Below are 72,089 nucleotides of genomic sequence, written 5' to 3' on the forward strand. Positions count from 1 at the left end.
ATGAGAACCAACGGATAATTTTTCCAAGGAAAGTATAGCGAATGTAACTATAAGCCATTGTAATGTAATTGTGAAGAAAGAAAAGTGGACGAAAAGATAACTTTCTACCGGTAACCGGTAAGATCTGAACCTCCGACCATTAAATGACGCGGTGGATGCTCTACCACTGAGCTATGGTGGCGGTCATCCCCCATGCACTTTATAAGGTATATATGTGAATTTAAAAGGACACTAAAGGCAACTATTAAGTCGACGTTCATTGTTGAATGGTGGTCCAGAAACCTCGTAGTGTTAATTTTGTGCCAAGGAAGGGCCTATGTTGAAATAAAGTCACGTTTTAGTGGTCCGCATCGGGTTAGCGCACTTCAATTTACCCGCCTCAAGAAGCGGACCAACCAGACCGACTCACATTACTCTTTCCGGGCACAACAATGCCCGGCTTTACTGCACTAGTAGCAGCAGACAGAAAACAGCGGAAGCCACCGCAGCAACAACGGTGATTGATCAATTTCCCGTCATTGGCTTCGAGATAGCCGAAGTTTTTTGTTTCGACTGCACCCCGCTAGATAGCACCACATGTGACGCATGTAACCACGCAAAAATTTAATTTTTGAACCACTCGCGCCATTCCCCTTACTAACTACCGGTGGTTCTTTTTTCTATGAATCAAACAGAAACGAACAAGCAGCATTTTATTGCGCCTCTTGATTCACGGAAAGTTCTTTATTTAGTGCAGTTAGCTCAATCGCACGTGATTAATTGTAGGCGGTCCGTCTGATCTCATAAGGATAATTTTCGAAATGTACTACTGCGGCACTTGTGTTCCTGTGCATTTACCTTAATTTCTCGGTAAGCCGGGCACTGTTGTTGATAATATTGTCGTTTTAAACGTTGTCATGCATTGAGCTTTGGATCTGACGTAAATTGTTATTTTACTTTAGTGTTCTTTTAAACGTTGAATGGATGGATTGATATTGCTGTACCCTTTAGATCGGGTGGTGGTTCACGCCACCAAGCCGTAATACTTAGTCAACCAAAACTTGATTATTTATTCCTCTAAATAGGGTAGAGGACTCGTATTTTGCAGCGAAGGGTTCAACTTTCACTCGAGCCTTGACTTCCGCCACAAATCAGATAACCTCCTTCTTGTAAATTCTACCCACTTAAAGTCTCATTTGCCCTCCCTGTCTCTGAACCCCAGTGCTTTGAAAAAGTCTGCGCCATCATCCTGAAATATAGGGTGAAGCTCTTTACAGAACATTATCAAGTGTTCGGCAGTTTCCTCTTCCTCTCCACACGCACTGCATACCGTGTCTACCCCTTCGTATTTGGCCCGATATGTCTTGGTTCGCAATACTCCCGTCCTGGCCTCAAACAGTACAGAACTACCCGAGTATTATCATAGATCATTTGATTTGATTGACTGATATGTGGGGCTTAACGTCCCAATATCATAGATCCTTTCCTTGGTAATTTCCTGCTTAAAACTTCGATAGATCTCTAGTGCGGACTTCTTAATCATGCAAATTATCCACATATCAGTCTCGGCTTCCTTCACCTTCGTCTTAACCGATACTTCTTTTTGGTTTGGCCCCCTGCTGTTTTCTAAGTATTTACCAGTCAATGTTTTGGTTCGCTTCCTCCATTTTGTATCGACATTCTTTATGCACAAGTAGCTGAATAACTTCCTAGCCCAATGCTCCTCCCCCATTTCTCTCAATCACTTCTCAAATTTTATCTTGATACTAGCTTCCCTGTCCTCAAATGATGTCCATCCCATATCACCTTGTACTCCCTGATTTGGTGTATTCTTCTGAACTCCTAAGGCAAGCCTACCTATTCCAAGTTGCTTAATTTCTAATTTTGCTTGAACTTCTGATCTCATGCACAAGACCGCATTTGCGAACGTCAGACCACGAACCATGACCACTTTCCTTATTCCTCTCACAACATCATATCTATTGTAATTCCACAGTGCCCTGTTTTTCATTGATTGATTGATTGATTGATTGATTGATTGATTGATTGATTGATTGATTGATTGATATGTAGGGTTTAACGTCCCAAAACCACCATATGATTATAAGAGACACCGTAGTAGAGAGCTCCGAAAATTTCGACCACCTGGAGTACTTTAAGGTGCACCCAAATGTGAGCACTCAGGCCTACAACATTTCCGCCTCCATCGGAAATGCAGCTGCCGCAGCCGGGATTCGATCCCGCTACCTGCGGGTCAGCAGACGAGTACCTTAGCCACTAGACCACCACGGCGGGGCCCCTGTTTTGCATCACCGCTGCCTTCCTGTTACCTTTAGTCGTCACATATATTTCGTGTTGCCTTAAGTACTAGGGCTCATTGCTTATTCATACACTCATATATTTGTATTTATCTGTTATCTCTAGCGTGACGTCCTGTATTTTAAACTCACTAACTTCATTATCATTAAAAATCATGACTGCTGATTTATCCTTACTGAATCTGAAATCTAACATATCTTCCTCATTACCGCAGATGTCGATCAATCTCTGCAAATCTTCCTTGTTGTCGGTCACTAGCACTATATTATCTGCGTAAATCAATGCTGGTAGTGCCTGTACAATGAGTTTTCTTTGTTTGAAGAAAGAGAGGTTGAAGCCCAGCCCACTACTCTCTAATTTGGCCTCTAATCCTTGTAGGTACATCATGAATAACAAAGGTGACATAGGACACCCCTGCCTAAGCCCCCGTTTTACCTCTACAGGCTTGGATACCTGTTTTTCCCAAATTATAACTGCCTTGTTACCTTTATAGATATCCTTTAAAAAATTAGTGACTCCATCTTCCACACCTAGTGTGTCCAGTATTCCCCACAAGTCTTCTTGAACCACGCTATTGTACGCTCCCTTGATATGCAAAAATGCTAGCCACAGGGACCTGTGTTCCTTTTCTTCTGTTTCGATGCACTGTGTCAAAGAGAACAGATTGTCTTCCAACCTCCTGTGTTTCCTAAACCCATTCTGCAGTTCCCCCAGCACACCCTCATCCTATATTCATGCCTGCAGTCTCTTTATGATCTGCATCGCCAGCCTGTAGACCACTGATGTCACTGTTATAGGACGGTAGTTGTCCATGTCAGCTTTGTCCCCCTTCCATTTATAGATCATACTCATCCTGCTGAGCTTTCATTCATCGGGGACTTCATCATCGATTATTATTTTGCTCACTGCCTCTCTAAAAGCCTGCTCTGACTTCGGACCTAATATCTTCATCAGCATAATTGGAATGTCATCTGGGCCTGTTGATGTACTGCTAGGAACCCTCTTCTCATCCCTTTTCTATTCTCGTTGTGAAAATGGAGCCATTCCGCCACTTGATTCATCCTTGTCTATTGTGGTGCATAAAGCGTTTCTTTGTTGAAAATTTTCTGTCACCCTTGTTCATATATATTCAATAGGTTCATTCCCTTCTAGCCTAGAACCTTGAGCTGTACATATGAACCTCTGCTCTAGGCTCGTCTCATTTCTTAGGGAGTTTAGATGGTTCCAAAATTTCGCAGCTGCCTTTCTATATTTTTATGTACTTCTGCCAGCCGCTGAGCTTCCTTTCTTCTAATCTTTTCAATGATCACAAGGGATGCATCCTTTCTACAGCTTAGAAAGATTTCCCATTTTCTTTCAACATCATCTGTCGGTTCACCCCTCTGCTTAGCATGTCTGTGTTGCCTAGAGGCTTTCTGATGTTTTGCTATGCCTCTCTTAAATTCCTCATCCCGCCAACTCTTGGGTTTGTGTCTTCTTTTCCGAAGTGACTTGTCACGTGCCTTAGCAAGCTCTAGCTCAAAGAGTTTAATTAGATTCCTGTATGACCACACTGTTTTATTATGCTCAGTGATTACTTTCTCGACTTGTTTAGTAATAATTTCTATTTGCCTTTCTGAATAAAATTTTCCTGTAGTTGCTCATCTTGTCTCCTTCCCACTTTCTGTGCTCTTCCAAAACTTAGCTTGATATGTTTGTGATCCCTACCCAGACTTTTGGAGCCGCCTTCATCTATGTGCATTCCCCTGAGCTTATCATACATCCTATGTGACATTAGTGCGTAATCTATCGTCGACTGCAGCCTTCCTACCTCCCATGTTATTTGCCCTTCACACTTCTCGGTACTGTTGCAAATGATCAAATCATGCCTTTCACACATATCCATTATCATTTTGCCTGTTGGGTCGGTATACCCATGTATATGTTCGCTGCGCATTCATATCTCTTAGCATAATTATCTCGCACTCTCCTCCTAACTCCTCAAAGTCCTTTGTTATACACACTACCATTGCCTGGTTTTCCTCTCTGGTCTTTGCTTCCATCCACAAGTACACCAAACCAAGTAGTGTCCTCTGCCCTGTCACTTTCCCTTTTAGCCATAAATGTTCCTTGCACTCCTGCTTGACCCTTTGCCAGTCTGTACTTTTATGAATAAATGCCCCAAAACCACCCCCTTTCTGCTGACTTCTGTTCTATTACAATATTCCCATGCGTATTCCGGATTTTTAGGAGGTTGTTCCATGTCTCTAAAATGTGTTTCTACCAAACCGTATACCATCGGCCTCTCCTCCCTTAACTTTTCTTCCATCTCTTCCCACTTCAGCCTGTTTCTGCAACCCTGCATGTTGATATAACCTATGTCTGAATGGGCTCGGCGCTCGGGGCTACGTCTATTTCTGCCCAGGACTCTACCTACCTTAGATACTGGTGCCACTTTGGAATCGTATTTGTCCATACCACCTGTCAAAGAGTCTCCCTGGTTGTTTTCCTCGTTACTAGCTATCCTGCACCCCGAAGAGCTCGCGTGCCCACCCAAAAACCTACTGCGCGTCCTGCAATTCGCCAACCCACCTCATGACCTAGTCTCCCATCGAAGTGAATTCTGTCTCGTTGAAAACCACCCCACCTATGCACCTCTCTGTTTATTTCCACTACCTCAAAGCCTTTCTCTCAACTCATCCGCCATATTTCTTGGTTTGCGTTGACGACCGCTCTTTGTAGGTTGTCGTTACGCACCGGTACCTCCGGTATTGTGCATATCACTACCTGTACCTGAGAAGACGTGGCGCGCATGTCGTCGACCCTTTTTACCAGCGTGGTCGCTACTGCTGCCGTATCTTCACTTAGGACATCGTTTAAACCATCTGAAATTATCACGAGGTTTCTTCTATCAGCGGTAGTTTTGAGTTTTGTGTTCGCTTGCCTCATGACTGCGTCCAGCTTGCGTCCTGGGAACGTCCCTACTGCAACCCTCTTGTCACTTCTTACCTTCTCGTTGATTGCTTATGCGCATCGATTTAAGTTCGAGTGCCCAGCGATTATCACATGCTGTTACTTTTCAGCTGGAGCGTCCTGCACCTGGGGGTTACTAGCACCTGTGACGCCGGCTGCTTTGTGCCCTCCCAGCCCCACCACTACTTCGCTGAAGCTGGGCCTTGGGACAATTGAGCTAGCTTAACCTGTTTTTTCCAAACTTGCTTGCTCTTTCTTCTCCGCCGTTCTGGTTGCCAGTGCCATACTGTTCTCTCCATCGGCCGCTCCTTTGTTCAACTTGGCTAGTGCTTCCATGGCGGACTTCAGCCTTTCTCCCAATGCCCTCGTTTTTTCTTGCTCTTCCACCAACGCAGTCTCCAGCTCGGTGATTCTGAACAGCCGTTCACTCTAGACAGCCATCGTTTTCTTCATTTTTTCCTCGACCTCACATTGCCTACACTTCGCGTCAGTCTCTTCTTCATTTGCTTCTGCATTTGGGTCTATTTTCAAACTCACCCCGCATCGTGAACACTTTACAGTCATTTTGACCATATCTTTATGACACCAATGGTCCTTAAGACTTGTCTCACTCAATAATTACAAAACACGATCCCTGCCCTACGAGAAAGTCTAAGCTACAAACATTTGCGTGTTCAATGTACGTGCACCTCCCCACGGGGTGGCAGGACAAAAAACAGAAAAAAACAAACACACACACACAAGCACAAACTAGTAAATACCTGGTGACTGACCCCCGGAAAAGCCGTGTAATGTATTAAGTGCTACATTGATTTCAACTGCTGCCTTATTAATTTTAAACGCAAGCTCAAAACATGCATAACCACTTATCTGCGCAGTCTATCGGGAGCACTCAAAAACACGTCCATTCACCGTGCCAGACCGAACTGAACTGAAACCTGGGAGCTTCATTCAGTGCCACCTGATGCCACTACGGCGAGTGTGAAATACTCTTATTGCTTGTTGTCGCGTCACGTAGTACGTGTTCCTATTACAAGATGACGTCTGACCAATATCCTTTGCATACCACCTCATGACATGAAGTCTGCGAGGACGAGACCCTCGCTATGTATGAAGCAAAGTCTAAACTTATGGGCTCGTTTTTCTTTGTTAGACACTGTGTTATTGAGAACTGAAAGACAGTAATGCCAAGGAATATATAGGAATTCCTATTGGTAAGAAAGGGGCAGACGAAGGCTAAAAACGTTTTCTGTGCGCTAGAAAATTATAATTTAGATACATAGCAACACGCCAATCTATCAGTTTTATTGCTTTCATACTTCTGCCGTAAAAACGTATCTCAGGCAGCGTCTCAAACCTGGAGTAGTTTGTCTTCTAGAACAGCTTGTCAGGAGCAGTAAAGCAACCGCTGCTTTGAGGATTAATGGGCGGCGATAAAAAACGGACCTAGGGTGTGATCATCCCGTTGTTCTCGCAGAAAGCCGGCCGCGTCGAGAAACGTGCTAGTAAAAGCAGTGAGAAGTCGTAAAAGCTGCGTCGGTCACCCTTGCACGACCGACCGTGAAGCTGTATTCCTGAAGGCGCAGTGCCCGACGTGCTAGGCGACCAGAAGGATTACTCAAACCGACCAGCCAGCATAAGAAATAATGGTTCGTAATTATCTTCAATAATCTCCCATGAAGATAACAGCTAAAATTTCGTACTGCGAAAACAGCGGCCAGGCATTCCTGTTCCGTGGGCGTATGATTACGTTCAGATTTGCTCAGGCAACGGCTGAAATATGTGACGAAATCTTCTCTGCCATTTCTGTGTTTGGCAAACACAGCTCTTACGCCGATATCGCATGGTTGAGAGAATGCGGCGTCACACTCTGGTGTCCACTGGAAGGCCGCATCCTGTCACTGGACACTTGTCAGTGTGTACACTATCTCGGAAACCACGGAACAAAACGAGGAAAATACGAACATAGGGCGAAAAGTGATCGAAGTTCTCGTGCATACTGCGTTTGTTTGAACAAACGCACCACTTGAATCTTACTATAGCCTCATGTCTGACGCCATCCTTGTCGACTGAGTGCCCCAAGACGAGTCTTTGGCGTTCGCCAGAGCGACATTTCTGTGACATTTCAGCCAGTCTAGCTTTTTCGAGGCAGTCGAGAACAATGCTAAAGCAGTCATTATGTTCTTCAAATGTACGGCCAAAGCTGACGACAACATGCATATCTCCTGCTTTCAACCGCGTAACACTGCATCCATAAAGCTTTCAAAGGTGGCAGGTGCCTTTCATAGGCCAAAAGGCAAAACATTAGGTTTGAATACGTCATCTGGAGCAACGAAAGCAGTCTTTTCCTTGTCTTCTGGTGACATGGATATGTGCCAATCGCAAATCAACTGTCGAAAAAGAAAAGTTGGAGTGTAAGCAATCAATTACACCATCATTTCACGGTAGGGGATATACATCCTTTTCTGTCACGGCGTTTAGACGCCTGTAATTGTATACCAAAGACCTCCACCACAACTGTTACAGCAAATTGCGATGAGATGGTTTTATCTAGAAGTCATAGACTATGGCTATTTATGGTTGTTGCCGACAGCGCCCTTGCAATACCTTCGTTCTTCTGTTCTCCTTGTCTGCCTTTCGCATGTTTGTTACCATATCATAAAAACGTTTTATGGCCTTTGAAAGGCCTCCTCGACTGGTCATGCCCATAAGCTCCGTATCTGTGGAGGTATTTATTATTATTATTATTATTATTATTATTAGTAGTAGTAGTAGTAGTAGTAGTAGTAGTAATAGTAGTAGTAGTAGTAGTAGTAGTAGTAAATCTTGGGAATCCTTCACGCCACCGGGTTGGGACAGTGTCGAAGTGCATGCCGTCTGAAGTGACTGCTTTCTACATAGTTTGTAGAACTGCTATGTTGAAGGTTTCTGCGTTGTTGTATATATTCCCCTTTATTTTTCACTTCCTTTCCATGACTTTCGTCTTGTCTCTTTATTGTTCGCATTTTGTGCTGATCTCTTTTTTATGTGTCCTCATTCTTTTTATTTCATTCTTATGAAGAGTCAATGCCTCCTAAAAAAGTATTCCTCGAACATCGCTCCCTTTTAAATTGGGAGCTTCCTGCCGGCACGCAATTTCGCAGGCTATGACTCCTGCCATGCGTTGCGACCGTCCACCACGTGCGAACGCTCGCCTTCGTACTGCTCTATCACGTGACATCACAGCTGCTCGAATGCAACTTCGAGAGCCTTACTGTGTTCGCAGAGGGCAGCCGCCATTGCCTTCGTACCGGAGGGAGGGGGGTACAATGATAGGGTAGGGCAGCACGTTCGTGGCTCACGTTACAGGCATATAGTTTTTAGGAGTCATCGGAAGGGTGTCTGTATTTGTTTCATTGATATGTGGGGCTGAAGTCCTAAAACCACCATATAATTATGAGAGATGCTGTAGTGGAGGGCTCCAAAAATTTCGACCACCTCGGTTCTTCAACGTGCACCCAAATCTGAGCACACGGGCCAACAGAATTCTCGCCTTCATCACAAATGCAGCTGCCGCTGCCGGGATTTCATCCCACGACCTACGAGTCAGCAGCCGAGTACCATTGCCACTAGACAGAGTGTCTGTACTGTATTGTTTATTTGTAGTATAATATTTTTGCGTGCGCCTGCACTATCGAGTAGATAAGCTGAAGTGATGCGCGCCTGCAAGCATCATCATCGGCGCATGCTCACCACTTTTATTCAATTCTCCCTACCGGGTATGATACGTGTGCGAATAAAGGCTGGTGCTTTATCCCTGTCTGCTGAAAACTGGTCAGCGTTGTCACTCAGTCGGCGCAGCAACCGATACATGCACTAAGACCTCATAGTTGTCCCTGGTCATGTTAAATAAAGTATTGATTATTATTATTACTCTTGATAAAATTAATATTTTCTTATTTTTTATTATTATTGCGCCTTCATTCAACTTTCAGTTACACGCAGTCTTCTTTCTTCAGTAATTCATCTTTGGGAAAGCGTTGGTCCGCGCTTTTTTAATGTCTCTGCTGCCACACATCAAATGAAATGCAGTGTGTGTTGCCCTCACAAGACGTTTGCTGTTCCGACTATGAATATACAAAGAATTAAGAATTTTTTATCTTAAGATGAGTAGTTCGACGCTGCTACGGAGTTTCACCGAAGAACTATTGTTTACTTCTCGTACTGGTGACATTCAATTACGATTTCACTTTTCACGAACACGGAAGTTAGCTTTCGAGAGCCTTTAAACGCTCCGTCTACCGCCTTTTTAATTTGTGCGGTGAAAGTGCTTTATTTATTCCCCTATGAGCATTGTGAACATTTCGGAAAAGTCGTTGATTGTATTCATGATTGTGCTTCCGCCTCCTTAACATGATGTTTCTCTCGGACAATTTCGCAGTGGGATCGCAAGAGAGTGGAGGCATGGCACACGCGCCAACTGTATTTGGCTGCGAGGACAAGTGCAAATCCAGGTACGGCGGTTTTTTACAATGCCGAACAAGGTTTTTATACAGTTGAGAACGTGAGCTTTATTATATGTTTAGAGGAAAATGGGCAGATCCCAAATACCTTGGCCATCGGTGTTATGCGAAGCTTTCGGAGGGAAGGTGACTGTGATGTAATGTTTTTCTTGGGTGAAACATTACAAAATCACGCTAAAGATGTGTGCAAATGTTGTACGCACTAACACATGTTAAACAGTCGCATGTTTAGTGCTGCGTAACGATGCCAACAACAAACACGGGTATTAGCAACACCAGAAGTGGTAAGCTGATACGTAATGCTTGTGCCAGTGAGGATGGCTGCCCTGGACACAACTAGATAAATGAGCTTCAGTGCATGGCGCATACTACAATTGTCCTTCACCAGCGGGACAACTGTATGATGCGAGTAATTGTGTACTGTTTATAAGATTGGATAGCCAGAACTGTAACAGCAATGGACCTTTCACGAACATTTAGGTCTACTTGAAAAGCAGCTCTGAGACTTAGCGGGGCTCTCTGATAAATACTTGATTGCAACACAGACTGTTGGGGCTCAATTCTTGTTGGAACCATGATATTCATTCTATGCGTTCATTAGGTCAACGCTGCTGATGTTAGTTTTAGGGGCGAAGCTCCTTCGGCCGACCTTGTTGGCGTTCGTCTTGCCGCACAAAGTGCAAACACAAAGTGAACATCTGCACAACAAATGAACGAGAGCATGTGTGTAAATAACCACCGACATTGTCTATGCATTAATCAAATATACGACAGCAGAATACATGATCACATGGACCATCTGTCTGACCATCCAACCACGCGCCTGTCCATCGATCTGTCCATGTACCCATCCGTCCATCCTTGCGTGTAAACGTCCAGCTTTCCGTCCGTTCGTCCGTCCATCCTTTATACTATCGGCGACTTCAACGTAGACATTTTGTACCTTATAGTACCTATAGCTTAACCGACTCGTTTTCATGCACTTGGTGACGATGCATTGCATTTTTAATGCTCTCGAATTAAAATTACCAATATCTGTTCGCACCGTTCTTTGGTTCATATAATCTGCCAATCATGGTGCGCTTAACTACAGTTGATCTTAACCCGACGTCCCAGCTGTACTGTGCAAGTACGTAAGTAATATTTATAAAATTAGATAGCCATCACTGCATTCCCAGCGGATCCATCACGAACATTACGGTCTCTTTAAAAAGAAGTTTCGGGGCCTGGCATGGCTGCGTGGTAGAATACTCGGTTGCCACACAGAATACTGGGGTTCGTTTCCTGCTGGGACTCTGACATTTTAAATGCGAAGCATTTCTTAGCAAACTTCGGTGACTTTGAACGTATCTATCTATCTATCTATCTATCTATCTATCTATCTATCTATCTATCTATCTATCTATCTATCTATCTATCTATCTGTCTGTCTGTCTGTCTGTCTGTCTGTCTGTCTGTCTGTCTGTCTGTCTGTCTGTCCGTCCGTCCGTCTGTCTACCAAGACGACTACGACATTTCGCTCTCCTGGCTGTTTCGATAACGGTATCGGTACCAAACTTGGTATGGTATAACGTGACTGTATGAAGAACATATCTGACTAGTCATGACATGGAAATCATGACATGTATGTCATGACTGTCATGATTTACATTTTGTTTCCTGCAGCTTTTGCGGAGGTTTCGTTCACATGTCATGTTGCAAAACTCGTATGGTATGACATGTTTGAATGGCGAACACAAGCGACTGACCCTAACATGAAAATCATGACATGCGTGTCATGTAACCACATGAATACATGCCAAGCTCATGATGCGCTCTCGGGCGTTTCGCTAGCGTCACATATGTGAAATCTGGCATTACGTTACGTGAATGAATGGTGAATGTATGTGACTGGTGCAAACATGATAATTATGAGAAGTGTGTCATGTAACAACATGACTACGTGCTACGCTCATGATGCACTGGCGGTTATATCGCTAGCTTCACTTATACCAAATTCGGTACTGCGGGACGTGAATGGATGACGAAGGTATGTGACTGGTGCAAACATGATAAATATGAGATGTGTGTCGTGTAACAACATGACTACATGCTACGCTCATGATGTGCTCGCATCCGTTTCGTTAGCTTCACATATGCCTAATTTGTAATTATGGGACGTCAATGAATGACGAAGGTATCTGACTGGTGCAAACATGATAATCATGAGATGCGTGTCATGTGAGAACATGACTACATGCCACAGTCAAGGTGCCAATATATTTCGACGTGACGTGGTACGCGTGCTCGCCGGCGTTCATTTCGTGGCGTCACGCCGGCGTCGGGACGCCAGGCGCTGGTCCTGCCATACACTCGCAGGCACGCGCCACGCTACGCGTACGCGTTTCACCGCATCCGGTTTCCTTCCATCACAACAAAATGGCAGCATATCCATGGAGTGAATGATGGAGAGTGGGGCGAAGCGTTCGTCCGTCCATGCGTCCGTCTGTGTGACCGTCCATGCGTCTGTTCGTGCGCCCGTCCCTGCGTTCGTTCATGCATCCGCCCCTGCGTCCGTTCATGCATCTATCCATGCATCTGTCTGTGTGTCCGTTCGTCCATCTATTCAACACTCCAAGTCCCACCATCTCGCATCTTTTTTATCATATATTCCCCATATAGAAGCACCACCATTCAGTGGACATTCCAAGGACTAAACGAGAGGTGGCACACGCACACTTTCTTACTACTTGCGCTTCGGGTCTACTTCCCACCTTCAACCACCTTGAGTTCATGGTATATACTAGTTCACTGTATTCATGGCACTGCGGCCCAATGCTCGCTAAACCTTTCTAAAACCAAGGAGGTTATGTCCAGCGAGTATAACGTAGCAACCTTTTCCTGTCAGATAGTGCTCAATGTACATGCCAGTGGCTGCTAATGTGAAATGATAGACAGGAGGATTCGGCTTTTAATTTCTTAAGGCTTGCGCTTCGTATCTGCTTCCCCCCTTTAACCACCTCGAATTCATTCATGATATATACTAGTTCATTGTATTCATGGCCTTGCGGCTCAACGCTCGCTAAACCTTTCTAAAACTAAGGAGGTTACACCCAGCGAGTATAATGTAGCAACCCTTTCTTGTCCTATAGTGCTCAATGTACATGCCAATGGCTGCTAATGGGGATCGCAGCGTGCGCGTTCACTAAAAGCCGAATGCTCCTGTTTCTCCTTCTCCTTCAGCAGCCATCGGCATGTACATTGAGCACTATTTTTTATTGTTAAACAACGAACAGAAGAAATCTCTCACCGGCACCACCTTGGAGGTCAAATGTTATACCTATTTCGGGTATGTGCCACTGGTGGTTACGTACTACGAGGGACGCACAAGCCACGCCATAAGGAGCTTCGCCCCTAAAAGAGGGAGAAGCTGTGTTGTCTGGGTAACGCATTGGCACCAAATGCAGCCTGTGGCATTTCGCGCCGTCTTTCGTCGGGCCGCGCCGACGGACGCTGGTCGCGCCGGTGGCGCCTGGCGTCAGACTGAGTGATCGCGTTTTGTTAACGTCTCGTCGTCGTGCCCAGAGTGCGCACACGTCAACGCTACTTTGGAGTATAGTGGTCCCTTTGTGATGCGCTCGCGGCCGTTTTACTTGCTCCGCATATGCCGAATCTGGTGTTACATCACGTGAATGGATGGCGAAATATATGACTGGTGCGAACATGATAATCCTGACACGTTCGCCATTTAAGAACATGACTACATGCTACGCTCATAGCGTGCTCGCGGGCGTTTCGCTAGCTCCCCATACACTAAATTGGGTATCACGTGACGTGAATAGATGACGAGGATAAACGACACATCCAAACATGATGATCATGACACAGAAGTCATGCATGACATCATTTAGTTCCACCTCGTAACGTTGAGCGGACTTTAAAGTGACATATCTACCTTTCCCATTCGTGCTTCACATATCATCGAGTCTCATTATACGTGGGATCTGCCATTTTTTTATTTGAATTCATCCGGTGAACGCCGCCGATGTCAAGTTTGTCTTAAAAGTTTCGCATTGAAATTATCCACTTGTGTTCTCGCTATTCCAGGGTGCAAACTGTCAGTCACCTGTGGCACATACCCGCATGCCAGTGGCACATACCCTCCCATGGTTGTATGCCACTGTCAGGCGGAAAGTGTTTGACGACGTACGCGACGAGATAATGACATTATTCATGGCATGAACAGCGAGTCGTGTTCGTCAATTCATCTTACCTTCTCATACTAATTTTGGTTTACCCCAACTGAGGGTGTCATCACGAGAGCATCCAGCCGTAAGCAGATAGATAGATAGATAGATAGATAGATAGATAGATAGATAGATAGATAGATAGATAGATAGATAGATAGATAGATAGATAGGTAGATGGATAGATAGATAGATAGATAGATAGATAGATAGATAGATAGATAGATAGATAGATAGATAGATAGATAGATAGATAGATAGATAGATAGATAGATAGATAGATAGATAGATAGATAGATAGATAGATAGATAGATAGATAGATAGATAGATAGATAGATAGATAGATAGATAGATAGATAGATAGATAGATAGATGCAAGCCAAAAGTGCTTGTAGTACGCAAAGAAATGCTTCGCATTTAATACACACCTTCACGGCAAGCTTAGCACGCAACAAATAAGGAATAAATACACCAAACACATATATCAATGGTTTGGTAAACGTGTAAATTTCTTTTGTTTATTTTCTGTGGTATACAACGTGCGATGCTAGTGTAAGCAGGCTTAAAAATAACGAAGTTGATGCGCATGTGGTATTCACTCTGTGCAGTATAGGTAAAAGTGAAGAAGAGAACAGAGGCCTCCGGTGTGATCGGTCTTTGGTGGTTTACAATCCTTGTTGGCATGCTTTTCCTTATACTTCTCCAAGGCTTTCAAGATGCCTATTCATCGACATATCAAGTATGCTAATTGTATTACACCGGGCGTCCCCGTATCTGTGGCTCAAGCTGAATTTTATTCAACCATCTGTTGTCATTTTCTCATTCAATTGTGAAAAACACTTTCTATTGTCGACTCGTCCGCACTTACTCTGTCGCTATTCTATACGTCGTATTAGCTCTAGGTGTTGATGAAGTGTCGATTAAAGTCAGGTCAGGGAAGTCTGCAAAGACAGAAATGAAATTACACAAGTGAAAAAACGTTCAATTGGTCGTATACACAAACCACAGCCTAGCAGCTGTTCAATTACACGCTCAGATTTTTAAGAATGTCTCTGTGAAGTTATCTCCAGTCGCCCCCAATCACCTTAGGTCACAAAACAATGTTTTTAGGTGAAGTGCGTTGCTGAGCGAAAATGCATTAAAGTACCTCAGTAGAACGAGAGGCGCTGTATACTCGTAACATGGGCAGATTTATATTGCACGATGGTATGTTGGTCATCGCACAACGCCGTACAGACTATACAACAAGCAGACAACCCACTTATGGCGCAATCGAGCTCTCTTACGTGCACAGCAAACTGCGCCGCACCTTAGATATACTTAAAGAAACAACTGAAACACGCACCGCATCATGATAGCTCTTGCGCTGATAGTTCATGCGCTGTTCGCGAAGTCGCACGAGCTGCATAGGATCGCGACTTTGTGACCAGAGCGCTTGCAGTTTGTTGCTGGGTTCATGATGAATGATGCGACGCGCTGCTTTCCATCCGTCTGATTCAGGTGTAACGATTATCCGTACAGTTGAGTTATTTTTCAGAACTGGATGACCTGTGAAAGAAGAACAGTCAAGACAGTTGAAAGTGCTTATGCATACTGAATACTTAAACGGGCGGCCTTGCATACCAGGGAACCCCTAAAGCATTGTAAAATATTCGCCCCACAGCCCCGCCGCAGTGATCTAGTGGTTAAAGTACTCGGCTGCTGACCCGCTGGTCGCGGGATCGAATACCAGCTGTGGCGGCTGCATTTTCGATGAAGCCGCAAAATCTGTAGGCCCGTGTGCTCAGATTTCGGTGCATGTTAAAGACCCTCATGTGGTCGAAATTCCCGGAGCTACGGTGTCTATCATGCTCATATGGTGGTTTTCGGACGTCAAACCCCACAAATCAATAGTACTCACCCTTAGGTAGGAGCAAAAAAGAACACGCATACAATCCTTGAAATTTGGGACAAGGCTGTTTTTTTTTCACAAAAAAACAGGCTTCGGAAAACGCGATAACACAAAATTTGCAGATTCAACGTACAGTGGGAATCCATTATATGAGAACCACGAATGGGGAACGTTGATATCTCTCTCAAAATCACCACAACGTGAAGAGTCCCATAGATGTAGGGCACAGTATACACAAGTATAAATGTTATGCGCATAAGATGCAAGTACGTTGTTTGTAGTTGCGCAGTGATGGCACAACTTACGTTTGCAATACAAGCACCAGCAGTGGTAGGCGTGTAAATTATGCCGTACATGACTTCTATTTCATGATTATCATATTTGCGCCTGGCATTTGTGTTCACCGTCCATTCACGTCACGTAATACCCAATTTGGTATAAGAGTGTGAAGCTAGCGAAACGGCCGCGAGTGTGCTATGAGCATAGCATGTCGTCATGTTTTACATTACACGCGTATCATGATTATCCTGTTTGGACATGTCACTTACCTTCGTCGTCCATTAACGTCATGTAATACAAAATGTGTTATGTGTGAAGCTGGCGAAACAACCGCGAGTGCTCCATGAGCGTATGGCGTGTAGTCAGCACGTAGATGACTTGCTGTCATGATTTCCACGTTAGAGTCTGTCACTTGTTTCACCGCGCAAGTCATCATACCATACCAGTTTTGCAATATGTCCTGTAAACAAAACCACCGCAACAACAGAAAGACGATTACCTGTAAGTCATTGCATTCATGACATAGATGTCATAATTTTCATGTTATGATTAGTCACTTATGCTCATCCTACTGTCATGTTATGCCATACCAATTTTGGTAGGGATCCCATCACCGAAACGGCCAGGAGAGCTAAACGTCATAGATAGATAGATAGATAGATAGATAGATAGATAGATAGATAGATAGATAGATAGATAGATAGATAGATAGATAGATAGATAGATAGATAGATAGATAGATAGATAGATAGATAGATAGATAGATAGATAGATAGATAGATAGATAGATAGATAGATAGATAGATAGATAGATAGATAGATAGATAGATAGATAGATAGATAGATAGATAGATAGATAGATAGATAGATAGATAGATAGATAGATAGATAGATAGATAGATAGATAGATAGATAGATAGATAGATAGATAGATAGATAGATAGATAGATAGATAGATAGATAGATAGATAGATAGATAGATAGATAGATAGATAGATAGATAGATAGATAGATAGATAGATAGATAGATAGATAGATAGATAGATAGATAGATAGATAGATAGATAGATAGATAGATAGATAGATAGATAGATAGATAGATAGATAGATAGATAGATAGATAGATAGATAGATAGATAGATAGATAGATAGATAGATAGATAGATAGATAGATAGATAGATAGATAGATAGATAGATAGATAGATAGATAGATAGATAGATAGATAGATAGATAGATAGATAGATAGATAGATAGATAGATAGATAGATAGATAGATAGATAGATAGATAGATAGATAGATAGATAGATAGATAGATAGATACGCTCAAAGTCGCCGAAGTTCGCTAAGAAATGCGCTTCGCTTTTAACATGCACATGATCACAAAATGAAGTTCTGTTGAAAGGAGCGGAATCCATGACTACTCGACCCACAACAACAGATGCCGGGAACACGATCCACTGTGCTATGGTCACACTGTATGAGGGATTTTCGAAGGCGCCTTTTATATCTCACTATCCTCTCGCAGTGCTCTTGCTCGGAGTGTAGGTATATAGACTCTGGCAGTGGTAAGTGAAGGAGAGCGGACATAATGACTATGGCCGCAGCAATTAGCTGCTGTAACGCGTCATTGTTATGTATCCATCCCATTTGGCGTGTTTGCAATAGGATAAGTGCAGTTTTTGACACACTGCGAGGTGGCGAAGTCGGCCCAAGCGTCGTCCACAGCTTCCATCTATGCCGAAAGTAGCTCTGCGACGCACGCCTGCCGCTCCTCGCTCTAATGCCGCATTTCCCACGCTCGCCCCAAGAAAACTTGAAACCCTGTGTCGGGGTAGGCATAGCATGCTTGTGTTCTCCTCTATTTTGCCATAGTTTTAGATATTTTTTTAATATACCGCGACCACGAGATTACAACGTTAGCTCAAGTTCTGCTTTCAATCAGCAACGTTCTGGGTGTCACACCAGTTGTCCTAATTACGCTCTCACCGCTAACTACCACAGATACCACAAGAATTAGTTTAATTATTGATCGTATACATGAATCATTTGGATAAACAGGCACGACCAAGCGTCAACGTGATACTCCTGTCAAACGGCCGGTGCTATAGCTGCCGAACCCGAAAAAAAACTGTGCAAGCTCTCTGATGTCAATGTACAGGAGAAATTCAACTACTTCTGTGCGTGAACGATCACTTTCGAAATGTAATACCAACTATCTCGTATCCGCACATTTCTTCACGCTGTGAAGGTCATTGGTGCTACGGAATAATAAATAGGTAAACAAATAAATAAATAAATAAATGCTATCAATGATTCTCACGTAATTATGGCATTAAAGTTTATCAAGCGTTAGTCCGATGTGAGTGAGTTGGTTACTAAGATGAGAGCTCTTTTTTTCTCTTTTTTTTGCGCCTGTTTGTATTTGCGCACTTGTCCTCTGTATTGCTTCGCACATCCTTTCCTATTAGGCGCTCAAAGAACCGCGTTTTTTCTTGCGATTAAAGCCGCACGCTTTAAGGCTCACAATACAAAAATGGAATCTCATATATGCCACTTCTACACCGTGAAGGCATGTGAAATTCGTTCCTTACCGCCAACAAGCTGCTCGCCCAGGAATGCGACGGCTGCGGCGGCGCTGAACATGAGGTAGATGACGAAGATAGACTGCGCCTCGAACAGTGACAGGGGCTGGTACACTTCCTCTGAGCCAGCGGAGCACTTGCGCCAGTCGCCGTATTGCTCTTCCATCAAGCCGTCCAGCAAGCCACTCTCCACCGTCCAGCTGATCCTGATTTCGCAAATGACGTTGGTGTGCTCTTAACATATCGAACAATCACATCAACTCAACACTACGAAATAGAACAAATTTCAGCTGCACTTCTATAAACTAATAGCAACGCTCAATAGTGGCGTGTGGCGTTTACCAACAAGCAAAAAAACAGTCACGCGTTTTCTTTTTGTTTTTCTCGACAATTTTTTCGCATAAGAAGGTGTGGTTCTCCATACACTTATCTGCATGCTTTAGTTTGAGTTGTTGTTCATGACACACCGACATCCTGTGACTGTGACCCACCCTTGTGCCAGACAGTTTGTGAAACGGTTGAGTACGTGGCGTTACACCTCAGCTTTGCAAGCTTTCACCGGTAGAACGTTTGTGGGGCTGAAAAACAGCAAAGGATGGCACGTCCAGGACAGTTTAACAGCTAAACCAACCGTATACATCGACTACGGAGACTAAGGGTGAAGCGGTATGGGCCTTGGGACAGGAGAAGAAGAAGAATAGCCGGGCAAGAAAAAAAAAGAAGGGTAAAGTTACGAATATAGCAGATTAAGATGGACGCCATGCAGTTCTATACTGAGGCTATAATGCTGTTTTGTTCTTTTATGTAGGAACACTACATTATTTTGGCGCAGCCGGCCATCGAAGCCAACATGTGGGTGATTTTCTTCATGGACGAGACCTCGGCGGAAAAGGTCATCTTTTCGAAGAACCAAGTTCAAGGTGAAGCAGCGGTGGACCTACCTCGTGAGCTCTGTTCGGAAGAAGTCGTGAAGCTGGTTGTGGGAAAGGCAGCCATGGACACTACTGAACCTCATTGGAAAGGTGCTGCAAAAGTTAACTTGCCTGTGGCGACCTTCTACAACCTAGTTCTTGAACCAGCGCGTCGAAGAGGCTCGTGATTGCGGTCTTCGACGGAAGAGGTGATTCTCGTTTCGAAAGCTCTTCGGCTGCAACAGGAACGGATTGTGCAACAGAACCAAGTACTGACACCCCTTATAAGCTCTCTGAATGCTGAGAAACCAGTGCCTAAATTCGTAGAGCATGGTGCCTTCGACGGTATGTCTTCAAGTCAAGAAGGTTGGCTTGAGTGTTACGAATATGCCGCTAAAAAAACAAGTGGTGCTCTGATGAGGATAAAATCACTAACATGCGTGTACTTGAGATGTGTTGCGCTCAAGTGGTATGAAATATGCATTCAGAAAGACAGTGGCGACTGTTGATGTCAGGGGAGAAACTTTTGAGTGCACTCGAAGGCAGTCTAGTACAAAGATGGAGTAGAGCACTTAATTTCAAGTCCAAGCAAAGCTCCCTCGTCGAGTACTTCTTCGAGAAACGCCATATTTAAACCTATCTGAGCCGTTGCTTCCATTTACGGCCGTAGTAGCCTTAATAATGCATGGAATACAGACTGAATCTTTGAAGCAGGGGTGAATAGGTCACCAAGAACTCTAAATGACCTCCTGGAGTATCTTCAGAACATACCATCAGCTTCAAAAACAAGCATAGGCGCTAATTCAAGCAGCTCTTTCAGTCGGTGAAGAGTGGTCTGGTCAGGCCGCGATCAGCGAGAACCGAACCACCTCGCAAGTAGCACGGATAATTTGACCTGTCGCGCTCCAAGAGGTCGAATGAATATTATCGACACAGAAGTTCAGGAACATTCGACAGAAAAAACAACTAATAAATGAGGGGGATCTGTCCCACTCGATGACTTCAGATGAGATCGTTTATTTAAGTTGCTCTAGCCTACTTAACATTCCCGTCAAAGTAGGAAACAAGCCGATGATGACTCTCGCAGACAGTGGTGCGTGTGTGTCTATTATAGATGCCAAGATGGTGGATGCACGTCACGTGCGTAGTGGAAGAGTTCTACGGGTACAAGGCTATGACGGAAAAGTAACGTTGCATGATGAGTGGGCCTTTGGGAACATGGAGATCCAGGGTGAGAAAATAGAGAGCGAAGTGTTGGTGGTAGAGGGGATGACGTACGACTTTTTGCTGTCAAAACCAGATATAAAGAAATCAAAGATCAACGTATACTGGGACGATGTGGTTCTAGTCGAGGCCGTGGCAACGAACGAGACATATCAAGGTAGACAGGATAACCTACGAGTTGTCAAGTGTGCGGAGGATATTTCAATGACCTACCCTGAACTTTTACGCCGAGAAAGCTATTCTCAGGAGATGAAGTCATACAAGGTTTTTTTTTTTGAACTCACTGACAAGACCGTCATCCGAAAATCACCTTACAATATGTCAAGAGAGCGAAAGATTTGGCTCAAGAAAGAGTTGCATGAGAGATGCTGATATCATACGACCATCAGAATCACCCTTCACTGCTCCCATAACGATCGCAATGAAAGAAGGCGGAACCTTCAGATTATCCACCGACTACAGGGTTCTCACTCGTCAGACAGAACTCATATCATTTCCCATGCCGAAGATTGACACAATGAGAGATGAGACTGGTGGTCGCCGACATTTTTCCCGCATCAATTATGCAAAGGCTTCTGGCAGATCCAACCAACCAAAGAAACAAAAATTTACACAGCATTTATCACGCCATTCGATCACTACGAGTATAACCAGCTTCCTTTCGGTTGGAAAAACTCGCCAGCGTGGTTCCAGAAGATCTTGAACGACTTGCTAAAGTCATTCCTTGGGGTTTTCTGTACTGTCTAAATAGACGACATAATAGTCTTCTTCAAAACAGGGGCTGAGCATCAGGACCATCTATCTCAGGTGCTAAATGCCTTGAGCTTGGCACATCTCAAGGTTATTTTTAAGAAGACTGCATTCTTTCACCAAAAGGTTGTGTTTGTTGGACGAGTATTCAATGAGAACACCAAAAGCACGAAACAAGAGTCCGTCAAGAAGATCTTTCAGTTGAAGTAACCTTATGACGTCCATATACTGCTTGTGTTTTTGGGATTGGCAAGACATTTCCGATCTTTCGTAAAGGACTTTGCTGTCAAAACTAGATGTGTCACACGTTTAACACAGAAAGACATTCTCTTTGAATGGAGTGACGAATGTGAGAGAGTCTACCGTGACTTTGTGCAGAGGATTTCTTCTGACCCTGTCCTACGTCTACCAGACTTCGCTTTACTCTTTGAATTGAACACTGACGCCTCACATTATGGGACTAGTGCGGTGTTGTATCGTAAATGTATTGAAGCATCTAGCCGAGAAAAGAGACACGTAGTAGGTTACTACAGCTACATGTTCAAGCTATCTGAAACTAACTACACTACTACGGAAAAGGAAGCTCTGGCCGTTCTGAAGGCCATTGAGTACTTCCGTACGTACCTGGAAAGTACGAAGTTCACTTTGTTCACCGATCACCAGGCCCTCACTCACCTCTTGAACATTACCCAAATTAAAGACGTATTGCTAGATAGGTGAATTACTTGCCGCAATTCGACTTTACCATCTCGCACCGACCAGGACCACTTTTAACCGATGCAGATCCTCTATCAAGGTTGATGGCACGAAGCAACACAGAACAATACAAAGAAATTGATGAAGTGAAGCTGTGGGAAGGCTCCGAATAACTGGTTTCTACTGAAGTTCAGTATCAAGTCCCACGAACACTTGTTTCCAGAGTCCTTCATTTGTACCACGATGGCTCAGAATCTGGATGACACGACAGATTTTTGCGCACCTACAACAAACTCGTCAAAAGATTTACATGGCCTCACTTGAAGAAAGAAATCAGTCAGTACGTTCGCTCCTGCCATGTGTGTGAAATACACAAAGTCAAGTATAAAGAGCCCACGGATGCTATGATACTACCTTGCCACTCGAACGTGCCTTTCGAAGTAGTTCACCTGGATTTCGCCGAACTAAATAAGAAACGGGAAGGAGTTAAAACAACGCATGCTTTTCTTCTGGCCATATATGAATGCATGGGGTTAGTCGCGGCACGAGCAGGAAAAGAAGATGCAAACAGCGTCATAACCCTCCTCGAAAGAGACATGTTTAAGACTACGCGGCCAATCGTTTGCGATAACGGCCCTGCGTTCAAGAGCGAAAAGCTTGCAAGATGGGCTCGGAATCACAATTAATCGATCAAGTTCTGTGCTCCATACCATATCGTAGAGAATGGGCTGGCAGAGCATGCCATACGGGACGTGAAACCGTCCATCAAGATCTACAATAGCTTCCCTGGTGAATGGAAATATTCTTTGGAAGCCACCGTGAAACATCATAATTGATACTATACAAGTGGCTTAGGGTGCAGTCCACAGTGTGCTTCTTCAAGAGAAACCCCTATTCTGCAGGCAGACCGTGAGTTTGGACTCTTGGAAAACATCAAGATCGTCGAGGAGAGGCAAGAAAAATCACAGGAGGAAAGATACCGAAAATAAATGAAAGAGAATTTCGACAAGAGGCATCGAGCAGGCATGTCTGACACTCAAGTCATCGACCTCGTGCTAGTGAGGAAAGAAATAAGAGATTACAGTGCCAAATTTTGCTGTCCTTACTCTGTGGCCAAAACAGCCACCCACAACGGAATTTTGAAGACTGTCTGGTACACTATTGAACGTGGATCAGTTGAATGTGCTTCAATTGGAAATGTCTTCAAATATTACTCCAGGAGGGGTAAGTAAAAGAAACCGGGAAGGGTGAAGTGGTATGAGCCTTGGGACAGGAGAAGAAGGAGAATGAGAGCCGGGGCAGGAAAGAACAGAAGAAGAAAGTTGGGAATAAAGCAAATTAAGATGGACGCCAGTTTCATACCGAGTCTATAATGTTGTTCTGCTTTTTTAGGTAGGAACACTACAAAGGGTTTGTGGACTGTATTTTTACATGCATAGAAAACGGAACGACCAAGACGCAGGACCCACAGAAAGAGAACGCACACGGCGCTGTCTGCGTGTCCTTCGTCTTTTGTGCACTGCTTTCTAAGCATGTACAGTCAACAAGTCCAGCTATCCGCTCTTAATCTCCAGTACGCAATGGTTGCGTATGTACCACTCACGGCGACTGAAACGCGATCCTCATGCTGGCAGTGAGAGCAACGGTAAAGCCATGAGCGTTCGTGACACCTGGTGAGCAGTCACTCTGTGGTTCTCTCTGGCAGCGGCGGAGCGCAGCGATCCTTCGTAAGGGTGCGAGCCAGCTCAAGCCGCTCCGCGTAGCGCGGCACGTGAGCGCACTGTCATGAAGCCCTGGAAAGCACGAACTTTCTACACAGCGCAGAAACGCGAAGTCATAGAACTCAAACGGGAGGCTATGGGCTCAAAGCCGAAAATCGTATAGAGGTCAGTAATCTCGAAAGCAGTGCTGAAAATACAGGCCGTGCCATCTGTACTCTCAAGACGAAGAAAATGCAGTGTACTACCAGGCTTGATGTCCTTACTCGAACATGCGGCAGGCTGCCGACTTCCCCTGAAGCTGGTATGCTTCTATTATTCACGACAAACAGAAATGAGGAGATCTGTCCCTTTTTACGGGCTTCTCTTTCGAATATTGTAACGCTTAAATATGCATTTATTTACAGAAAAGGTTACTGAATTACAGTGACGGTTACCAGAAAAACAAAATAATCGACATGTTACAAATTACAACGACATCCTAACTGACTATTGCTCTCTCGTTACACGTAAGCGATTCAGTAAATGTCTGATTAGTAATGGCCACGTCCGGCCAACACCATGCATGTGTCTGAGAGTGCACCACGGCCAACGTGTAACACAAAACCAATCTCAAGCTGCTGGCTCCACCGCGAACGGGGAGGAATGAAAAAGGCCCGGTATAACGAAAACAACGAGTGATGTCAGCTCGTTCAAGGTCTAGCAATGAACCATTACTGCGGCGGCGAGAGCCATCCGTGTGACTGACCGTTGGTTGATGGCGGCCACGAAAGCGGGGTCCTCGTAGCGGTTGAGCGCCACGGCATACTTGTGCGGGAAGAACTGCTCCTTCGAGAAGTAGAAGGTGCCGTGCCTCAACCCGCCACAGTTGGTGGCCACGTGGAAGCGCATCGTGGTTGCATCGCCGACGATCGCGGCCAATCCTTGCTGAACTTCGATCAGGTTGGCTTTAGAGTAGAGCGACTTGGTTTCGATGGTGCCGTTGCAGCGAACGACCATTCTCCACACCGCCTGGTACTCGGGTATATTCAGCGAGTTCTGCGGTCGGAATGATTGTCTGCTTGTAAGCGTGCAGACATCATCATGCGAAACACACCAGTAAAAACATTACGATTGTCTGACAGGGCTCCTAAATCACTCCGATTTTAAAAACGAGAGATTGGTTTCTTTGTGGCCTTCGTCTCCTCTTTCTACAAGAGCCGTGTTCTGCTTGCTGCTTTTTTCAAAAAAGAAAAGACGCATGAAAATAGGCGTTAAGCGTAACACGAATTTCCTAGGGCTGTGCGAGCATTCAAAAGTTTTGAATAAAGAGTCAGAATAGCATTTTATTCGATTCCGTACTCGCATCAAATAGTACCTATTGGAAAATATTCGAAATACCGAGGATTTCTTTGAAAAGTTTACCAGCATATAGCACCTACCGAAGAACCCCAAGGCAACGATACTTGAGAACAGCTAAAGGTAATTCTTCTTGTTTCACTTCATAGCACGCAGCTTAAGCTTTTACGAGACTACTGACACTATATTTACTATGGTAAATATTCACTATGGTAAAACTGTATTGCATTAATCATCTCGCTCCTTCGTATTGTAATAGCTGCTTGCAGCTTTATTACAAATAATGGAAGCGAGAGTCACGCTTGAGTATAAATCAATCTTGCATTTGTGCCCCGCCGCGGTGGTGTAGTGGTTATAGCGCTCGTGCGCTTACCCGAAGGTCGCGGGATCGAATCCCGGCAGTGGCGGCTGCATTTTTGATGGAGGCGAGAATGATCTAGGCCCATGTACATAAATTTGGGTGCGCGTTAAAGAACTGCAGGTGGCCGAGATATGCGGAGCTCTCTATTACGGCATTTCACATATTTATGCGGTAATCTCTGGGTGTTAAACTCCAGATATTAATAAATATTTATCACTTTCATAGCAGATGTAGATTTAAACACCTATTTTTACATTCTTTTATTGCACAGGCCATGTTTTGATGACAGGTCAACCTTCCCCAGTACATCTTTATCTGTATTCACGCTGTTTGGTTAAAAATTGTTCAGTTTTTTGTGACAATTTTATTTTAGGAATGAGTTATGAATAAACGCATTGACAACGTTCGTGAATACTGTATTTGAACGTACAGTTACAAATGAAAACGAATACTCTTATTCCTGTTGTATACAAGCTTACCATAGTTTTCGCAATTGTGGTATTTTGAGCCGAATAAATATAACTTTGATTTTGATATGTGTGGTTTAACGTCCCGAAACCACCGTAAAATTCTGAGAGACCTCGTAGTGGAAGACTCCGGAGATTTGGTCCACCTGGGTTTTTTGGGTTCTTTAACGTGCACCCAAATCTGAGCACACGGGCCTACAACATTTCCGCCTCCATCGGAAATGAAGGCGCCGAAGCCGGGATTCAGTCCCGCGACCTGCGGGTCAGCAGCCGAGTACCTTAGCCACTAGACCACCACGGCGGAGTGATTAAAGCTAAATTTAATGGTATTTGGTGAACGATTGTCAATATTTGTTTTATGAAAATGTTGTGGGGTTCTGAGGCTGTGTTTAAACTGGTCAACTTTCTGTTCGAAAAACTATTAGAACAGTATTATTCGCGGTTGATACAGTGCCATCACAATTCAATTCGGTCCCTTCGGTATTTAAATTCACAATCAGAACACCCCTGGACTTGGCGTTTTTCAGCGACGTGTTTTTATCTCCATACGCTCAAAAGGAAGTGAAATCAGTAGATTGCGTATACGATAGTCGTGCGAGATGAAGCAGAGTGGGCATGCGGTTGCGTTGCAGAGCACGGTTGAAGACAATGTACAACATTTATCCAGAGTATACATGGACTAATCGAGAGTCTGTTTCTTATGACATCATGTGGAGAAACGGCTGGATTAACGAACTATGCCGAAAAGACGAGAATCACCAGGAGTGAACAATGCGCTCGATCTTTATATATGCAGAGGTTCTTTTGTGGTCTTTCAAGCAAACAGGACAATTTCGTTTATGAGCTCTATCTAGATTGAAGCAGCAGGTGCAACCACCAAGTTCCTAAAGCGCAATGGTCGAAATGAAGAAAGGAAAGATAGGTCTATCAGCACAGGTGAACTTAGATGTGTATTTTACGCAGACAACAAGTGCGCCTAAAAGTATAGCTGAAATATAAGGAAACCGTTATTTAGACCAAAAATAAATATGGTATAGGGTTATTCGTTTGACAAGTCCCCCTAATACTACGAGGTAAAATCATCAGTAATCTTTAGATTATGAGGCAGGTGGAAGTGTGGACGACGACGAAGTGATTGCTTAGCAGATCGCAGTTTCAGTAGGTGCTCTCTTTTTTCACCTAATTTTAAGTGAACTTCGCGATTAGCACATCCGTGTCCGTCGGTGATGGACGTGGACCTCCACGGACGTCCGCCAGTTACGGCGGCGTCGGCGGTGGCCGCATCCAGGAAGCGTACGGGACTCTACAGCGACTACGACAGCGAGGGCACTCTTGGTTACTCAATGAGCAGCGAAGAGCCTTCTGACGACGACGATTTTAAGCTGGTGCTGAGCCGTAAAGCGAAGAGGCGGAACGTCAGAACATCTTCGTCATCGAGTACGTTGAATGACAGAGTGCCAAGGAGACCCGTGACAAACACTATCCTTTTTGTCCCTGAGGTACCGGACGGTAACATGAAGCGCCTCAACGGGCAATCTGTTTCGGTGATGCTAGAAGGACTCGTGCCAAACGAGATCACAGACATCAGAGTGAACACGCGTAAGAACGTGTTGGCCATCGACGTTTTGCATGCTGCGGCACTTAATGTACTGCGCAACGTCAATGAGTTGGTGGGAATGAAAGTTCGCTCCTACATTCCTGTGAGCTCTAACGTCGTCACTGGAGTCATCTACGATGTGGATACTGCCATTCCCAGCTCCGACTTCGATGTTCTGGTAAAACCGGTAAATGAAGCCAGCGTCATCGCAAAAGTTGTCCGTTTGGGAAACTCACGCTGCTTGAAGATCATGTTCAAGGGCGACACTCTTCCTTCACACGTAAAGGTGGGCCATTTTCGGCATTCAGTGCGACCTTTCATACCGAAGCCCTTACAGTGTTATAAGTGCATGAAGATGGGCCACGTGAGAAGCGTATGCGAAAATAGGACGGTGTGTCCTCGTTGCGCGGAAGCCCATTCTGTGGATGACTGCGAAGCAACTACGCTCAAATGCTCGAATTGTCATGGGTCACATGAAGCTTCGTCAAAAGAATGCCCCAAAATCCGAAGAGAAATAGCGGTATTGAAGCAAATGGTCAGAGACAATTCGTCGCACCGAGAGGCTGCCAGGACCGTCCGAAAGAGGCGTCACCGTCGCCGCAGTTCATCAAAGAACGCCGCAGACGCTGCATCGAAAGTATCACTTCACCACCCTTCTCTTCCACCGCCCTTGCCTCCCAGACCTAAGGCGGCCAGCGCGGTCAGCAAACCAACGAGCAGCACAGTTGCAGATGAATCAGTTTGGCCTTCATTGCCGAAATCACAGCCACCTGCAAATCCCAAGCGCACATCGACAGTCACATCACTCCAGCCAGCCGCTGACAAGCTGCCTGAGGAGGACACAGAAGTCATCCGAATGTTCCGAACACTGCTGGATGCCATGCGAAAGCTGTGCAGCAGCCTGAAGTCTCCACTCGCTCAGAGTGCACTACAAGTACTGGATGCTCTAAGTCCAGTATTTGCAAGTCTCCAGTAGCAACCATGGCTCGACCAATTTTCTCCTTCCGCAACGAGGTCCGACAAGCGTCGATAATGCAGTGGAACGCGAAAGGCCTGAGATCCCGCATCTCTTCGTTCCGTCAGTATATATTCATGAATCGTATTCCTATGATAGTTATATGTGAACCAAACATGCAACAACCTCCTAAACTATCAGGGTATGAATCTTTCGTTTCTTCAACGTGCGAGGAACGCAGCAAGGTGGTTGTTTACATTCGCACAGATTTCACATATGTGCATCATGCAGTTCAACCGCATGATGACAATCAATATGTCTGCTTACGTGTTAAAAAGGAAAAAGTGTCATTCACACTCATTGGTGTCTACATATCACCATCCGGACAATTTGAACAAGACCGACTACGAGACATACTGACAACAACTGCGGGCCCGTGGGTTATAACTGGAGACTTCAACGCACATCACTTAATCTAGGGTAGTTCGACGATCAACGCTAAAGGAAGTAACCTCGTGTCATTCGCTTCCAAGCATGACCTATGTTTCTTAAATGATGGCAGTCCTACATACCTGCGGGGCCTTACGTACAGCAGTTGCCTCGATTTGACTCTGGTATCCAGAAACTTCCGGTCGCAAGTGCACTGGTTTTCAGACATCGAAACGCATGGGAGTGACCACATTCCAACTTATATGCGAATAAGGGGTCTTACTAACTCCTTTCCTAAGACCACAATACGAAGAATTGATTGGTCCAAGTTTCAGCGACTCATGGAAAATACATGCCGTGAAGACCCTGACCAGAACTTGGAACATGTCATCAAAGAGGCAATGAGGGAAGCTTCCTGTCTCCTCCCGTTCACCGGCAAGCGTTCAGATTTCGACGTTGAACTGGAAAAACTGTGCGCGCTTCGCCGAAGGGCGGAAAGAAGATACAGGCGGACGAAAGCAATATGCGACTTGAGGCTGGCACGACGCATACAGAAAAAAGTCCAACGACGTTTAGACAAACTTGCACAGGAACGCTGGAAATCATTCTGCGAATCATTGGATCCCCGAAAGCCGTTGTCCCGCATCTGGAGCACTATTCGTGGCCTGCGCTCGGCTCCCCAACAAAGACATCCTTTCATGGCTTTAGCCCTACATTCAGGCCACACCCAACTTGAAGTGGCAAATGAGTTTTGTACGCGAATCGCCGGTGTGTCCGCCTTGTCTGCTGGCACCATTAGGAGTGTTATCCCTGAACCCCGCATCTACGAAATGGACAATCTTTTCACTATAGAAGAACTTGACGCATCTTTGGCGGCTTCCCGACGATCATCTTCACCAGGACCCGATGGCATCACCTACGCCGCTCTAGCCAACCTTCAACAGGAGGCAAGGGGACAGTTGTTAAGCTATTACAACCACTCATGGCTGGCGGGCAATGTTCCCCAGGATTGGAAGATAAGTCGACTTGTGCCACTACTCAAGGCAGGAAAGTCACCATTTGATTTGACATCATTTCGCCCTGTTGCCCTCGCAAGTTGCGTAGGAAAAGTCATGGAAAGGATGATACTTACACGCCTAGAATGGTACCTTGAGCGGTACAACGTACACCCAAACTGCATGACGGGTTTTCGGCGAGGTAGGTCATCTCTTGACAACGTTATTGATCTCACAACATTTATCCAGCAACAGAAGAGCCTCAAGCGCATACCACTGGCACTCTTCCTCGACGTCAAAGGGGCTTATGATAACGTAACACATAAAGCCATCCTAGACTCGTTGGAAGCTGTTGGAATCGGTGGTCGGGTGTTCCAATGGATCCAGGATTATTTGACAAGAAGGTCCTTTTTTGTACAAACCTCAGATGGACCTACCACCAATTACTATATCTCCCGTGGCGTCCCTCAGGGCGCCGTATTAAGTCCCACTTTATTTAACCTCGTGATGGTAGGACTTCGTGAAATTTTGCCAAGTACCATCCTCATATCCATATATGCTGACGATATTTGTCTATGGACTTCGGCTGTAACTCGTCTACAAGTACGTGCAAGAGTCCAGCAGGCTGCCACCTTGACATGCTCATATCTCCGCAAGCAAGGTCTTTCCGTCTCAACGGAGAAATGTGCATTGGTTGCGTTTACCCGCAGAGCCATGACGCAATACCCCGTTACCATCAATGGACAAAATATTCCATACCAGAAGAACCATCGCTTCCTGGGTGTGATTATTGACAGGGACCTTTCGTGGAGTGCCCACTGCAATTACCTGAAGAGAAGGCTAACTTCCATTGTCCATATAATGCGGTTCCTCTGCGGAAAATCTTGGGGCGCATCGATAAGATCAATGATGCAGCTATACAGAGCACTGTTTCTGGGATTTTCGCGCTACAGCTTGCCGTTACTGGCAAGTACGTGCAAGACGAACATCCGCACTCTCGAAAGTCTGCAAGGACAAGCACTACGCGTGTGCTTAGGATTGCCGCGATGCACCTCAACCTACGGGGCAATTATGATCGCAAGAGAGCATCCAATTCGAACATAGATCACCACTGACAATTTGAGAGCCCACATAAGACACCTCTGCCGAGTTCCTGGTCACCATGTTGCAGTGTTGCCACTTCAAAGACCACACGCGATCTTTTCAAAGATTATTTCTGCCCATAGAGAATGCCTTCCTTTTGGCTTCACTCCCGCAACAAGACCAGCGTCACCCCCGTGGTGCCTACAACAACCACAGGTGTGCCTCACTATTCCGGGAATAACGAACAAGAGCCATCATTCAACAGTGGTCCTACGACAGGTTACATTGTCGCTACTCAACGAAAAATACGGCCAGATGACCCACATTTACACCGATGGATCGGTCTCGGCTGACAGCTCCACAGGTGCTGTTGTCATCCCGGCGTACCAGGTCACTATAAAGCTCAAACTGTCGCATAGGACAACATCCACAGCAGCGGAGCTTGCCGCCTTACGTGCTGCTATACTTTATATCGCGGAAGCCCGACCTCAAAAATGGGCTGTGTTCTGTGACTCCAAGGCATCTCTTCAGAGCTTGCAATCAGCTTTACGACAGCGGGAGCACCAACAACTAGTGAATGAAATAAGAGAAGTGATTCACGAAGTTTTATCCAAAGGACATGACTTGGTGTTCCAGTGGTTACCGGGACATTGTGGTATTGTCGGTAATGACCTTGCTGATAATGCTGCCCGATCCGCCCACGCGGACGCCCAGACAACCCCAATTCCATTGTCGAGAACCGACGCTGCAAGGGGCCTTCACTCGTTCGCTAACACCATGTCGGAAACTTGGCTGAGTGACCCCAGTGTCAGGAACCGCCGCCTACACAAATTGGACCCATCGAGAAAGCTTCAAGTTCCATCGGACCTCTCCCGCCAGGATGCAACTTTACTGTGCCGCCTGTGGTTAGGAGTAGCTTTTACAAAGGCGTACTCCTTTCGCATAGGAATGGCGGATAGCTCCCGATGTGAATCGTGCGACACTGACGAGACAATAGAACATCTACTGTGTTCATGTGAACGTTTTGCGAGCGAACGCAATCTGCTACGCGAAACGTTGGAGACACTAGACAGTAGACCTTTTTCCGAAGAAAAGATACTTGGCTCATGGCTCTACGCGTCGCTGGCCAGCAAAGCGACGCGGGCACTGCTAAGTTTTCTGAAGACGACCGGACTACGCGACCGCTTATAAGCGTGCAATGGACAAGGTCCCACCAACATACACGTTGCCCTTCACTTCTCTCTCTCTTCTCCTTTAATCCCCTCACCCCTTCCCCCAGTGCAGGGTAGCAAACCGGACGTGCGTCTGGTTGACCTCCCTGCCTTTCATATCTTCCCTTCCTCCTCCTCCTCCTCCTTTAGATTATGAATTCACGAACAGCTTAAAAATAAGAAGATGCGAAAGGCAATTATTGAGGTGTACGGTTGGCGATTTCGCCCTTACGGAATGGAAAAGAGGTAAAAGTAAATAATTATTATCGGCAAAAAACCAGTCAGAACCCATGTTTACGTGGTCGAAGAGAAATGAGAGCGTAATAAATGCTCGTTTTATTCTGTCCCCTCCAAGAAGAACAACGTGGCTTCGATCGCCACTTGACTGCTTTCTACTTGCGTACAAAAGTGCTAGTGTATCTTTTCCCATACGTACCTTAAGCAGTGATTCGTAGGCGCTGCCCTTCCACACGAATGTCTTCATATGGTTATGCTTAGCGAGGTCCTTCATAGAATCGATGCGATCGGGCTCGCGTCGCACCATCATCGTAGCCTTCATGTGGCCCGTGAAAGCGTTCATAAGAACAACCACCGTCAGCCACCACATGGCGAATACGACCCTGGAAGGCGTACCACGTGGTGTTCATGGCGCGGCTGCGAGGATACAACAGGTTGGGGTCAGTCACGGGTTGCTGCTTTTACAAGAGTCGAATCAATGTGAAAGCATGGAAAACTAGGCGAGCTAGTAGGCTTTCGTTATTGAAAGCTTTCAGCGTGCACACAATACAAAGACATTTTTGTCTTCTCCCTGACGTCTTAGGTTGCCGGATTAAATCCCGGCTGCAGCGTCTGTACTTTTGATTTAGGCGAAAATGATGTAGGCCCGTTTGTTCAGATGGTGGTCCAAATTTCCGGAGCCCTCCACCACGGCGTCTCTAGTAATCATACGGTGATTTTGGGACGTTAAACAATAATCAATCAATTTCTGAGGTATTTGATGTGTGCGCACTGAGAGCTTTCGATGATAAGTCGAAATAATGATCACTTGATGCTCACCTAGGCCAGACGCACTCTTGCAGTCACCATGTTCTTGCAACAAATAGCCCACACGTGTCTCTAGTTTAACTCATTCTCTTCTCGAGTGCCGAAGCGAACAGAGCATAGTATGACTTAGCATCGAACGATACCTTTTAGATCGTTTGAGAGGCTCTGTTCATCAAGAATATGTGTGCCATGAACAACAAAATTTGAGCAGGTAAACAATAAATACCTTCCTTTTTTGGTGTTGAAACAACATACTTTGCATTAACACTGTGAGAACATACAATTTTGTTGCTGCTCGAAGAATGGTAATTACTGAGAAGCTCACCGACGCTCCACTCGGAAGCTTCGTTTGTTTCAATTATTGCTTCTAATAGCACTGTTACTCCCATTTTTGTGAATGAAACCATTCGCATCTACGGATCTTTTGATGGTGAACCCATATAAACCAAACTGCTTCACAGATGTCACAGAAGCGGACTGTGAACACGTGTCAGCATTTATGTCTGCACTATAGTGTTGTTCTCACCTTCGTTGAACAAGACGGAGAAATACATCCACCAGTTTGCCAGCAAAATGTCCTTGATGGGACGGCCCATCTTCCTTTGCGAAAACAAGTCGAACATCACAGCTGCGGAGAAACAGAAAACCAGGGAAGCCAGCAGAGCCAGCCACACCTGCCGGAAAATCCCTTTCGTTCATATCGAAACTTGAGGGGTCTCAGTTTACCACATGGAGAGCGTACTAATGTTATCAACAATTTCATAAAATATGATTGGCGATACCTAATCTGAGCACCCTATTTTTTTCTTTTCCTGTACTCTGCGAGAACCCGAAAGTGAAATCATAGGTATTAATATCTCAAATATTGTCGTAAAAAAGTGAGGTAAGGAAACTGCCTGACATTTATTAAAGCTTATTCAATCATTCATTTTAACTTCCTGCACAGTTTCTGCGTGACTACAGTAAAATGACATGAAAACTAGAACAATACATCTGAATTGCTAAGGTAAAATAACGCAAGACACGCATTTCGAAACAATTGTGTCCATTCACCTGCAGCTCGAAGGCCATCAGTGTGCCGAAGATGCTTGCATGAATGATGTTGGGAAAGCCAGCCAAGATGGTCAAGTAGTCCGTAGTCACTTGGGAGCTGAATGTGGTCACTAGAGAACGACCGTAAGTCATGACTAAAGGACCCAGTGCCAAGTCAGAGATCTGAAACGATCAAAATTGTACATGCTATCCTACAAGTCTGCTGATGATTGCAGTCGGCCTCTCGATAAACGAGTACATTTCATAATGAGCTGAATGTGCTGGTTTTAGAAGCCACAGTAACATAAGTGAGTAGAAGAGGACCCATTGTAGACGCAGGCGTAACCATCTCCTAACTGATCTCCTACTTCCTCTTGCGAGCTCAACCATAAAACAGGAGGACGCTTCAGCTTGACCTCCAAAAGTGGGCCGCGATAGTGTAATCGGGCCTGCTGCGTGATGCCTTCTGGATCTGTGGTAGAACACTTGCTTGCCAGACGACCGGCGTTCGATCGTCACTAAGACCCGGAAGTTTTTATTATTTTTTTCATTTGCTGACGATTTTCCGGTCACCAACAGGATGATGATTTTTCCCTCACAGCCAATGACGCCGACAGTGTTTCCGGAATTCTAGCGAAACGAGCTGTTTAGTGCAATCACGTTAATAAATCTGTTTACATATGTGAGCGTTAATCAAGTTGTGTGGGCCACACAGAGGCATGGGGATTTTTTTCTTTAAAAAGAAGGGGGGTGGGGGCGACCCTTACAAAAATTTTTGTTGAGTGTCTGCTGAATGCCTGTATACAATTCTCAACAGAACAACCAGAAATCCTGATTAAATTGTGATGAGTTTTTTTGATCAGTGCTTGATGAGTTTCTGCATGTATTTGGCCACCGCGTTTCTGATTACTTCTTGGTTACTGCATTTGTGGTGCGTTCTTGATTACTGCGCTTCTGTTGCGTTCTTGGTTACTGCGCTTCTGGTGCGTTCTTGGTTACTGCGCTTCTGTTGTGTTCTTGATTACTGAGCCTCCTGTGCATTCCTAATTACTCTATTTCTGCTGAATCTATGAGTTTCATTAAGTCACAATTCCGACAATATCATGCTGAATATGTGACAACTTTGTGTCAACTTGCTTCTTTGCAAAATTTTTCCTCGGATCAGAAATTTCACCCGAGATCATAACAGCTAGGACCGCAAGACGGTACAGTTAAAGTTGGCTGGTAGTTATGCCATCCACTGCCTCTGCTGTGTACCCACAAATGTATGTAGGACTAGCATTTGCATGGATGACAGTAAGCAGGATGCAGTGTATTCAGCAAATCTTCCTTTAATATATTGTACATACATAGTGTGCGCAGCACATCACCTCAGCTCTCGTGCCAACATCGATGACAAGCTATTTTTCAGCTGCAGTGTAGAAGTTACAAACTTGCTGCATGTGTAGCCTGCAAAAATGTGAAAAGGTTGACAGTTTAAAAAAATAACTCCACAGCAGTAAATATTTGACATTGATTATCTAAATGGCAAATACTGTGCAGAATGGACCACTTTATGACTGTTCAAGCTGAACCAGGAGGCACTGCCCTACATGAATGGTGGCACATACATGCACCGTAAAACCTACAATAGTGTAAATCACAGTTAAAAACAAAAATGCAATTTGTTTTTAACCGGGATTTACAATATTGTAGGTCTTCATAGTTTTCATGGTTTAACCATGAAAAAAATTAATGTGCACAGAAGCTATCTTTTCATAAAGAGACTTAAAATATTTTATACTTAATTACTGCCTGCATTGCAGGACACCGTTCATAAATGGAATACCTAGCTGCACATCTTAGCGATCATGAGAACACACTGAAAAAGGTGGAAAAAAAAGGGAATGTCACAAGAGCCAATGTTGCGACACATGGACTTGACTTGCCTTCCATCAGATCAACTTGTTGAAACACTACCTGTTCCAGATAGCAAAATTTCAACACTTGGGACAATTCGTTAAGTGCAACAAATGATAACGTAACTAGTCATTTTTACTAACTTATTTATTCACTACCGTCTTGCAGCAGGTGACTTATCGAAGCTTGCCAGCCTGAACGAGGCTTTTCCCCCAAACTCGAGAATAGCACCCTTTTTATCCCTAAAAAGGGTGAGTTGGGATTATTGATGATGCAACAGCTAGTCAAATCTTGCATTTAGTAAGCACTTTCGTGACCCACAAAACTTTCAGCCTGGCATTTACAGAAGGTGTTATTACAACATGCCATCAGCAAAAATAATTCATACAGTGAATGTTATGCTAACAGAAGTCATGGCAATAGTGATTTGAACTAAGAAACAGATAAAAAATGGTAGAGTGAGTGAGTGAAACAACTTTATTCGGTCCACAATAGACGCAAGTAAACTCAGCGTCACCTGGCTAGGCCCACTCGGGGACCATCAGGTTAAACCTGACGGCCCTCGCGCGGGCCCTCTGGATGGCCAGGATTTGAGAGGTCTGGTCCTGGGCCTTAATGAGTCGCTTCATTTCTTCTTGGGTGAAAGGGGGACCGGCAGAGGCGCAGCCCCACAGTACATGCTCGAAGTCCGCATAACCAACACACAGGGGGCAGTCCGGGCTTGGAAACCGTTCAGGGTACATTGTGTGCAGTGCCGCAGGGCTCGGGTAAGTGTTTGTTTGTAGCAGTCGGAGAGTAACAGCTTGGGCCCTGCATAGCGAGGAGTGTGGTAGAGGCAGCAGTCTTCTTGACAGATAGAGGTGCTTGCATATCTCGTTGTACGAGCAGAGAGGCTCAGGTCGCCCAGGAGATGACGCGTTACCCGGCACACGGTCAGTCAAACCTCGTGCAGCCGAGTGCGCCTCCTCGTTGGGATTGAGCGAGGCACCCTCAATGGTTCCAAGGTGCGCAGGAAACCAGACCAATGAGTGATTTTTGAGGTCTTTGACTTTTTGAATAATCTGTAGGACCTGGGGAGCCACCATGCCCATCTGGAAGGCCTTGATAGCGGCCTTGGTGTCTGAATAAATTGTGTCATGTACACCGTCCGTCAATGCAAGAGCAATGGCAACCTGCTCTGCAACGCTGGAACTAGAAGTGCGGATGGTAGCGCAGCTGATGACTCTGCAATCACAGTCGACGACCACTGAGGAGAAGGCTTCTTCTTGAATGTACGAAGCAGCATCGACGAAGCAGGCTCGATCCTTGTCCAAGCGGGCACTGGCGAGCAGAGATTTACCCCTGACTCGTCTTCGTGCTTCGTGGTAGGTTGGATGCATATTGCGCGGCATCCGCGCAATCTGGATCTTGGATCTTACGTCGTTGGGCAGCTTCACAGCGTCAGGACCGATAACCGTGGGGTTTCGTCCCAGCATGCCGAGTATGGCTCTACCCGTTGGGGTGCCAGACAGTCTGACAAACTCTGCAAACTCTTGGGCTTCGACAATTTCTTCGAACGTGTTGTGGATTCCCAACTTCAGGAGGTCTTCCGTGTGCGTTCGAACGGGAATGCCAAGGGCCAGCTTGAAGACTCTTCTGACTAGGGCATTGATTTTGTTGCGCTCCGACACGAGCCAGTTGAGCATAGCCGCCGAATAAGCGAGGTGGCATAGCACGAATGCGTGGATAATCCGGATCAGATTGTCCTCCCTGATTAAAAAAAAATGGTAGAGCCACATTTTGCTTTCAGCCCCGCATACACACATCAAGACACAAATATGAAATCTGATACAAGAATATGAGAAAAAAAATCTACATGGCATCATTAGTAACTCACCAATCACTGCGTTGACCCTGACTGGGTCCAGTGCCTCCTTTACTTCGGCATTCTTATTGGCGTTGCTGCCCTTGCCGAAGAGTGATTTGCCACGCATCTCCTCCAGAGTAAAAACACCCCGGAGAAGATGCCTGGCGAACTTTGTAGGCCCATTGCAGTGAGAATGGAGGCGCTCCAGGAGCGTTTTCTCAACCAAAACGCCTCCACCGATGTTAACCTGCATACCACAGAAAGCATCCGTTGAGCAAAAGAGCAGTTCCTTTGCACATAGCAAACAACAACTATGACGTTTCAATTTCAATATCTGGGGTAAACAATTTTCGGCCACTGTTTCTTTCTTTTTTTTTCAGCTGCTGTTTGAAACCACCACCTCAATATCGAAACAGAAACTGTCTTTTTTAAGGTGGTGGTATTAAAGATGTAATGATGTATTTCTAGGCACCATGATACTCTTTTCAGAGTTCTCGACACAAGCGCTTTTATTTACAGCGAAAATCCAATATATTTAAAATTCATGTCAGTACTCCTTCAACAGGCATATTACCAAATAGCTCAAGGAGTGATCGCAATCATTTTTCGAGACACAAAAACAGAAAGATGATGTCGCAAGATGGAATTCCGGCTGCAGTGGCAACATTTCGATGGTGGAAAAATGCTAGAGGCCCGTGTGCTTAGATTTAGGTGCATGTTAAAGAACCCCAGGTTAGTGGAATTCCTGGAGCCCTCCACTACGGTGTCCCTCATAATTATATGGTGGTTATGGGACCTAACATTTATTGTTATTGTTTTATTTTCACCTCCCATGCTTACCAGACCTTTGCTTTATTAGGGCCAGCCTATTTCATTTTCTAGTTGTAGCTGGATGAGTAATTTACTATCATTCCATTTTATGAACTAGTGCTTTTTAAAAACCTATACAGATATCCAGCTACTTCACAAAGGAAAGAAACAAAATCATGGGGATTGCTTTTAAATTGCAGACACCATAATCGTGTATTGACAATAGCACACGCATGCACACAAACACCAACAAAGGAATGCTCTTTTCGGAATGTCTTATTTCGTCTAGCATCATTAAAGAGGTCGTCAAAAGTTTTCCGAAAATTTTCAACTACATGTGTATTCGGAATCCTGGTCGTCCTTTCAATAATAAACACCGATTCGTTTCATCATACCAGTTCATTTAATAGTTATAAAACCACAACTTCGGTTTCCAAGCTCTCACGTCATCCTAAGTCAGCCAATGGACACTATGTAGACTATGTTTTGCTTTAATCTATGATTAATCAACTTTACCTGTAATCGTTTATGAGCATTGTGAAAGATGGCTTGGCCATGTGCTTACCGATAACATGAAATATGGTAGGCATGCCGTGTCGTGACGATGGAAACCGGGTCCCAGGATTGCTGATTTGTAAAGATGCGTGCAGTGAGTACACTACTCTGAACTGCAGTTGTCCCGGGGTGTTATCTAGACATAAGTCCTCGGACGTCCTTGCTCAGCACATCATTTCCACAGGTACCGAGGGATGAGTATGGCATTAAACGTGGGCCGTATCCTCCCGCAGGATAATTTGCTGGTCGGACACAGCACTCCACGCATTCGCCCACAATGAAATGTAGCTCGAAACACCGTGGACAGCAAAAATTAAAATTGCACCACCATAATTCAGAGGCCGTACAATCTTTGCAGATTGCACCTAAATAAAATTGATTGGCAAATACATGTTTGTTGTGGGCATAAACCTCTCGTGCCAGCCTGAGAGCATCTCACAGCAAGCCAGCGTCAGGTAGAAGCAAGCTCTGGGGAGAGGGGATGTCACAGGCAGCCAGCAGGGACAGGCAAAGCGCAGTGACGTGTGCTAGCGTGCCCATGTGACCCGCCTGAGGGTAAGCGAGCGCTTCGCTTGGACATGTCCGAACACGTGGTTCCACTCTGACAAGCTGGCGTGCAGCTTTCACCAGACAAAAGGCCTGGCGGCATAGCCACGGCAGCCATACTGCCAAATAACGGCGGGCCACTGCACTTGGGGCCCCGTGGTTCTGCCACACGTGCTAGCTGGGTAAACAGGCGCCAGGGTGGCGGTTGCTCTCGATTCCCCCATTGTAAAATATGAAGATTGCTTCACCCTTTAACAAAACTTTGTTTTTCGTTACTAGTGTTTGTTCTCTCCTCACACAGTTGTGCTTCAATCGCAGCATCCATACTCCCCTTGTTGATACCACTGGCATGAGGTTCTGAAGTGCTTTTCGTCTGAAGCTTTGTGACCTATTTGAATCGAGCATCGAGGTGATCGATTCAAATTTTATTGTGTATTACACAGCTAAGAAGCTTAGTTCAAAATGTGCTTACAAATTTATTTGTTTTGGTATTTATGTAGTACTTCAAGAAAGTATCACAAGTATGTCACTTTTGTGTTACATATGGCTGTTTAATATTATGTCAACATGAAGCCTCTTATGTTTTCATTGTTTCCCATAATTAATTGATAAGCAGTGTACAGCTGAAGTCACTGCTCTAAAGTAATTACCTTTTGTGTTTCACACATATATGCAAAGTGCTCTGCATCTGTATAGTTTTTACTTTGTTTTACTTTCTTGGATGTGGTTTATTATGGCTGTGGGGATTAGCTGTTCCTTAAGTATAGTAAACTTATGGGTATCGTACGTCGAAATTGCTTAAGATATCAATCACACATGTGCTTTTCTGAATAAACTTGTTGAAAAGAAATGTTTTTTCTATTCTGTTTCTTTTAGGTTTGTTGAGAACTCAACATGCGAGATTCTATAATTGGTCATTGTTAAGAAAATGTGAACTTCAGTAGAATTTACAGCAAAATCAATCACATTTACTTTTCCAGGGCAACTCGCAGCAAATTTTTCTCCCTTGTCAGGGTGACAGTTGTTAGCTGTTTGCTTTGCATGGTGCACCTTTAACAAATAGTATGCCCATGGGTTAAAAACTATTGAGGTATGTGAAGCCTTAACACTTAGTCAAAACCATCCATCACGAGAAGCACCTTGTTCTTATGTCCACATTTGCTTCCTCTTTAACTAATGTCTCTTGCTCTCTTCACTCCTGCCCTTATATTGGTCAAACTGCTGCTTCGTCTTTTCTCTGTATGTATATTACAATTAATAAGGTTAATTTACACCACACGACATATTTGTATATGTATGTATGCATATATAAGCACTCTGCATCCATGGCATGGAGTAAGAGAAATGGAAATTTCAATATGAATCAATATCGACCTCGATTTGTTTGCCTACATATCAGCAAAGGAATCTTATTTGACAATTCATTATCAGGAAAAGTAAGGAAGACTCATTTTCGCACTGTTCGGCATGCATGTTTGGGGTCCGACGTTCTAACACGCAACAAAAAATTAACTTGTGGTCTGCTTGCCAAGAAAAAACAAAACAAAACATGGCTGTAGCACCTGAATTGAATATCTGAATTTCATCAAGATAATTATGAAAAATTCTGGTAATTTATATTCCTATATGCTAGTGTGAGATTACATCTGCACTGTGTTTGTACACATCAGTGAATGCTTTAGGAAGCTTTAATATGTATCGTTACCAAGTGACCTTCCAAAAGAGGAGCCGAAATGATGAAAAGATTGAAAAAGAATTGATATCTCGTGAATAAAATGAATAATCATGTTTTGTGATATACCAAAGAATGTCCAAGTTGAAGAAGGACATGACTAAAGCTAGGTTAACATTATAGTCGCGCTCATAGCTTGACAGTGCAAGTGGGTGGACAGTCAAAAAATAAAAAAAGTGATCAGAATTGCATATTAGTGTCAGTAGTTCACACAAGCTGGGTTGCAATAGCGATGATGAGAGCCATGATGATGAACCTAGAATGATTGAACCTAGAAGGCATGAGTTGAGTCAGCAGAGCATGAAAATGATGCCTGGTAAGTTTAAACAACTGTGAAGCTGGTTGTGATGGTTGTATAGAAAGGTACAGGTCAAATAATGGGATAAGAGTTATAAGCCATGTTCACTAGATGACCGTGACTCAGCAAAAATGGTTGCAACTTCAAAAGTGGATCAATGGGTTTGGACATTGATACTAAGACAAAGAGATGCTGAAAAGGTATGGCAAAATCAGTCGTGATTTAGCGTAGTAGCGTAGCCAGAAATTTTTTAGGGCGGCCGGGGCTCAACGATAATTTGTGTATGTTTGTGCATGGGTTTGTATGTGTGCGCGCATATATTCTCATGCCAAATTGAACATTTTAGGGTGGTTTGAAGACTCCCCCATACCCCCTGGCTGTGCCCCCAGTCATGATTATGACACAGGAAAAAGTAGTTAGCACTCGGAACGAGGTGAAATGCGTTCCAGAGGTGTGCACAGAGTTGTCCTTCGAGGGGGGTGGGGGGTGTACGATATAAGTATTGCTATACAGTGCCTCCCCCCCGCTCAACCTCCTCCCTCTGGCACTGAGGCCATTTCTGTCAAAACGCGACGCTGTGTAAAAATATGCAGCAAAATTTGCCGCCCCATCAATGTCTGAACCAGAGGCGCATCCAAGGGGTGGCGCAGCGGGCCCGTGCCCCCCCCCCACCCCCGAACTTTTTTTCTCAATGTGGTATAGAGCACAAAATGACACTCGACCACACCTTCCTGTCCGGACCCCGTGTTGGATCAATTGAATAGGCATGATAAACCACATAGTTCAAAATCAGACAGCTAAATATTACTCAAAACAAGTTGGTCGAAATTATATATCTCCTCGAAGTGATATGTACTCAAACCCCACGGGTTTCAAACCTCTGGATCCAGAGGTTCGGGGTTTGAACCCCTTGGTCCATATTTGACTATGAAAAGTCTATAGGCTTCAACCTTCGTGTACATCTCTTAAGCGATATAGCTAACTTCTACTAGGAAATATTTCGCACAAAAATTAGGATCATATACTGAGTATTCTCTGCTAAGTGGCTGCTGTGAACTTAATGTTAAATGTCTTTAGTGTTTATACATCAGGTTTACATGCTGAAAATCTGCGTAGTTTTTTCTGCATAATTTGTGAAGTGTATTCTCTGTTAAGTGCCTGCTGCCATCTTGATGATAAAAGTCACTAGCTCTCGAGTTTATGATTACATTCTGATGTGTCATCAAAAACATATCAAGATGTAATCAGAAATTCAAGAACCATTTTTGTAAGGGGAGGTGGAAGGGCAAAAAATAATTTTGTGCTGTTGAAGTTTCAAGCACTCATTGTATTTCTTAAACCAGTTAAATGGCGTCGTCATAAACACGATAACCCTTGATACCGGACTTTCGTCGCGCGTGCTAGTACTGAGTTGTGGAGCCACTTTAAATGCCTGATGAGATAATTTCAAGTCCTTTCAGTAGCCAGTGGAATATCTAGCTCTAAAAACTTGATTCTCTTATTTGTATGTGTAAGCAGAAATCTTGTCCATGTTGCTTTGCGAACAAACAAAAAAAAAACACCAGCCTTGCACGGAATGCGCAACTCACAGCGAAAGCTGAAAGAGCAGCATTTCTAGAGCCTTTTATAAACTCTTTAGGTAACTGCTGCAAGCCCTTTTGCACAGCATCCACTACGCCACAAATTATAATTTTTGCGTAGTATGGGCAGTCATTCACTACGCTATCCTTCATCATTCATCAGATAATCGTGGTACCCAGTACACATTTGCAAGGAACTTTGTGCAATTTTGTTATAATCTCGCTGACGAAGAAGAAGAATTATGTATGAAGGGTCTATTTTCATGTAATTATTAGAGTCAAGAGAAATCAACATTTGCTTTCAAACGTCGGCGTACTTCTCCTTACTATTCCTCGTATACCACGCTGTAGCAGCAGAAGTAGCAGTTTTAAGGGACACTAGCCCTACAAAAACAAAAAAGCATATGCACGCACTGTGTTCTGACCACTCCGTTTGCGTTGAGGCAATATGCAGATTCAGGTAGATTTCCTCTTTCTCTCCAGGCCTCGTTTCCTTACGCCATCATTTTGAGGATTTGACCTTACATTGTATAACTATACAGTTTTGGTGCTACCAGATTCAGTAATTCGACCTTGTGGTGACACTGTGCCTATTATTGAACTGTGCTTAATTTTCCTCTCTCCCTTTATTGTGCGTCTTCCACTCTTCCTCGTTTTCAAAGGTCGATAACGGCCAAAAAATTTCAGTAACTTATAACGGCCGAAGCCAGCACCTTCTTTATGTGAACCCCCACGAATTTGTACTCTAAAGCCAGAGAAACTATGCACATTGTCGTCCTGCTATACGCAGTCTCAATGCAAAGGGTATACGCTGCAGCAATACAGACGAATCGAGATCTTTGTGGTTGCCAGCAAGGTGTTCGTGTGTGTCTCGTATGCTTGAGTTGCGGGAGCAAGCCATTTTTCAGTTTCAATGCAGTTTCAATTCAGTGGGCAGTATACCTTAGAAGAGACGTAACCTCTTTCCACTAGCAGAGGTTCTAGTTACGTTAAAATGCTATTTCTGACAGATTTGCATTAGTTGTTAGGGTTGGCCTCGTGAAGGTTTCATGCCATGCTTGGTCAACAAAGTACAACATTGCAATGTGTTGATATCGCAATCATTGTTTAGCCCTAGAGACTGTACAGTAAGTGCAGCATAACAGGAGCAATACTTCGGTAAAAGAAGGCTATGGCCCAAGGAAAAAGCCCCCACACTAAGTCGGTGTCTCCGCTCACGTAGAAAAACCTGCAATGTAACGATGGGCCAAACAGCCAAACAGCCAAACAGCTAACCATTGCAACAATGGCGTACTTCTACATGAGTCCTATTTCTATTCGCCCTTAATAAAAGGAAACAGGTAATATGGGGGCACACAACTGAAGAGAAGAGCTTTAGAGAATCGTAACACAGGATCTTCCGTAGGAAGCCTACAAATCTTGCGACCTCAGTGCGTTCCTTACAATTTTTGCCCACTTGAGATATTTGTGCACCGCAGCGCCCACAAATGAATTGCTAAAGTATGTTCAACTTGTGGTCAAGATTCTTTTCCCGGAAATGAAAAGTTTCTTTTATTTTAAAATAAAATACCGCAAACATTGTTTTTAGGAGCGATGCTCCTTGCACCCCACGATGTCCGGCTGTTGTCAGCGCATGTGGTTTCAAAATAAACACTCTTCATAATGTTTATCATTATCTGCGCACAATGCCACCTACCGAGCGCGCATAGCGCACATATGATTTAAAAGTAAACATTGTTTATATTGTTTATCATTATCTGCGTACAAAATCATCTACAGATTTTGAATATCGCACATATGTTTTAAAAATGGACCATTCATGGGCGCAGCACTGCTCGAAAACTGCTCCAAGAACAAGTGCATCGCTCAACGTCTTGACGTAATGTACATGCACAACCGTACATAAACCACGCCGCTAAGGGTCGCTGATAAAGACGTGCGTTCCCCGCTGTCATAACACCACAATGTGCGAAAGGGCATGCGAGGAACTGCTCTCAGCAGCAAAGTGAAACCGTCACGACTCTGACCCCAACTTACGAGCTCCAGACGCGGTAGCACTATCGCCGCGAAGCGGACCAACGGAGCTGAGATCGCTGGAAGCCGTGGCTGGACAGCAACGCTGACAAGAAACGAAGGCAACGGCTGTAGCAGCCGCGGCTTAACGGCAACGTCAATGGAGCGCTTCTCTTTAATGAGCCCTCCCTTCGTGGATCTGCAGCCATTATTATATTTATCGCCATGTTGAAGCCAGGCGTGTTTAGTTATGACCACTTGATAAGCTCTCGTAAGCATTTATTTCCGGTAACTAATTGTCCTTGAGTATTACGGAGTGTGCAGTGGAAGTTGGTGGTAAGGTACTTAGACAGGACACTGGCAAGCTGTCCCAGGAAACGAAGAATCTCATTAGGAAGGTCAAAGCATGAAAGCCTCAAGTACAACGGACAAAATAAAGTTGGTAGAGCTTTAGAAGTTAATTAATAAGCGTAAGGTATAGGATGTAGAAAGGTATAACATGGAGAGAATTGAACACGCTCTGAAGAACGGAAGAAGCATCAAAGCAGTGAAGGGGAAACTTGAGATATGTTAAAATCGGATGTATGCACTAAGAGACAAGGAAGGCGAAATAACTACCAATATGGATAGGATAGTTACAGTAGTGGAAGATTTTTACAGAGATCTGTACAGTAGCAGGACAACCACGGCCTTAATATAAGAACTAGCAGTAACCCAGATGACCCCCAACCAGTAATGATAGAAGAAGTCAGAAAAGCCTTGGAGAGCATGCAAAGACGCAAAGCTGCTGGTGAGGATCAGGTAACATCAGATCTGCTGAAAGATGGAGGACAGATTACGTTACAAAAACTAGCCACACTGTTTACGATGAGTCTCCTGACAAGAAGCCTACCACAATCTTGGAAGAATACTAACATAATCTTAATACATAAGAAAGGAGATGACAAGGACTTGAAGAAAAACAGACCGATCAGCTTTCCCTCCGTAGCATACAAGCTGTTTACAAAGGTAATTGATAACAGAATTAAGACCACATTAGAATTCAATCAACCAAAGGAACTAGGAGGATTTCGAGCAGGCTACTCAACAATCGACCACATTTATACTATCAATAAGGTAATAAAGAAATGCTCAGAATATAGCCAACCACTATACATTGCATTCATAGATTACGGAAAAGCGCTTGATTCAGTAGAAATATCAGCAGTCATGCAGACACTGCGGAATCAGGGCGTCGACGAAGCATATGTAAACATCCTGGAAGAAATCTACAAGGGATTAACTGCTACCATAGTGCTTCATAAAGAGAACAACAGAATACCCATCAAAAATGATGTAAGTCAGGGGGATACAATCTTCCCGATGTTATTTACCACGTGCTTACAGGAGGTTTCCATAGGCCTAGAATGGAAACAGTTATGGATAAGAGTTAATGGAGAATACCTCACTAATCTGCGCTTCGCCGATGACATTGCATTGCTGAGTAACTCTGGGGACGAATTGCAACTCATGATTACGGAGTTAGACAAGGATAGCAGAAAGGTATTGGTTAAAATTAATCTGCAGAAAACAAAAGTAATGTACAACAACCTCGGAAGAAAGCAGCGCTTCGAGATAGGTAACAGTGCACTTTAAGTTGTAAAATACTATATCTGCTTGGGACAGGTAATAACCGTGGAGCCGAACCACGAGACTGAAGTAACTAGAAGAATAAGAATGAGGTGGAGCACATTCGGCAAGCACTCTCAGATCATGACGGGTAGATTGCCACTATACCTCAAGAGGAACGTATATAACAGCTGCATCTTGCCGATACTTAGCTACGGATCAGAAGCCTGGAGACTTGCAAAGAGGGTTCAGCTTAAATTGAGGACGACACAGCGAGCAGTGGAAATGAAAATGGTAGGTGTAACCTTAAGAGACAACAAGAAAGCAGAGTGGATTAAGGAACAAACCAGGGTCAAGGATATCATAGTTGAAATCAAGAAGAGGAAATGAACATGGGCCGGGCATGTAGCGCGTAGACAGGATAACAGGTGATAAATAAGGGTAACTAAGTGGATTCGCACAGAAGGCAAGCGGGCTAGGGGAAGACAGAAGGTTAGGTGTGCAGATGAGGTTAAGAAGTTTGCGTGTATGAATTGGAAGCAGCAAGCACAGGACCGAGTTGACTGCAGCGGAACATGGGAGAGGCCTTTGTTCTGCAGTGGATGTAGTCAGGCTGCTTCTGCTGCTGCTGCTGCTGCTGCTGCTGCTGCTGCTGCTGCTGCTGCTGCTGCTGCTGATGATGATGATGATGATGATGATGATGATGACGACGACGATGATGATGATGATGAAATACAACAAAAAGAAAGAAAATACGCCTTATATGTCTAATCAAACGCGAAATTCGACCATAGGCGCCAGCGTCTCGCTTCAGCAGCGTCAACCCGACTGATACCAAAAACCATATCTTGATTACTGTTACCCTGACGTCATCGCACTCAGGTTTGGACAGATTGTCAAATTCCGGGACATCATTACAGCGTCACTAAAACGTTATGATGATGTCAGAAAAGTGACATCCCACGATTTTGTTGTCACATCAAGTCGTCACTTGGTCCAACTGAGGTTTTGATTTGATTGATATGTGGGGTTTAACGTCCAAAAACCACCATATGATTATGAGAGACGCCGTAGTGGAGGGCTCCGGAAATTTCGACCACCCGAGGTTCTTTAACGTGCACCCAAATCTGAGCACACGGGCCTACAACATTTCCGCCTCCATCGGAAATTCAGCCGCCGCAGCGGGGATTCGAACCCGCGACCTGCGGGTCAGAAGCCGAGTACCTTAGCCACTAGACCACCGTTGCGGGGCACTAACCGAGGTCGATCAGAGAGGCAGTGCAAAAGGATGTCGTGTGCGGAAAGATTCTTAAGTTGAGCGGGCGCCAGTCAACGCATCACCTGCGACCAAAAAGAATAAGCGAATAAGCGAATGGCTTCGGTCTTTGAATCATCTTAGGCGAATGCATAACGGATAACATTTCTTGTGGCAATTATTGGCATAACAATGTATATTAACCTCAAAACAAAATGTTCTGGAACCTTTCATTCAGAAAAAAAATTTTCAAATATTTTGAAGTTGAAAACAGAAGATAAATCTGACAGTTAAACTGCCCTCTACACAGTAAATATGTTATGGCTATTAAGAAAAATTAACGATTCACGAGGATCTGCCGCTGATGTCTCATCTTGTTAGGCTCAAGGAAATTTCGAAGATCGCATCCGCCATTCATGCGAACTAACGTGTGAGCGAGCACGTCACAGGAGTTTCTTTGTCGTCCACTCACAGTCAACATAAGCTGTTCAAGAAGTTGCTGCCTCATGAGGCCACAGGTGTAGCAGAAATACCGCCTCTTCAACCTTTTTACATGCAAACTATTATTATGCAAACTTAACACATCAAATGACGTGCACAGGGCTCACGAAATACACAATTACGCTAATAATCGAAGAAAACAGGTGTGTAAAGTTATAAAATAAGAAAGCTCAAAGGTGTTGATCGCAGCGTTAACAGAAACAGCGCCATCCGAAACAATTTGAGCACTGCTTCAAGATGCGACAGTCAAGTCAGCATTCGCTGTTTAACTCACGTTGTTATGCATCATGCCGACCAGGCCTGTCCAATTTCCGTTCGGCAAAGGCACTCCCCAATGGCCGTCCTCGGGTGAATGCAAAGTGTAACTGCGAGAGTAAGAAGCTTGGTGAATTAGCAAATTTTGCTAATTCCCGGGTGCAAGTGCGCTATTGTCGTACCACCGATGAACAGACTTAACGACTTACGTAAATGATGACAATGAATTGCTCTCTGCGCTGCTTATCAAAAGACCCGGATGATTTTAAATGAGAAGCAGCTCATGGGCGAGTGCAATGCGGTGTGCGTGACCACCCTTACTGCGCATGCGCAACAGATGGCCCAAGCGCTGCCATAACGTGCTCACCCGCTAACGCGTTCGGGTCTGTGGTAGGGGGCTGGGCATACAATTTCCTGCAAGTACACTATAGGGAACTCTGGCGGGAGTGTCTATGGGAGCTGCAGCGCACGGCATTTCAGCGAGCATAAAAATGAAGGGTAGTACACGCATTTGTCTAACTTTCGTACTTTCCGCTCCGGTTGGCTTCGCGTGGCTTGAAGTTGCTTTGTAACGTTGTACTTCACCACTTTAACATTTTAGGCTCCTCAATTGAAATCAGCTCACGAAGTTTATAACCATGCGTTTTTTTCATTCGAAACAAAAGCAAAACTCCGCAATAAAGGAAGACACAAGTGCGTTGAAAGCCCTCAAGCTCGAAGAAGCAAATCCATGCACTACCCATCATTCCCATGGTCAATGAAATATATCAGTGCCAGAGTCCCCTATAGTTCAATATAGGAAAAGCTTTGGGGCTGGGTACCTCCACCTTACATTATCACAGCAATCACGCGATGGCGTCGGGAAATGAGATTATGCAGACGCATGATGAACCGACGCGTTGTATCCTATAGTAAGAATGCGCTGGTACGCGCTAGCCCGTTCGGGCCTGTGAAACTGGCTCTGCAAGATGCGGTGGCCTCTCTCCCTTTCACTCTCTCAGCAATCACGTGATGGGATCGGGGAGCGAGATTCTGCAGACGCGCAATGAACCCACGTGCCCCCGCGTATATAGCGTAGCGATGAAGACGCGTGGCGTACTCCCACAAGAGTTCGCGACGAGTAACAGAAACTACAGTGGTGTGCTTCATTTGAATTTATTTGAATTCATAGTGTGCTTTATTTCAAAGCACGCGTTCACATCGGGCTAGGTGCCCGTGATGAGCGAGACTTTAGGTCTACCCAAGCGCTTTTTCGCAAGCTACTAATGATTCCCTTTAGTGGGGGATGGTGTAATTTTTCTCAGTGTGTGGCCAGAGCTATACTGAAGGTCCATTTAATGAATTCACACGTTTTGACCTAGTGTGCGCTTTCTTCAACACAACTGCAATAGTCGGATATGCCTCTACAAGGGAGCGCAATTTACTCCTAGACGGTGTATGAATATGAGCCTACGCCATTGCAATTGGGGCGCAGTCATTGACTGTCATCATGAGTCACACGGCCGGTGATATCGCCACCTGGTGCCTGATCGGGAATGTCCTTTGTCGTGCAGGAAATCGCTAATTGCGCTTCGCTTATCTCTTAAAGTTGTTTTTGAGTAGAAGTCCTTACATCTCCTCAAATAGCGTGCATGGTGCCCGTTGGTGATCAAAACACGTGCAGAAATATGATGAGTTGTTTAGTTCTAAAGAAGCGACGCCTGTTATGTGTTAGCAACCCCGTAAAGCACAGTTTTTTTTTCACATAAGTTGTTTTAGCGGAAAGGGCAGATGACATTTGTGGACTTACTTTCCATCGAGAAGCCTCACAGAACAACTTCAAGGCTCTCAACATTCCATACGCACGCTACATCCTGCTGATAATAAATATGTTTTCACACACGTGTACCTTACAGAGTCAGTATTGGCGTGAAGGGCAAATTTGCAGTGCCTCTATGGGCTTGAGTAGCTCTCACGCAGGAAAGATTCCACATCCCGCCGCTGTTTACCACATGTTCTAAATGAATATAATAAGCAGACCGCTGTCTAGCAGTTTCGAAAGAGGCCAGGGCTCATTACAATTCCACGTGATGCTAACTTTACCAAGGTAAGAACAAGTAATTACCGACATTTACACGTAAGTGCTAACTCCTTAATTTTGTGAATTATCTCACTATTGTCACTTTTCGTAAGGGGCATTGCTTCTGTGTCTGTTCACAAGGCTGTGCACAGCTGTCCTTTAGGGCGATATTTTACATATAATCCGCAGCTCCGACTTTTCGGGCCTATGACAACGCGGTAATTCTTGAAAAGTGCTCATGCAGGAAAGAAGTAGACAAATAAGTGCGTGAGCCTCACGTGAACCCCAGGTTTTCTGTAAGCAGATCCAAGAGGTTGGCCATAGGTCCAGACATTTGCACCTCGTCCATGTTAAAGGTGTCACCGCTGAAGTTCAAACGGAGCCAAGGCAGCCGCTGCGAATGGGGTTTTTGGGGTTGACTGCATGTTTATTGCAGGAAAGTTCACTAGCTCGCGGGACCACGTCGTGTGAAGTGGTTAAGAAAGCATAAAATGTTCATAATTAGAAACACCCTTATGTAGGTATGTCTGACTGTATCTCTGCGGGAATTTTTTTTAATGATGCAGTAATAACAGCGTACGTACTTCCAATCTTCAATACCGCTCAGTTAACCCTTAACGATAACATTGCGACTGCCAGCATTTCCCACTGTTTTTCAAGCCTCTACAAATAACATTCGTTGAGGCTTTTGCGCTTTATATAGTTGGGCTATTTACTGATTCAACATTCGATTTGAATCCTTCATCAATGTACATATTGCACCAAAGTACTCTGGGCATACATTTTTTTTCAATAGTGGTTTTGTTCATTTGTTCAATCATGTGGGCATGCGATTACACAAACCACGGCCACGGTAATTATATCTATGAACTTTCTTATGAATCGTTCTCTCTATGTATTGAATATTTATAGTCAGTGTTCCTACAAAAAAAATCTATTACTAATGTGGTGTTTTCAGAAAATCTATGTAGGTTATAGAACCTGCTTTTATTAATCAACAACTTTCTGCCCGTCCTTAACAGATGACAGCTTCATTAGGAACGCTTACAAGCACGCATGAAAATGGTTAGTGGATTTTACAAAATAGATAAATCATGCCCACTGTTTTATTGCTGTATTTAGGATTTTCTCCCTGTTTTTCAGATCGTAGCATTTCAACTCACTTGCAACACCGCAACTCTAACCTTCTTTCCGAGGAATGGTTTCACTGAAATATAAATAAAAATATTTTCGTTAATTAACCAACAGAGATAAGTACCGGCCAAATAAGTGTCACAGATATTTTGCCAGAAACCTGTTTATAGTATTTAGAGGCATGGTTTATTGTTAAAAAGAACATTAATTTACAGTTTAATATTTATATAGGTTAAAAGTACAAGCGATTCATGCTGCAAACTGATACCTGTGTGGATAGTCGTCGGCCGTCCGGTAATTTCGTCTATGGTGAGGTGCGGGGGCACCTATAGATGCGGCATGCAACATTCATTCCTTATGGCAAGTGCTCGCGTGATTTATCCAATAGACTTGTTCATTCGCGTCCTGCGCGTAAACTGAACAGAATCATCTCAAACAATCACGAATTTTCCTAAACATTAAAGCGTGTTCTGCGTGGAGAATCAATAACCGTCTTTGCAGAGACAGCTCGACTACATCGAAATTTGGAAACAAGGGCGCGTGCCAGTATGTTACGAACTTCAGGTGCACACAATCACGCCATCTTGCTTATACAGCAGAGTTATTGCAATATCGCACTCCAATTTATACTGCGAAATACAATGAGCCATTTTTTTTTTTTTGAAAGCAACAAGCCCAGCCAATTAGCAGCAAATGCTTCGCCAACGGTGACAGTGACGGCCTCGTGCAATGTCTTAAGCCGTTCGAAACTCACCGCTTTCGTTCATTTCCTTCAGTGGCTTCTTGCGTAGTCGCAAGGAGAAGAATGATCAGGCTTCAGAGAGGCTACCTCCTAAAACGCAGTGAAGAACATTTCTTGGGTACCTTTCTTTTTCAATTGTCTTACTATGCGTCACTTGTTATTGAGTATTCGCGTGACATGCGTGCATATGCGAGAGCTAATTGAGCCATGAGGCACTTGGTTATTGGAAATGACGATTCGTCGGCCATTTAGATTCTTCATAACATATGCATAATCCCCAGATTGCGCTGCCCTTCGGATAATTCTGTCGGCGACTAAGCGTTTCCTTGATGGCAAATGTTCTGCCTTTGCTATACAAATAAATGGGTTCTTTTGGAGAGCACGTGGTATTTACGGCTATTCGCGGTCACTTTAGTCTCGGCACCAGTCTTGAATCAATGAACCTATGGCATATTCAAGCTAGTTTCAACAGGTCACTTGCACAAGCTAAAGAAACAGAAGAACGAGCGTATATTTATGGGGATGAGCCTTAAGGTAAATCGTGACTAAGTTTACTTTATGAACCCGAATACTTGAATGCAAAATAAAAACCATGACCACTTTTCCAATTTGTTGCAGCCCAGGCAAAACTATGAAAGAAAAGTCAATGTACAAAATACAGCTGCAGTGGTCTAGTGGCTAAGGTACTCGGCTGTGGACCCACAGGTCACGGGTTCAAATCCTGGCTGAGGCGGCTGTATTTTCAATGGAGGTAGAAATGTGTTTTATTTATTTTTATTTATAATACCCTTAGGGTCAAAAAGGCATTACAGAGAATATTGGGTAAATACATGAAAAATACAAAGAAAACAGTGCAATAAGTACAAATAAACAATACAATAAATACAAATAAAACAATATAATAAAAGACAGATAGCATTTCTGCAGAATGTATAAAAAAGAGTTATTTCCAAATATACAAAAACAGAAACAATAAGCATAGGTAACAGATTTTTTGGGGGGTTATACAATGTTAGCTAATGTTTCGTGAAAAAAATTTGAAGTCAGTGATGGTTGTGACATTCGAGGGAAGGCGGTTGCAATCATGAGATGTGCGGGGAATAAATGACTGAAAGAAAGACCTAGTGTGACATGATGCGATTCCTACCTTTTTGCGATGATCAACGCGGTTTGAGATGTACAGAGGCTGGAGTATCAGGTCATTATGAAGTGTAGGGTGATAGAAAATTTTATGAAACAGTGAAAGACGGGCGATTTTTTGTCGGTGAGCCAATGGAATAAGTGATAAATTATTTTTCATTGAAATCATACTTGCAGTGTGGTTGTAGTTAGAGAGGATGAACCTAGCAGAGTTATTTTGTACTAGTTCAAGAAAGGTGATGAGATTAGCATGACTGTAATCCCATATGGGGGATGCATATTCGAGTTTGGGGCGTAATAGAGACTTATAGAGTATTAGTTTCAAGGAAGAGGGTGCTTCGGAGAATTTACGTCGTAAGTAGCCGAGCGTGCGATTAGCATTGTTAATCACGTACTCTACATGAGTTGCCCAAATTAAAATATTTGGGATGTGCACGCCAAGATATTTATAAGACAAGACGGAATCTAAAGGAACGTTGGGTAAATACATGAGTGGTATACATGAGTGGTAAATACATGAGTGGTAAATGTTATGATTCGAGTAAGTTCTTGATACGTGCATTATCTTACATTTCTGAATATTAAGTTCCATTAACCAGATATTACACCAACTAGCTATATTATTTAGGTCAGTTTGAAGTGTTTTAGTATCATCAACATTGGTAATTTCACGGTAAATAACACAGTCATCTGCGAACAGATGTATGTTAGAAGTTATTGAAGAAGTTAGACCATTATTATATACAATAAATAATAAAGGTCTCAATACTGAACCTTGAGGCACACCGGATTGTACTTCAGTGAGTGGTGAATGATGGTCGTTAGCAGTTACGAATTGGAAACGATTAGAGAGAAAATGTTCTATCCATTTAAGAAGGTTCATGTCGATATTTAGCAAGCTTAGTTTTAAGAGCAGTAATTTATGGCAAACCTTGTCAAACGCTTTGCTAAAATCCAAAAAAATACTGTCAGCGCAAGATGATCGATCCAGGATTTGATACAGATTATGAGTAAACGAAGCAAGCTGTGTCTCGCAGGAGTACTGTTTTCTAAAACCATGTGGCGCTTTGGCAAAGTGTGAGTTCGAATCTAGAAAGTTAGAAAGGTTCGAGAAGATTACATGTTCTAATAATTTGCAACAATTACTTGTAAGTGATATGGGTCGGTAATTAAGGGGCGAGTTTCTGGGGCCAGATTCGTACATTGGAACCACCTTCCCTATTTTTCATTCCTTTGGAAGTTGACAAGTACTCAATGATTGTTGAAATATTTGACTTAGTATCATTGAACTAACTACGTTAGTGCTTTTAAGAAATTTGCTATTAATGCCATCATAGCCAGGAGCGGAATGGAATGGTAACTTATCTATTAGTTTCAATATTCCAGATACCTCAATAATTACTAAATCTATGGGCATGTAATTATAGTGGTGCGCATAAGGGAGTATGATGTTGGCGGATTCAGAGTACTGGCTTCAAAATGAATCATTAATAGCTGATGCGCACATGTTATCAGAGATATTATTTCCAGATGAATGTTTTAGTGATATAGTGTTGTTAGTGGTTGGGCCAAAACTTTCTAGGGTTATTTTTCAGTGTTTCAGGTAGTGTTCTAGTTCGGTAGTTGTTGTTTTTTGCAGTTTTTAGAGCTCTTAAGTAGGCGTTTGCAGCAGATTTGTAAGTTGACCAGCGCGAAGGTGAAGGCGAGCTTTTAGCTAAACGAAAGAAACGCTTTTTCCAATTAAATAGGCGTTTTAGATGACTGGAATACCACGGCGCTTGGGGATTGGAAATGAGTGTGCGATTAGAGATGTACTTCGCTATCAATTTGTGGGCTGCGCATGCGAACAGATCCCAGTTAGATTGAACGGAACGAGATTCCAAATCTCTAACAAAATCATCGTAAAAGTGAGTTAGCTCATTATTCATTGCTTCGAAGTTAGCTTTCCGGTAGTATCGTATGCGTTTCGGCTGTTTAGTCTTTTTACTAGGGCTAATGTTGATGACAAAGTTTAGCGAGACATGGTCGCTGATTCCTGGTAAGTATGTAATGTCGGAGACAAGGTCAGGATGCGTTGCTAGTATTAGGTCGAGAGTGCTTGCTGTATTACTTGTAATTCTTGTGGCTTGGGTTACTAACTGCTTCAAGCAATAAACAGAGCATGTATTCAGAAAATCTTCACTCTGCTGTGAAAAGGGGGAAATACGTATCGGCATTGTGTTCCACGTTATGTTGGGAAAGTTAAAATCTTCGAGTAAAAACATAGGTAAAGAAGGGAAACGAGAGCTTTCTATGTTGATGGAGTCATGCAGTTCGTTAACAAATGTGGATTGTGAGGAAGGTGATCTGTAGCAGGTACCTAGAACCAGTTTACAGCTACCCAAAGTTAGTAAAGCCCAGGTTATTTCTAGTAAAGTGTTAACTTGGATTGGAGATGATGGTATGTCCTTCGAGACCGCAAGTAGTACGCCTCCTCCTCTATGCTCGGTGCTGTCGCAGCGATATACCATATAGTTGTTTGCCTCGTGAAATATTTCTGAGTCTGTTGTTTGTGCAGAAAGCCACGTTTCAGTTAAAGCTACTATTTTCGCATCGCATGTATCTATAATGGATGAGAGGGCACAACGTTTATTGAGAACACTTCTGGCGTTAGCAAAAAATACAGATACCGGATGCGATTGACGATGCGATGATATGCCACTACCCCTCCTTTCTCCCTACAGTGAGGCATTTCGCCCAGTGGAGTCTCCGCGACCTGATTGGTTGCCATGCGATCGTATTTCTTCAACGCGATCAAGTTCAAAGTTGTAGTAGAAACGTTTATTATTCATGAGCAATTTGTTATAGCGCAGTTTAGACTGCGGGTGCCCAGGATAGCTCTTTGCAAATTCAATTAGTTTTTGGCGAGAAGTGCGGGTACGTTGACAAAAATCTTCCGTCACTGAAATGTTCTTTTGTTTCAGCTGGTTACGAAGTGACAAAACTTTTTCTCTGGTCTTGTAGTTGGAAAATTTGGTTATTATGGATAGAACGAGGGACGTGTGCTCAGATTTGGGTGCACGTTAAAGAACTCCAGGTGGTCGAAATTTTCGGAGCCCTTTGCTACGGCATCTCTCATTATCATATGGTGGTTTTTGGACGCTAAACCCCACATATCAATCAAATGTACAAAATACAAATAAAACATATTCTCCGTAAACCTAGTTACGATACTTTCACGTGATTATATATGCTTATTCAAACTTTCTTGACGGATGAAAGCCTGCATCTGGGATCGCGTATGTCACCACCCTTACAAAAATAAACTTTGAATGTCAATTGACCACGTACCGAGGTTTTTTTTTTTTTACTCAATAGACAATCAAATAAACGGCATCCTATGATGAGTGCACTGATTGAAAATTTGATTGACATGAGGTTGACAAAAGTCAATTCACTCTAACTCTACATTTTTATTTGACATGCGTTAAAGATGTTCAACCGAACCGCAGTCACTACATGTTTATTTGACCTAGTATTGATCACTCTCAATGAGGTATAGCTGATGGTTGATGTTGACTTCTACATCAAAAGCAGGGGCCGAGCGCACAAAACGTGTGCGTGAGTGTGTATTTGTGTGCGTGTTCTGCGGTTTTTATCGGGTATATTTCTGCCAGATGCGTTTGTCAGTATGAACCCTGCATCATGCATACAGTTAGAGAACTCCGGAAAGCAGCAATGTATTACATAAAACTATATGCAAGGAAATGTTTTCAGGTACTAACTGAGCGGTGCACGTGCTTCTGAACAGCGTATACGGGAATATTTATCTGGTACACACTAGCGTGTAGCAGTCAAGTGTGGCATGTGTATTTCCTTCGTTGATGCGAAAACATTTTTCCAACTGATATTAGCAAAAATATCGTTCATTCGTTGTTTATACCAATGCAAATTCTGTGCATTGAGAGGCGGTGTCTGTATATTATTATTGTTATTTTGTTTAGCGAACTTCGGTGACTGTGAGCGTGTTTATCTATCTATATCTGTATATCTAGGCGCTTACGTTTAGGTGTTCCCGAGGTCACCCTTTTAACTTGGCGTGAACTAAAATTAGGACGGGAGGTCAAGAGGGTTTAACGAATATGGCGCGCTAGTCAAAATATTAATAATGTCGCTATCCCGTCGCATACGTCATCAAACACTTCCCGCAAGACAGTTGCACATACCAATGGGCGGGTATGTGCCGCTGGTATGTGGGTATGTGCCACAGGTGATGGACACTTAATATCAACCCAGGAGCGATGAGAACACACAACGGGCATTATTAACGTGCGAGCGTTAACAAATGCTTCACATCGCTAGCGTCGACCCGACGAATACAAAAAAAATGTCAGGGTCCCAGCTGAAATTCAACCCAAGCATTGTGCGTGGCAATGAAGCATTTTACCACAGAGCTACGCAGGTTCTCGGAACTACTTTTCAAATAGTCCTTAATGTTCATGAAACTTCAACAGTGGTTGCAGTGCTGCCTACCCAATTTTATAAACATTACACATGTGCTCCTTTCGTATATCCGTCACGTCGGGTTAACGTCCATTGTGGTCACTTGCCATGCGCTGAAGTTCATTTATCTGGCAGTGTTCAGGATCCCCTAGAGCATCAGCGCTTCATATCAGCTTCTGGTGTTGCTAATACGTATTTTTCAGTTGGCATCGTTGCGCAAGTGCAAATAACTGGTTATATAAACATCTGCAACTCTTCAACGTATGTCTGTGCGAGCAACGTTTGCACATATGTTTAGCGTCATTTCATGACGTGTCACACAATAAACTTGCAACACGGTCACCTTACCTTCGACTGCTTCGTATAACGTCGATTCCCAGGTGCGTGGGATCTGCCGAGTGTTTTATTATTTTTATTAAAAGTTTAGTAAACAGGCGGATCGGACGCATGGTAGCAGTTCTACGCGAAGACATTCCAGAATAGCCACGTCTTTCGAAGATTGGGCCCTTTTTCGCCTCAGGCTGTTGACCGTGGCGCTGTTTACCCACGTGGCGGGAGCAGTGGGGCGTGGACAGATCAAAATCTCCCTTGTCTGGCCGGTCTTTTCTTTTATTTCTATTTTTTAGCAAGCCGAGAGTTGCACGTGCAGGAGCTAACGTGGAGGAACCATGACGAGTTGACGACCACCAAACAGGTGAAAAGACGCCTGCACTCTTAGAAAAAAGGTGGTAGTACTTGCTAACTTTAGGGTAGTGACGGTTTGTCACATATGTTACAACCCTGGAAGTAATTGATTGATATGTGGGGTTTAACGTCCCAAAACCACTATATGATTATGAGAGACGCCGTAGTGGAGGGCTCCGGAAATTTAGACCACCTGGGGTTCTTTAACGTGCACCCAAATCTGAGCACACGGGCCTACAACATTTCCGCCTCCATCGGAAATGCAGCCGCCGCAGCCGGAATTCGAACCCGCGACCTGCGGGTCAGCAGCCGAGTACCTTAGTCACTAGACCACCGCGGCGGGGCTACAACCCTGGAAGTAAGCGCAGTTAGTAACGGTGAGGGAGGTAACAGTTACTACCTTCGCTGTTACTACCAGCATTTAATAACTGTTACTACCGTAGCCATTATCACCCACGGGTAGTAGGAAGTTTTAAAGGTTGCAAGAAAACAAGTATTAACTGATACTACCTTTCTTGTTCATTCATTTTGACATATTATTTCTCCACTGCTTATGTTAATGAATGTCTCAAAACTAGACAACTTCGGGTAATGAAGCGTGATGTGCCATGACCGCGAATAAAAGGTACCCCTAACATGCTTACTGTTTTTTACGCATACATGCAGTATGCAGTAATCATGTAGTATATGTAGCCCCTACTTTGCAGGGGCATGTTTGGCACAGGTGAGCATTTGTGTTTCAGGACGAATTACAACAAATTTTAATCTATAGCACTATAGTACACGACCTGGTTACGTGTGTTTGGTGACATGGCACAAGACGTTTAATCAGGCTTACTTATAAAATATTATGGCATATTTATTTATTATAAAATGGCCACAAAAACATTATGTGCAGTAGCCAAAACAAGGTACCGAACTTATTCTCATTGCATTTGAATGCTTGCCACGGCTAATATATCAGCCTTTGAAAGGTAATAATTGTTTTTGGGGTTTGAGGCACCAAAACAATGATAATATTTGAAGACGCTGCAGTGAATTATTTGCGACCGTCATCGGGGTTGATTGTGACCGTCTGGGTATTTTAATTCATTGATCTTTTTATTATTGGCTGCAATTTACTAAGTTTTTTGTAGTTGTTTATTACAACACGTGTAGCGCTTGCTTATGGTTCGTTAATTTGTATTTCTTCATTTCGACAATATCAAAATGACGTTTACATATCTCGGTTGCGTAATTTAAAACAAAATATATTCTCTTGATCTATAAATATCTTCTGCGTCATTTTTCTGTTTAATGATATACGTCGAGACGATTCTTCTCATAAATTATCAGAATAGGAATCACACACTATTTTGGATTAGACAGTCCACAGCCGGGTAGCAAAATGGTAGTAACAGGGCCATTGAAACTCCAGTGCAGCTTCCTTTCAGGAAACTGCAAAAATGGACGCCGTATATATATTCTGCCAACTGCAGATTAGACGCGAAAAGTTGAAGTACAAGAGGAAGACAACCTGGACAGAGCGGACACTTACAACTGGGACTTTATTGGAAAAAACAGATCTATATATAAACGTGACGAGAACACGTGCAGTGATGGAATTGATTAGAAGAGCAAACATAATGTATTTTAATAATGCGATTCAGCTTTTCTGGAAGCGCACTCTACATTTTGTTTAGGAGGCACTCAATGGCTTTCTAGTACGATATTGAACCAATCATATCTTCATGTGGTATCTCTGAGGTGATGCCATCATTTCAATTTCACTACTTCTACACGGATCACGTTGTGCACTGCCTTCAGCCGGTACATCAACTTCGTTTTTTTTTTTTTTCTCGCATTTTTCTTTACACCTCAGAGTTGTTTACTTACTACTTTTTACTCGTATGCCGCTATAACACGCATTGCATCGCACAGAACCACGAGCATGATGTTGCTCCCCCTTTGAACTGGTTGCTTTGCGAGACAGCCTGGATAAATTTTAAAAATATTTATAGCGTGGAACGTCACCACAGATACACAGCACTTCGTGTGTCTCATGTTCCATAATTCACTGTGGTGTCATTCCGCGCTGAATAGAAACAAACCACCAAATATATTGCTTTGCGAAACTTGGTTGCAGCTAGTGCGGACACAGCCAAACTTTTTTTATCTATTGCACACTAGTATTCTGAGTAGGAATCGAGATTGATATACTGTTTATTGAGAATGAACAACATAGTTATGTTTCAAAGTCGATGGCCTTTCTTGGGATAGTTGAACACAGAAATCTTGGTCTGTCTGTATGTCTGTCTCTCTGTCAGACAATTCAGCCCATCTTCCGAAGTTTAAGACTTGCTGAACGCCCAACCACCCTTGGCTGGTGGCCGCCTTCATACACGCGAACATTTTTTATCAAAAAGCAAATATTACGCATATCTGAGGCACAACGTGAATGGGAAAGTATTATACGGTGTGATCATTTACTATAAACTCTATAGGTACACAATTAGGACAGTAGTGTTCCTTACGCTGCACTGAAAATGCGACGCTTTGCACAAAAAAGACCCCTGCCGGCGATATGTACTGCCACCAGGCAGTACGGAAATAGTACGAGAACAGCATCTCGGGTGGCCGCGTATGGGACCAGGACTCATGTAGTACAGCGAGCAAAATATAATTGACATTCGATGATATCTGCAGCGAAGCACGTAGATTAGTGGCCATTTTTTTTCATGTAAAAACACGTAAATAACACACCAGGACGTATAGCTTTGTGTAGCGGTAAAGGTTTATTGTGAATGCAACATTCTCAGACATTTCAAGAAATAAATCTTTGGCAGTTGTGCGAAAGGTGCACGTTAACTACCATTAACGTTGGTGTTCATGATCAGCTTCATGCTGGATGTGAAGGAGGAAGAAAACATACGCTCGAGATTCCTTGATCATTACCAGCCTATCTGGCAGGTTCCTGATCGGCCAGCTGCTGCCAATATCTCGTCTGTGCCTTGATAGCTTCCCATTCGGCGTCACTTGGCGTATGCTCGAATTCTATCCGAGCAGATTCCGCAACGTCAGCGTCTCGGGCTGCTGTAAGGTTGACCAGCGTCAGGGCAACAAGGGCTGCAATGTCGAAGATCAAGCTCAGTTAAAGAACGATGCCTTTGGTACTTGAATGCAGAAATTTAGGTCTGTCCGTCTGTGGACGAAAAGATAAATTGTCGTTTGCAGAGACCAAACCAGCGACCGTAGAAGAACTTTTCCAACGCTCGAGCAACTAAGCCTGGTCATCTTTTCGTCTGTTTTATGGGTATATGAGCATTTAAACTTGCTATTATTAGCGCCTCCAAAGGCATGAAGGTTACTGTCGAAGGCTACCTTTCTCCCTGCTGGAGTCGTGAAGTGTGTGATCTTCTCATGAGTTGACAGTTGACCAATAATCACTCGCGTACTGCGCGGAGGCATTCAGTCTGCCTGAACGAGACCCCCCTCTTTGAATGTAGTGTCTGCTGTGCATACCCGTTAGAGCGAACAAGGAAATAATATGCGTGAAGTAGCACTCACAAAGCGCAGCAAACAATCGAATGAGTAAGAACTTTTTTGTGGAACTTTTCCACTCTGTCTAATTGATTGATTGATATGTGGGGTTAACCGTCCCAAAACCACTATATGATTATGAGAGACGCCGTAGTGGAGGGCTCCGGACATTTCGACCACCTGGGGTTCTTTAACGTGCACCCAAATCCAAGCACACGGGCCTACAACATTTCCGCTTCCATCGCAAATGCAGCCGCCGCAGCCGGGGTTCCATTCCGCGACCTGCGGGTCAGCAGCCGAGTACCTTAGCCGCTAGACCACCGCGGCGGGGCCACTCTGTTTAATTAAAAAGTTACAGAAATAACCTAAAAAGAACATCAGCTTACCGCAGCAAACAAGAAACAAGGCTACCAGACCTCGGCCCATGCCTTTTATAAACCTGCATGAAAAAAAATAGAAAAAAATTCGTCAGGCTATGTGATGAAACCTCATATTCAAGCTGCGTTGTTTAATTGAATAGAGCAAAGAAAACAGTCACCACCTCATTCCGGTGATGAAGCCAATGACCCGCCATTATTCGTTCGTATGTCATTTTCAGCAAGTTGTGATGACAGTGCTTTGTTTTGCAGTACAGCTATAAAGCCCCCTTTTTAGAAATATTTACCCGAGTGTTCTGCTGATAATATTTATATTTAGATATTTCTCGTCAACTTGCTACTTTGCGCCAGTTTAGTTTATTTGCACCTGTACGCCAGTTTATTTTAGGATTTCTGGACGATCACATATTTCGCCTCTGCGGGTCTTAAGTAAAGCTTTCACAAAAGTGGGCCTTGTTGAGTAGTATAACTATAAATTAATAGTCGAATGTTACGTGGGAACAGGAGTACGTTTTAAGTTGTCTTTGCATTTAATAATCATACCCGTTCATCTCCGTATAAATGTGTGACGTGGCTTAATTGTGACCTAGCTGTTATCTCTGCACATCACTAAGCCATGGTTTTTTTTATTATGGTGTTTTAGGCCAACATCAGTCATCCATGACGTCCAATGCATTGAGTTCGATCAATTTTCGTTCGACCACTACTGATGTTTATGTCTAAGAATGAAGCATGAGAATCGCCAACACTCGTTGCTTGAGTGTAGCATGCAAACATCTAATTAGGTAAATCAAACTATAGATGCGTGGTACTCATCTATCTTAGGTTACAAATATAAGAATAGCAGATTACAGAGGCTAGCATAGATGATTGATTGATTGATATGTGCGGTTTAACGTCCCAAAACCACCATATAAATATGAGACACGTCGTAGTGGAGGGCATCGAAATTTCGGCCACCTGGGTTTCTTTGACGTGCACCCAAATCTGAGCACACGGGGCTACAACATTTCCGTTTCCATCAGAAATGCAGTCGCCGCAGCCGTGATTCGATCCCGTGACTTGCGAGTCAGCAGCCGAGTAGCTTAGCCACAAGACCACCGCGGCGAAGCCTAGCATAGATGAGAAACACACTGTATTGCCAAGCGAACGTTTCGACAAGCACTCTAGACATTCGTTGCTGCCTGAGGGCTGCACCTTCATTATGAAATCCAGGCAGCTCAGTACAGAACCAGCTTCTGTCAAAAGTTATATTCGAGATGGCTCGAAAAACTTATAGTACAATGTGGTATTGCGCGTCTTCAGCCGAGACATTCACAAGTACTTGTTAAAGAAACAGTGGTCAAGCCAACAAGACAAGATCGTGAGACGGTTTAGGTGAAACTAGGCTGAATAAACTTTGGTGTCATATATGTGACAACTTCTGTGTTATATTTACGGTGGTGTTTAAAAGTGTGACACTCACTGCCGCGACTCGCCTTCATCACAGTGAGAGAGATGGTGATTCTTGATAGGAAGAGAAAACGGGGAAGCTGTTGATGGTGACTGTCGCTGAGGTGAGGACACCTCGACCGTAACACACAGAATAATGGAATGGCACAAGAAGGGAATAGAAAGAGAGAGTGATTGGCGAAGGGAGGGGCAGCGAGATCGTGTCGAGTTGCGCGCAAAAAGGAAGACAAACGGCCGGGCATACGCGGCTCTAGCCACCCCCTAACCCTAATGGCTGACACTTTGGGACCACATCATTTTAGCATTAGGCACCTAGCACACAGCGACAAACCTATTTTGCAACCATGTCAGTTTTTACGTTACAGCGGCTGAGGACAAGCCCTTGCAGGCAGGTTTGAGCACGCTAAGACAGACAAGACAAATCAATGCATTTCTGGCTTGCCATGACGTACAAGTGTTTTTCACCACTCCTTCGGAGAAGCTGACCCGCATGTCAGTGCGAGGAGGTTGTGAAAGTTTTCTTTCTCTTCCTTTAGGTCTGTACGTAGTAAAATAATATTGTGCAATCTAGGATTCACCCCTCCAAAAACCACGATAGCATCACGAAGGGATAGTGGAAGGCTCCAGAAATTTAGTCCGTCTGGTGTTCTTTAATGTGCACTGACATTGCACAGTACACAGGCCTCTATTATATCGCCGCTATCTAAATGCAACTTCCGCGGCTGGAATCGAACCCGCGACCAGCAGACGTGAACCGTAACAGCTCCACCACTGTGGCGGATCCCGGCCGGCCTGCACTTTGAATTACGATGCAGTACTTCTTCCAGGAATGGGGCTCCGTTCCTAAAATATTCCTACAGGTACCATTGCTGATAACTTCATCACGGCAAGACATGTAACCATACTTCCAGAATAGACTTAGTTTTGCAGCAAACTGCCAGGAAAACAAAAGTCAACTTTTTTTTTTCGATGCCATATAGCCCCCAAGTGCCGTGAAGTTTTAACTTACCGATCGGCTTCTCGAATATCAGTGGGATGTCTGTTAAGGTGCTCCTATTTAGTGAGAGTATAGCAGTGCGCATACCTCCCTTTATACTGCATTCAAGGTATTGCAAAACAGGATGACATGTATGCATAATTATCCAAGTATTTGGGAAGCAGGTGGTGAACCAAGCGATCGCCGAAAAACAGGAAACGTGGGGTTTAAATTGCCTCCAACGCTATTCGTGATTGAGGTATAAAGCCTTAACTGGTCAAATAAAAGAGAATGAGAGACAGAGTTTGTATCAAGAAGCAATTAAGCGAGGCACGTGCTTCGATTTATTTTTAACTTCCCATGATGTTCTTTTTTTTCTGTCAAATGCATGGCGCGTGTTCGTTGACTATAGTTAAGGCTGCTTTGCCCTCTGGTATAGTTATCTAATAAAACACCCTAAATCACTCTAAAATATAGCTCTTTTGTTCTGTTTCACCTCTGCCTGTCTACGCTTTGTAACTATAGGCACCATCTGTTATTTCTGTTTGCAGGGTTGTATTTTCTTATTTCAACGAATAACTTCTGACATCGTCTGATGTTTTTATTCAGTCGGCGAGTATTTGAGTGCTGCGGAATGTTCACTGTGCACGGTTCTCAATCCGTTCGTCACGTCCGCTCCCAAACTTGACAAAATGCCAGCAGTTGGGCGTGGCCCTGCTCTTGTATCCGCCAGTTCCGTGAAATGGCTTCCGAATTACACGATACATCACTCTCCAGCTGAACCTCTCTGGCTTTCGACGGCGCTTTTTTTGTATTGTCGAAAATTTGATCACTTTGATAAACTAACTACCGGGTGATAGCATTGCAAAGCACGAGACGTATCAGTGATGGGTTTTCAATGACCAGCATATCTTCAAAGGCAGAGAAGATTACTGCTGTCTCCGATTACTGCAGGGGTACCCATGGTGCTACTAGTAGAATTCGCACAACGCAATAATTTATGGATTTTGAATACCTTCTACCGAAAACGAGAAAACCGCAAGTGGACATGGAGAAGCCCTAATGGCGAAAATAAGAACGAAATAGACTTTATAATGAGTGCACACCCTGGAATCGTGCAGGATGTGGAAGTGGTTGGCAAGGTACGATGCAGTGACCATCTATAGAATGGTACGATCTCGCATTCGCCTAGACTTGAAGAAGGACCGACAGAAACTGATACGCAAGAAGCCAATCAACGAGCTAGCACTGAGAGGGAAATTACAGGAATTCAGAGTGTCGCTGCAGAACAGGTACTCGGCTCTTAGTGAGGAAACCAGCCTTAGCATAGATACAATGAATAATAATCTGACGAGTATCATTACGGAGTGTGCAGTGGAAGTTGGAGGCAGGGTAGTTAGACAGGACACTGGCAAGCTTTCCCAGGAAACGAAGAACCTAATTAAGAAGCGTCAAATCATGAAAGTGTCAAGTACAACAGACAAAATAGAACTAGCAGAGCTTTCGAAGTTGATTATTAGACGTAAGGTATGCGATGTAAGAAGGTATAACATGGAGATAATCGAACACGCTCTGAAAAACGAAGGAAGCGTCAAAGCAGTGAAGAGGAAACTTGGGATAGGCAAAAGTCGGAAATATGCACTAAGGGACAAAGAAGGCAAAATAACTACCAATATGGATAGGATAGTTAAAATAGCGGAGGAGTTTTACAGAGATCTGTACAGTAGCCGAGACAACCACGACCTTAATACTATAAGAACTAGCAGTAACCCAGATGACACCCCACCAGTAATGATAGAAGTAGTCAGAAAAGCTTTGGAGAGCATGCAAAGAGGCAAAGCTGCTGGTGAGAATCAGGTAACATCAGATATGCTGAAAGATGGAGGACAGATTGTGTTAGAAAACTAGCCACCCTGTTTACGAGGTGTCTCCTGACGGGAAGAGTACCATGAGTCTTGGAAGGACGCTAACATCATCTTAATACATAAGAAAGGAGATGACAAGGACTTGAAAAATTACAGGACGATCAGCTTGCTCTCTGTAGTATACAAGCTATTTACCAAGGTAATTGCTAACAGAGTCAATAAAACATTAGAATTCAATCAACCAAAGGAACAAGCAGGATTTCGAACAGGCTACTGAACAATCGACTACATTCATACTATCAATCAGGTAATAGAGAAATGCTCAGAATATAACCAACCACTATACATAGCCTTCATAGATTACGAGAAGGCGTTTGATTCAGTAGAAATATCAGCCGTCATACAGACACTGCGGAATCAGGGCGTAGATGAAGTATATATAAACATTCCGGAAGAAATATATAGGGGATCAACTGCTACCATAGTGCTTCATAAAGAAAGCAACACAATACCAATAAAGAAGGGCGTAAGGCAGGGGGACACAATCTCCCCAATGCTATTTACCGCGTGCTTACAGGAGGTTTTCAGAAGCCTAGAATGGGAACAGTAAGGAATAAGAGTTAATGGAGAATACCTTAGTAACCTGCGCTTCGCCGATGACATTGCATTGCTGAGTAACTCAGGGGACGAATTGCAACTCATGATTACGGAGTTAGACAAGAAGAGCAGAAAGGTGGGTCTTAAAATTAATCTTCAGAAAAACAAAGTAATGTACAACAACCTCGGATAGGAGCAGCGCTTCGGGATGGGTAATAGTGCACTTGAAGTTGTAAAAGACTATGTCTACTTAGGGCAGGTAATAACCGCAGAGCCGAACCACGAGATTGAAGTAACTAGAAGAATAAGAATGGGGTGGAGCACATTCGGCAAGCACTCTCTAATTATGACAGGTAGATTGCCACTATCCCTCAAGAGGAAGGTATATAACAGATGTATCTTGCCGGTACTTAGCTACAGAGCAGAAACCTGGAGACTTACAAAGAGGGTTCAGCTTAAATTGAGGACGACGCAGCGAGCAATGGAAAGAAAAATGGTAGGTGTAACCTTAAGAGACAAGAAGAGAGCAGAGTGGATTAGGGGACAAACGGGGGTTAAGGATATCATAGTTGAAATAAAGAAGAGGAAATGGACATGGACCGGGAATGTAGCGCGTAGACAGGATAACCGCTGGTCATTAAGGGTGACTAACTGGATTCCCAGAAAAGGGAAGCGAATTAGGGGGAGACAGAAGGTTAGGTGAGCAGACGAGATTAAGAAGTTTGCGGGTATAAATTGGCAGCAGCAAGCACAGGACCGGGTTAACTGGCGGAACATGGGAGAGGTCTTTTTCCTGCAGTGGACGTAGTCAGGCTGATGATGATGATGATGATGATGATGATGATGATGATGATGATGATGATGATGATGATGACCCATGGCGCAGGAGAATATGTGGTTACGAACCTCTAGAAAATCCAAGAAATAACCTTTATTTCGCTTAGTCTGTGTGAAATCCCACACCAGTTGTTGCGGGTCCGAATACATTTAGTTCTTCACAGTCAGTCACGGAAAGTGACAACAGGGCACACGGGGCAGTGAACTTGATGAACGGGGTGAAGGGCCATAAAAGCGAGAAAACGCTTTCAAAGGAAAGGTATATTGCTTAATATTACCTAATGTTCCTATGCTATAGAATGAATGTGTGTAAATCAGGCTTACATACGGAAGAAAAAATTGGAGGAGGAGAATACGTCATAGTACTGCAAAGACAACAGTGAGCCTAGTGGCCACCTTTTGCTTTCATCCACACCTCACTTCGCTGACTCTTTCGCCCTCTTGCTATGGAAGGAAGGAAGAACAGCAACAAAGAAGGCCGGGAGGTTAACCAGGAACATGCCCGGTTGGATACCCTATGCTGAAGGAATAATAAAGGGGGTTGTAAAGATGAGAGAGAGGGGGCTGGGAAGAGATGGCAAAGACACGATAAAATTGTCAGTATAGGGGCTGACGCGTACGCCACGGTGGTACAAAAGTCAAAGGCATTCACATAGGCCCGTAGTTCTCAGAAGCGCAAAAAAACGGCAAAATGCGTGTATGCTAGGCTATACCCGTCTTCCCTGGCTCTTTTCTCCCTCATCACCCTCACTTCCTCATCTCCCTTGTAAGCCTGGTACGCTCCGTGGGTGGCGTCACCACTGTACGAGTGCGCAGCGCCACTTTGTCCTTGAAATGGCCCTGAAACGCTTTTTAAGGACCCATAGAGTGAATTCCCTGAAAGAGTTTAATGCCTCAAAAATTGAACGCCGCAAAAATTTTAAGAATCCGTTCTGTACGAGTAGAGCTACGAAGACTTTTCGCACGCTGCAATCGCATTCTCTGTTCTCTCGTCCCGATGAAAGCACTGGAAGCTAAGCAGGGAGGGATGGCAGGGACAAAGAAAACACGTCACATGCGCCTCGCGACCTTGAGCACTGTTTTTTTCTTCAAATACACGGCTTTTCAGAGTGATTGCACGCGCATGCGTGGACCAGTGGCGGCCTCTCGCGGCGATCCCTGTAACGACTGTGCCATCTTCAAATCAGTCAATGGCTAAGAGATAGCCTTCTACGAGTGATTTCTGGATGTCTTCCGCCATTTGTCGAGGGAAGAAAAAGCCATTTTAGCTGACTTCAACCATTTATGTGAATGCCAGGCCGTCTGCGGTGCTTCAATATATAGCTCGCGTGTTCTTGGGAGTCCCTGCTACTGATCGGCAGCGTTTCGTGACCATGCTCAAAAAGTGTTGCAGGGCCCTTTTAACACACATTTTGCCTTTGTTCCCTTCCCGGCCTGTAGCTCAAAACTGTGTGTGGTTAACATCAGTGCGCGAAAATGGCAACGCAAGTTGAGCCTCGTTTTTTGTTTAATGGTGACTAACGAGTATTTCATTTGTCATTTATGCTTCAAACAAGATACTTTCCTTCGTAATGGCCACATGTACCATTTCCCGCCGCCAGTCGAGCTTACTCCGTGGGAGCACCCTCACAATGTCGTCGGTCTATCGGAAACCTTCAGCAAGCACGTCGTACTAATGAAGAGCGCGCATGCAGTAGGACACCTATTTATAAGTGAGTAGACTGCGTTTTGCTGCTATGCATTCCTGGACAGGGCTAGGCTGTATCGAAGATACAGGTATATTAGATACTACCTTAGATACTCCTTGAACATATTGTGCCTGTATCACTACACATCTCGCAAAACAAGTGTATGTATCTGTATCTTCGATACGTTAAATATTGTATCATGTATTTTATGATTCAAGACACTGCTATAGAAACACCACTGTGCAAAGAATTAACGCCGGCTGAAATCCACTTCTCAAGGTGATAGCGCAACCACCAAGCCCAAAAACAAAACAAAATGGCAGTCACAACCTTTTATCTTTCCGGTAGATTGCTCCAGTGAGCTCCAGCTGTTTATGTTTAGTCTACGCGTCTCGTTGTCGTAATGACGCTTTTAAAATGTCGACAAAAGCGTGCCCGTGGAAGTCTTCGAAAGTCTCACCTTTTGTTTTCTTGATTTTTTACGGGCGAAGGCACCTAAAGTGTGGGTCGTTTCCTCCTTCGTTTGTATGTAGTATGTATATAGCCACCTCTTGTTTGTGAATTTCTCACTAGATGGCGTTGTGTGTATGTCCTCGGAAATAATATCACTATTTGGCGTTAGTGGGTTTAGTATAGCTGACGAATAAAGATGATTGATTGATTGATTGATTGATTGATTGATTGATTGATTGATTGATTGATTGATTGATTGATTGATTGATTGATTGATTGATTGATTGATTGATTGATTGATTGATTGATTGATTGATTGATTGATTGATATGTGGGGTGTAACATACGAAAACTATCATATGACTATGAAAGACATCGTAGTGGAGGGCTCGGGAAATGTTGACCACCTGGGGAAAAGTTGACCACCCGAATTCGAGCACATGGATCGACAGACAGACAGACAGACAGACAGACAGACAGACAGACAGACAGACAGACAGACAGACAGACAGACAGACAGGCAGGCAGGCAGGCGGGCGGGCGGGCAGGCAGGCAGGCAGGCAGGCAGGCAGGCAGGCAGGCAGGCGCAGGCAGGCAGGCAGGCAGGCAGGCAGGCAGGCAGGCAGGCAGGCAGATGTGCG

The 72,089-nt window shown here is 44.0% G+C and overlaps 1 protein-coding gene across 1 annotated transcript; it reads right to left on the reverse strand.

The window, feature by feature from the left end:
- Nucleotides 1-14,905: 14,905 nt before the first annotated feature.
- On the reverse strand, nucleotides 14,906-33,094 carry LOC142791687 (glutamate receptor ionotropic, delta-2-like). Its single transcript, XM_075885530.1, has 5 exons — nucleotides 32,906-33,094; nucleotides 24,782-25,071; nucleotides 18,744-18,940; nucleotides 15,325-15,527; nucleotides 14,906-14,920 (listed from the first exon to the last, which is right to left on the reverse strand). The coding sequence occupies exons 1-5, from the start codon at nucleotides 33,074-33,076 to the stop codon at nucleotides 14,906-14,908; spliced, it is 876 nt and encodes a 291-aa protein (XP_075741645.1). The 5' UTR covers nucleotides 33,077-33,094.
- Between the last annotated feature and the right edge of the window lie 38,995 nt (nucleotides 33,095-72,089).

Source organism: Rhipicephalus microplus, chromosome 2, assembly GCF_043290135.1.
Source record: "Rhipicephalus microplus isolate Deutch F79 chromosome 2, USDA_Rmic, whole genome shotgun sequence".
In the NCBI taxonomy this organism is placed as follows: Eukaryota; Metazoa; Arthropoda; class Arachnida; order Ixodida; family Ixodidae; genus Rhipicephalus; species Rhipicephalus microplus.

Coding starts and splice junctions, on each gene's coding strand:
- LOC142791687 (XM_075885530.1), bottom strand. CDS start 33,076: ATGTGGTGGCTGACGGTGGTTGTTCTTATGAACGCTTTCACGGGCCAC. Junction 18,941..24,781: donor GTGGCCGCCATCAACCAACG/GTCAGTCACACG, acceptor TTGCGAAATCAG/GATCAGCTGGACGGTGGAGA. Junction 15,528..18,743: donor GGGCGAGCAGCTTGTTGGCG/GTAAGGAACGAA, acceptor CTTCTTTCACAG/GTCATCCAGTTCTGAAAAAT.